General features: G+C 43.3%; 1 protein-coding gene across 2 annotated transcripts; it reads right to left on the reverse strand.

Annotated features, from left to right (window-relative positions):
• Positions 1 to 4,148: 4,148 nt before the first annotated feature.
• On the reverse strand, positions 4,149 to 37,125 carry CNMD (chondromodulin). Of its 2 annotated transcripts, none has more exons than XM_027064954.2 (7): positions 36,902 to 37,125; positions 36,341 to 36,481; positions 30,727 to 30,867; positions 23,640 to 23,753; positions 19,135 to 19,288; positions 8,453 to 8,619; positions 4,149 to 4,701 (listed from the first exon to the last, which is right to left on the reverse strand). In XM_027064954.2, the coding sequence occupies exons 1-7, from the start codon at positions 37,052 to 37,054 to the stop codon at positions 4,489 to 4,491; spliced, it is 1,083 nt and encodes a 360-aa protein (XP_026920755.1). In that variant the 5' UTR covers positions 37,055 to 37,125; the 3' UTR covers positions 4,149 to 4,488. The 2 variants fall into 2 exon arrangements, with proteins under 2 accessions (XP_026920755.1, XP_026920754.1); XM_027064953.2 differs by having other exon boundaries at positions 4,149 to 4,704; positions 36,902 to 37,121.
• Positions 37,126 to 72,089: the final 34,964 nt, after the last annotated feature.

Genomic DNA, 72,089 nt, shown 5'->3' on the forward strand with positions numbered 1-72,089 from the left:
TTCTCAGATGCTGCCTGTCTGATTACGCATAGGTGCTAAATGAATATTAAAAATTACTGGGCTGGCTGAGTAGGTTGAGTAGAATGTGTGTTAGGGTATAGCCTGTGGAGATCTTTTTTACTGTGTAGTTGTATAGTTAACCCCGTAACTAACAGGCAGGAATATGGTTTTAATTGAAAAGAAACCACTTGCTTTTAAAAGCATTATGTTCTGCTAAAAGTTCATGCTTGACTAGTTTATTCCAAGTCTTTGGCTATGTCAGTAGAAAGCTAATTCATTACATAAAGTGTATAATAGTCTCGGTTAATGGAATATAACAGTTGGGAAGAGAATTTTTTGCAAGGAAATAATCCACACCTTGGAAGTCTGAAGGACAGGAAGCCACCAATATCATGTTTGTTTTTTTAAGTAATTGCAAGTAAATTTGCAAATCCAATACTAGCTTTAAAAAAGTATTTAGGGGTTATTTCTTTCAAGCATTGCTACTAAAATTTTTGTAGCCCGTCTATAAACGAGAAAAAAAGAGGTTGAACTTTCTAGCATTCTAATTGCAGGAATTTGATGGGAAGAGAATTTTTGTAAAGGAGTAGGCACAGAGACAACAGGACTATGACACAGAACAACTGTGGCGTTATTACTAAGCCTATACAAGGAACTTAAATGTTTTTTTAATAACTTGGTATTTTAATGTAAGGACTTAGTTATAACTTATACTATTTCCGGTCCCATTATCTATCTGATGATAACATATACCCTAATGACGACTGACTCCTATATATTTTTTATTTTAAAACTATTAAGACATGGAAAAGGTTCAGTGAGCCTAATATCAACTATTCGCTAGGTGTAGGTTATACATGCAATAAATGTATATATAGATGTACTTACCTTTACAGGGTAAATACCTAAAAACTATATGTGAATTGATTATTTTGAATGTAAACAGTTTAAATAAAATCTGTAGTAAGTCCTTTTATTGTTGAAAGTCAGGCAACACTAACTTAACCTGTTTGTAAATTTGATTCTACATACTCTCATGGGCTTTTTCAAAGTGAAATCTGTATATGCATATGGTAGATAAGCATGCATATATGTACAAAAGCCCTTTAAAAGGAGTTCACCTTCCTTTTATAAACACCAGAACTCACTGTGCCTGTAACATGTTTTTGCTGACGTTTGCATCATTGACTCAAGTTTACACCTTCATGTTCCAGATACGCTGCTAGGACGATCGGTGCATGTAGATTTTTGTCAACTCCCTCTTACCCCTCAATAAGTCAGTTAACTCTAAAAAAGATTGTGACCCTTTCTATAAAATAAATGTTCATCAAACAAATCAGCATTATTTAGCTTATGCAGAAAAATTTGTCCCCCACACACGAGGAATTTCTATTTTGTAAGAATGTAGCTTGTATTTCAGAGTGCAATAAAATCTGGTGTAAGAAATAAACTGTTTTGAGTGGGTTAAGTGATTATTCTGAATGTATTTACTTTTCTAGTGTCAATTATTTGAGGGGGTGGGGGTGGAAGGGGGAGGTATAAAGATGAGGTTAACAAGTTTTTAAAATGGCAGTAGCCGTATGTTGGCATATTTTAGTTTGATACGTTAATGTAACATAAAAAGAACCTACTGGAATCCAGCATGGCCATGTCTTCATTTTCTTTGTGCTTATGCAGCAGCAACTATCACATCTAAGGCTATAATAGCCCTTCCAGTGTCAGTCAGATGAGGACCTTGAAAATTAACCTGTGATGTCCATAGGATTGGTTTACAGCATGGCTGAGAATTAGATAAGTACCTATAAAATAGTAAAATATATATACACACACACAGTGTACACAGGGAGTCAAGATGCATCATAGCAAACTGGACTACATTTCCACCTTTTAGACTGGCCTGGTTAAAGGTAATCTGGGAATTAGTACCAATGTGTGAGAAGTTTATATTCTGCAGGGTCTTCTTTGACTAAATGTTCTTCCTTTGTACACTTGATTCTTCTCTTTCAGAGTAGAGTAGACCTTTAGTTTTCTTCCTTGAACATAATTTGAGTCTGTCATGTCTACTCTTAATCCAACCTTGAATCTCTGCCCTGCCCTCAAAACATCACTATTTTCCCCCCTATTAAGTTGACTTCCGTGGGTATTTAGTGACTTTTCATAACATAATATAACTCCATTATCAATTATGAAGTAGTTTATTTACTTCTTATATTTTCATTTAATTATGGTACTTTGGAAAGGGAGCACCTTTTCAAGAGACAGCCTGCCTTCCCTGTGACATGCCTTTCTCCTCACAGAGTTTGTCACTTGCTCAGTTCTCTCAAGGAAAGGTACCAAGGTTGATCTATCTAAAAATGGAAACTTAACCAGCTCCCTTCTTGCCCGCAGCCTTTCATTGGTTTCCTATTCCTTATCCACCCAATAAATTCCAAGGTAACATGTAATATAAGCAGTCTTCTGTCTACACATCCATCTTAATATGTTCTGCGTCAACCCAAATGCTCAATTCTTCTGATTGTCTCATGCATCGTCACACCTCTGACTTTACTGAACTCCTCCCTCTGCCCAGAAGAATGCCCTTCCTCTGTCTTCTTTACCTTGCTAATTCCTGCTCATCCTTGAAGACCTCACAAAGGTATTTTCTTCCTCCGAGAAGCCCAGTTCTCCCAATCTTTGTCAAGGCCTTTCGTGTATGGAGTCCTGATTATCTGTCTCTCATAAGACCACAAGCTCTTCCGGGCTGGGATCACAGAGTCTTTTTGTTTTTTTGATTTTGTTTTCCTTTTTTAATTTAGTTGTAGAACCAAGTACAGGTTGCTGGACAGTGAGGTTGGAGATGGTAGGCAGAACCATTGACACATATTTACTTAGTTAATAGGGTAACAACCACTTGAAAGACTGAACATGTAAAATTCCTATCTGTGCCAGAAGTAGCTGCTGCCTGAGAACTGTTTGACCATTACCTACAGTTGAGTGTGTGTCTTTACTTCATATCTTTCTCCTGCAGAGACCTAACTTGCTGTATATTCCATTAGATGCAGGTATATGAGCATTCATCTGATAACTAGGTTTAAGAGACTGTAAACCTTTACCAACTTAAACTGGCAAACATCAGATGTACAGTAATAAGGTTTATTTAGAATATGGGACTGTGGTGAGATCATGGTATGAGGATGTTTTTGTCATCTCTGAATCCTTATATTGTTTTGGAAAACTTTTATTTTCCTTAAGAAAGCTCTCTATTTTTCAAACTGGGATTCAGAACTCAAATGTCAAAAATATGAGATACCTGTTCATTTTTCTGATCTAGTATTTCAGTTTGTAAAGACAGTCCTTGATCCTGAGAGACTTTATGTCATTTTAAATAAATAAGCCATTCCTCTCAGCCAGATCTGCCAAGCAGTACTGTGAGTCCTATTACTATGAGAGTAGCTTATTGGTAATTGGACTACATCAACAGCCTGATTTGTACTACAAAGGTAGAAATCACTCTGCTGCTTCATGCGCAGTGACCACTTACTGAAAACAGATTGAAAAGGGTATGAAGACCTGCTTTTCAGAATGTCAGTGAAAGTCCTTCCCCACAAGTCTGATTTATCTTTGACTTCATTTTCCTTCTTTATCCTAATGCTCTTTCGTATGAGGTGACTCCTAACATAGGGCACCCACCTATTAATTAATAGCAGCACAAACTATAAATAACACATTTTCTGTGAGCTGCCACTTTGAACTTTATAATGTTTGCTCTCAAGTAAATTACATTATAAGTCCTGTCTTACTTTTTTGTTTGTGTTTTTATGTGGGAACTTTGGGGCACAGTTGCAAGACTGGGAAGAACAGTAAACGTTAAGAACAGTGGAGGAAGGGCACCTGGGTGGCTCGATCGGATGAGTGTCTGACTCCTGATTTTGGCTCAGGTGATGATCCCATGATCAGGGTCATGGGGTCAAGGCCCGTGTGGGGCTCCATGCTGAGTGTGGAGCCTCCTTGAGATTCATTCTCACTCTTGCTCTCTCCCCACTGCCTGCTCACACTTGCTCGCTCTCTATCTAAATAATAAATTTAAAAAAACAAGGGAGAAATTCTGCATAAATAACAACCAAAACTTAATTATTTTAGCAACTTGATTAAAAGGAACAAGTGTACAGTTGAGATCTTTGACATTGTAAATGATTTTTCATGTTTATTTCAAAGTAGCTTGGGAAGTTAGTCTTATAAGCAGACTTTATAGGGAATGCAAAGCAAATAAAAAACAAGTAATAAAAGAATTGTTACGGCATTTTTTACTTTACCCTTTCAGTACATTTGCACATTCTGGATAAAGTTTTTCTATGAAGCAATTGAGAGATTCTGTTAAAAGTGTCTTGAATAACATCATTCAAATTGAATATAAAATACTTTTTGGTCCCTTCAGCATCAAGATGCCTCACACTCTGGTGGTCTCTTGAGTTAGTTCTCATGTTTCAGCACCTGCTGTATGGAGTGATTTCACACCATGCCCAGGATGCGGGCCACCCACCAGCTGCATGGCATGACAACTCGGCAGGCGGAGCGGCAACCTTGATAGTTGTAGGGCCACGGATAGTAGCCCCCCAGGGGCTCACAGATCTTCTGGCAATGAGTGTAGCTCCGCCTACATTCTATGCAGCAGATTCCTTCGTGATCCAGTCTAGGGTCGAATGTCATGCCTTCCCCTTCCTGCTGCTGTGAAATAAAAGGTAATTGTGTTTTCTTCATAACGAGAATTCTATAGCATGCACATTATTTTAAAATAAGATCCTGAATATTTCATTGGTACAAGAAATAAGTATCACTTTCCCTAAGAAGTTTTTCAGTCTTCTAACCTGATAATTCAGAATTCCTTCTAAAAACTCAACCTCCATCTGTCACTGGCAGGAAGGTGGTTTTGATTTTTTTTTTTTAATGTCATGAAGTTTCTCCATACCTTTAATGAACCGTAACTCAGTAGTGCCTCGTTTTAAATAGACTAACAAAAAGGAAAGCATGATTCAAGAGTGGCATTTCTGCCACTGCTAATTTTAGTGGAACACTAGTGCCATTTTGTACTGATGGCCTCCACACTCTTGGAGCATCTTTTGAAACTCACTGCTAAGCCAACAGATTGCTATTCTAACTGCACTAGCTGAAAACGCTGACGTCTTTAGATTCTGCCTTCATTTCCACATAAGGGGTCTGTAACACTCAGGAAAAGGCACCATAAAATATGGAAAAATTCAAGACCTTAAACTTGACTTTCTAATTTCTATGTGCCATTATTATAATTCCATAAAATCATGGATGGAGTAAAAATCACCTGCAGAGTTCCCATTTTCACTGCTGAAGAGCTCACAGAACTAGAAGCAACTTGCCCTCTGCCAAATTTATGTATCTGGTTTTCCTGTTCATGGATTTCTAGGGGTACAGATTGTGTAATATAGTATTGAATTACATTGCCAAAAAGCCCTTAATGTATGTTCTTGATTCAGTTGAAGTCTCCACTGAACTTGGGCAGATGCAGCACCAAACATAGGTTAGGCTTGAGCTGAGTGAACCTAGCAAGCCTGTCACCTCTTCTGGTATACAAAAAAGTCTTGAATTTTTTTGGGGGGAAGGGAGGATACTTTTTACTATTTTACAGTATATCAAACATACTGGAAAGTGGAGAAAACTGTGTACCAAACATCATCTAGTTTTCATAGCTGTTAACCTTTTGTCAGATTTGCTTGGCTTTTTCTTTTCCGAAGTATTTTAAATTTGGAAGTGACCTTAGAATTGAAGGTATTATGACATTTCACCCATAAATACATTAGAATGCACCTCCAAAACAATATTTCCCTACACAGCTACACTGCCATTACCGTACCTAACAAAATTAACAATTCCTTAACACCATTTGATATACCCTATGTTCAAATTTTGTCACCAAAATATTTGTCTTACTCTCTTAAACCTTTTTTTTTTTTTTTTTTTTTTTTTAATTCTTCAGGCTCTTCTCATTTGTTTCTCTTATTTCTTGAACTGGGTTCATCAGGGACTGCAAAAAGAAAACCACCTAATTAATTGATTGTAGCTGACTCTTCCAGGGCAAGGGGAGTCAAAAGCCTGTTGGTTGTGGCATTTCCTCATCTAATAGTTGAACAAAGGTGTGTTAGGATTTAAAAGCTGGGAGGATCTCTCAAAGATACTTCCTCTCCAAGGATATTTCCTTAAACTTGTGAAGGATTGAGGTCATGGGGAGATGTTTCTGCTTAAACCTGAGCATGAGATAAAAGGAAAAAACTGATACAATTGGAGTTTTCAAGGAATTTGGATCACTCAAGTCTGGAGGCAAGGCAGACAGAGTCACATCCTGCCCTTCTGTGACGGGGCTGATGCCCTCATCGCCTGAACCAGATTTAGCTAGCCCAGCCACCTGGGGAATAAACTATATTAAATTTTCTGTTGGCCTATTCAGATTTTATTTCTTTTTTATTATTTGAGCTTCAGGGAATGAAGTACTATGGTGTCCTGAATTTTCCAATAGGCCATGGGTTATTTAAAAAATACATTTTGCTCTAAATCTAAAATTTATTAATCTAAAATGATAGACTAGAAAATAAGGACTGAATAGGCTAGATAGGAAAAATATGCAAATCAATTGCCTGTCTATGAAAAGATGCTCAACCTTACACATAATTAAAGACAGGCAAGCTAAAACAATGAGAAGATACATTTTTACAGCCAAGAGACTGGTGAAGATTTTTTTAAAGTTTGAAAATAAATTAGTCCCTCTCTTTACCACGTGAAGATATGTAGCTGGCATAATTCCTTGGGAAACAATTTGGCATCCTCCCATTAAAGTAAAATTCTCATCTCCTTTGACCCAGTCAACCCATACATCAGTATTTATGCTAAAAATACATTCCCACATGTGTACAAGAGGCATAATAAGACTAGTAATTAACGTTGAGCAAGTTCATGCCTACGGTGCTAAGCACTGTGCTAAGAACTTCACCTGCATTACCTCATTTACTCCTTCCCATAAGCCTATAGGACATGTACAAGGTTGTATACTATCAAGAGTATAAGAACAAAAGATAGGGAAATAATTTACATGTCCATCAAAGTAGAACTAGTTAAATTTCTGTGCATCTATCCATCCACACAATGGACTATGATGCAGCCATTTAAATGAATGAGGCAAGGGGTGCCTGGTTGGCTCGGCTGAATAACCCAACTCTTGATTCCAGCTCAGGTCATGATCCTGGGGTCATGGGATTGAGCCTCTCACTGGGCTCTGCATTGAGTGTGGAGCTTGCTTAAGATTCTCTCTCTCTCTCTCTCTCTCTCTCTGTCTCCCTCCCTCTTCCCCTTTCCCTGCTTGCTCTAAATTTTTTTTTTCCAAATTAAAAGAATTTGGGGCACATGGGTGGCTCAGTTGGTTAAGTGTCTGACTCTTAATTTTGGCTCAGGTCATGATCTCATGATTGGTAAGATCAAGTCCCATGTTGGGCCCCACTTGGGATCCTCTGTCTCCCTATCTCTCAGCCCCTCTCCTGCTCATTCTCTCTCTCTCAAAATAAATAAAAACTTCTAAAAAATAATAAAAAGTAATAAAATGAATGATGTAGATGTATGTAGAAGATACAGACCAGTCTCCAAAATACTGTATTGTAACTGGAAAGAAAGCAAGGTACAGAAGTATTGTATGCTCTTTTGTGTTAAAAGTGTGTGGTACACTTTCTTATACAAAGAAATTGGGCAAATAGCTATTGTTAATACATTGCTCTGGGGAAGGTGTCTGAGGTGGAAGAGAAACACATTTCATTGTATATCCTTTATACTTAAAAATATATATATATGCATGTATTTTTTCAATTAAAAAATTAGTTACAAAAATTTACTACTCTACTTTTACTCCCTTCAGAGTATAGTAATGGTAAATAATATTTTATTGAAGATTGGAAATTTTTAGGACATTAGTTTCATCCTTATAAACACCAGTTCCCAGTGTTTCAGACTAAGGTGTTTTATCTGTGTATGAGTCTGTCTCCCTTCTGGACTGAGAGCTCCCGAGGGCAGAAGTTATCTCCTGGCTGTGTGCACAGGGCCTGGAAAAGAGCAAGTTCTCAAAAATGTCTGTTGAATGGATGAATAAAGTGGATAAGAAGGGGGAAAGAGAATACTTTCTTTCTGGATGTTGTCTCTAGGGCACATTCTTAGAAACATTTTTTGAATAATCAAATTCCTGATATGAATTTGTCTTTATGGATTTGCCTGTGACTCAAAAAAAGGAGAGCACAGAAAACAACTTTGAGTAACGGTTACAAACAATCTGGATCTCACACTACAGAGACCATGCTTCAGTGTAATCTTACCCTCGTTTATTTGAAAGTTCAAGTAGACATACCGCCACTTCAATGTTATGTTCAACGGATTTGTCTGAGCATGTCACGAAAACATCAGTACGTACATGGTAAGGGTTGTCTGGATTGAAGGGTTCTGAATCCTCTTGAACACTAGGTCTGGTTTCATTATTTGGTTCTCTAGGGCCTGGGTTGCCCCGTGGTGCACTAGGTGGTCTCCTTGTGGTAGTTGTAACAATTTTTCTTACCAACTCTCTTCTTTCTCTCTGGATTTCTGCAAAAAACAAAAAACAAAACTAAGTTAATCCATTTATTTGGATAATTAAGGAAGTACTGTATCAGGGTAGAAGCATAAATGGATATCAAAAACATTGGACTGAATATGGAAATTTGTATTGATGATTTTTTAAATAATAAAGCATATTTCAGAGTCTTGGGTTAGTAAACAAACAGATAACCAGAATTTGGTTTTACAGTCCTGAGACAGGTATTCTAAGGTAGCTGACGAAAATCCATTCTCAATCCTTCTTCTTCACTTACCTCTACTATAGGCGCTGAGAAAGTAAGAGAGACCAGATGAAACATTTTGGGCCAGTGAGACGTAAGCAGAATATATTGGCACAGTTTCTGGGAAAGCTTTTGCTTTCTTGGTAAAAGAGGACTGGTACAGCTTTCTCTGTCTTGTCTTCTTTTCTTGAGCATACATATATGTGGGTTATGAGAGCCAATTTGTGACCAGAAGGGATAGGAACAAGGATGATAAACCAGTATGCGATGGGTAGCAAAATGGTAAGATAGAAAGAGCCTTGTGATGTAGCTGAGTAGCTGATAATGCCAGAAACCTCCCTCCACACTTTTGATTGTATGAAAAAGTCAACCTGTATCTATTGAAACCACTGGTGAACAGGTATTCTGTTAACTTTCAGCCCTGTGCATTTTTTGTCTTTTATTTATTTATTTTTATTTAATTTGTTTTTTAAACTTGCATCCAAGTTAGCATATAGTGCAACAGTGATTTCAGGAGTAGATTCCTTAATGCCCCTTACCCATTAACCCCCCCCCCCAACCACTCCAGTAACCCTGTTTGTTCTCCATATTTAAGAGTCTCATGTTTTGTCCCCCTCCCTGTTTTTATATTATTTTTTCTTCCCTTCATTTATGTTCATCTTTTGTATCTTAAAGTCCTCATATGAGTGAAGTCATATGGTATTTGTCTTTCTCTAATTTTGCTTAGCATAATATCCTCTAGTTCATCCACATAGCTGCAAATGGCAAGATTTCATTCTTTTTGATTGCCGAGTAATACTCCATTGTGTGTATGTATATAAACACACACATACACACACACACACACACCACATCTTTATCCATTCATCCATCAATGGACATTTGGGCTCTTTCCATACTTTGGCTATTGTTGATAGTGCTGCTATAAACATTGGGGTGCATATGCCCCTTTGAAACAGTATACCTGTATCCCTTGGATAAATACCTAGTAGTGCAATTGCTGGGTCACAGGGTAGTTCTATTTTTAATTTTTTGAGGAACCTGCATTCTGTTTTCCAGAGTAGCTGCACAGGTTTGCATTCCCACCAGCAGTGCAAAAGAGATCCACTTTCTCTGCATCCCCGCCAACATCTGTTGTTGTCTGAGTTGTTAATGTTAGCCATTCTGACAGGTATGAGGTGGCATCTCATTGTGGTTTTGATTTGTATTTCCCTGGTGATGAGTGATGGTGAGCATTTTTTAATGTGTCGGCCATCTGGATGTTTTCCTTGGAGAAGTGTCTATTCATGTTTTTGCCCATTTCTTCGCTGGATTATTTGTTTTCTGGGTGTTGAGTTTGATAAGTTCTTTATAGATTTTGGATACTAACCCTTTGTCTGATATGTCATTTGCAAATATCTTCTCCCATTCCATCAGTTGCCTTTTAGTTTTTCTGATTGTTTCCTTTGCTGTGCAGAAGCTTTTATTTTGATGAGGTCCCATAGTTCATTTTTGCCCTTGCCTCCGGAGACGTGTTGAGTAAGAAGTTGCTGCGGCCAAGGTCAAAGAGGTTTTTGCCTGCTTTCTCCTCGGGGATTTTGATGGCTTCCTGTCTTACGTTGAGGTCTTTCATCCATTTTGAGTTTATTTTTGTGTATGGTGTAAGAAAGTGGTCCAGGTTCATTTTTCTGCATGTCGCTGTCCAGTTTTCCCACACCACTTGCTGAAGAGATTGTCTTTATTCCATTGGATATTCTTTCCTGCTTTGTCAAAGATGAGTTGGCCATACGTTTGTGGGTCTATTTCTGGGTTCTCTATTCTGTTCCATTGATCTGAGTGTCTGTTTTTACACCAGTACCATACTGTCTTGATGATTACAACTTTGTAATACACCTTAAAGTCCGGGATTGTGATGCCTCCAGCTTTGGTTTTCTTTTTCAAGATCGCTTTGGCTATTCGGGGTCTTTTCTGGTTCCATACACATTTTAGGATTGTTTGTTCTAGCTCTGTGAAGAATGGTGGTGTTATTTTGATAGGGATTGCGATGAATATGTAGACTGCTTGGTTAGTATTGACATCTAAATGATATTCTTCCTATCCAGGAGCATGGAATATTTTTCCATTTGTGTGTGTGTGTGTGTGTGTGTGTGTGTGTGTGTGTGTGTGTGTTTTCTTCAGTTTTCTTTCATAAGCTTTCTATAGTTTTCTGTGTATAGATTTTTCACCTCTTTGGTTAGATTTATTCCTAGCTATTGTATGGTTTTTGGTACAATTGTAAATGGGATCGATTCCTTGATTTCCCTTTCTGTTGCTTCATTATTGGCATATGGGAATGCAACTGATTTCTGTGCATTGATTTTATATCCTGCAACTTTGCTGACATGGATCAGTTCTAGCAGTTTTTGGTGGAGTCTTTTGGGTTTTCCCTATAGAGTATCATGTCATCTGCGAAGAGTGAAAATTTGAACTCCTGGCCGATTTGGATGCCTTTTATTTCTTTGTGTTGTCTGATTCCTGAGGCTAAGACTTCCAAACTATGTTGAATAATAGTGGCGAGAGTGGACATCCCTGTCTTGTTTCTGACCTTAAGGGGAAAGCTCTCAGTTTTTCCCATTGAGGATGATATAAGCATTGGGTCTTTCATATATGGCTTTTATGATCTTGAGATATGATCCTTCTATCCCTTTCTTGAGGATTTTATCAGGAAAGGATGCTGTATTTTGTCAAATGCTTTCTCTGCATCTGTTGAGAACATCGTGTGCTTCTTGTCCTATCTTTTACTGATGTGATGAATCACATTGATTGTTTTGTGGATATTGAATCAGCCCTGCATCCCAGGTATAAATCCCACTTGGTCGTGGTGAATATTTTTTTTAATGTATTGTTAGATCTAGTTGGCTAATAATATCTTGTTGAGGATTTTTGCATCCATGTTCATCAGGAAAATTGGTTTATAGTTCTCCTTTTTAGTGGGGTCTTTGTCTGGTTTTGGAATCAAGGTAATGCTGACTTCATAGAAAGAGTTGGGAAGTTTTCTATCCATTTCTATTTTTTGAAACAGCTTCAAGAGAATAGGTGTTAACTCTTCTTTAAATGTTTGGTAGAATTCCCCTGGAAAGCCATCTGGCCCTGGACTCTTGTTTTTTGGGAGATTTTTAATTACTAATTCAATTTCTTCACTGGTTATGGGTCTGTTCAAATTTTCTATTTCTTCCTGTTTCAGCCTTGGTAGTGTATATGTTTCTAGGAATTTGTCCATTTCTTTCAGATTGCCCATTTTATTGGTGTATAATTGATTTAAATATTCTCTTATTATTGTTTGTATTTTTGCTGTGTTGGTTGTGATCTCCTCTTTCATTCTTGATTTTATTTATTTGGGTCCTTTACTTTTTGATAAAACTGGCTAGGGGTTTATCAGTTTGGTTAATTATTTCAAAGAACCAGCTTCTGGTTTCATTGATCTGTTCTGCTGGGTTTTTTTTTGGTTTCAATAGCATTGATTTCTGCTCTGATCTTTATTATTTCCTGTCTTCTGCTCGTTTGGGGTTTTATTTGCTGTTCTTTTTCCAGCTCTTTAAAGTGTAAGGTTAGGTCGTGTATCTGAGACCTTTCTTCCTTCTTTTGGAAGGCCTGGATTGCTATATACTTCCCTTCTTATGACTGCCTTTGCTGCAACCCAGAGGTTTTGGGCTGTGGTGTTACCATTTTCATTGGCTTCCATGTACTTTTTAATTTCCTTTTAACTTCTTGGTTGGCCCATTCATTATTTAGTAGGATGGTCTTTAGTCTCCAAGTATTTATTACCTTTCCAAATTTTTTCTTGTGGTTGATTTCGAGTTTCATAGCATTGTGGTCTGAAAATATGCACGGTATGAACTCGTTCTTTTTGTCCTTGTTGAGGGCTGATTTGTGTCCCAGTATGTGATCTATTCTGGAGAACTTTCCATGTGCACTGGAGAAGAATGTGTATTCTGCCGCTTTAGGATGAAATGTTCTGAATATATCTGTTAAGTCCGTCTGGTCCAGTGTGTCATTCAAAGCCATTGTTTCCTGGTTGATTTTCTCTTTAGATGATCTGTCCATGCTGTAAGTGGGGTGTTGAAGTCCCCTACTATTATGGTATTATTATCAATGAGTTTCTTTATGTTTGTGATTAATTGATTTATATGTATTTGGGTGCTGCCACATTTGGAACGTAAATGTTTGCAATTGTTAGGCCTTCTTGGTGGATAGACACCTTAATTATGATATAAAGCCCTTCTTCATCTCTTGTTACAGTCTTTATTTTAAAGTCTAGATTGTCTGATATAAGTATGGCTACTCTGGCTTTCTTTTGTCTACCATTAGCACTATAGATGGTTCTCCATCCCCTTACTTTCAATCTGAAGGTGTCTTTAGGTCTGAAGTGGGTCTCTTGTAAACAGCATATTTATGGATCATGTTTTCTTACCCATTCAGTTACCCCATGTCTTTTGATTGGAGCATTTAGTCCATTGCCATTTAGAGTGAGTACTGAGAGATATGAATTTATTGCAATTATGTTGCTTGTAAGTTGGAGGTTCTGGTGGTGTTCTCTGGTCCTTTCTAGTCTTGTTGCTTTTGGTCTTTTTTTTTCTTGTCTTTTATCCCTTCAGAGAGTCCCCCTTAAAATTTATTGGAGGGCTTGTTTAGTGGTCACGAACTCCTTTAATTGTTGTTTGGGAAACTTTTATGTCACCTATTTAGAATGACAGCCTTGCTGGATAAAGAATTCTTGGCTGAATATTTTTCTGATTCAGCACATTGAATCTATCCTGCCACCCCTTTCTGGCCTGCCAAGTTTCTGTGGATAGGCCTGCTCTGAACCTGATCTGTCTTCCCTTGTAGGTTACGTACTTTTTTTTTCTCTTGCTGCTTTCATGAGTCTTTCCTTGCCAGAATATTTTGTGAATTTGACTATGATATGCCTTGTTGATGGTCGGTTTTTGTTGAATCTAATGGGAGTCCTCTGTGCTTCCTGTATTTTGATGTCTGTGTCTTTCCCCAGGTTAGGAAAGTTTTCTGCTATGATTTGTTCACATAAACCTTCCACCCCTTTTTCTCTGTCTTCATCTTCTGGGACCCTTATGATTCTGATGCTGTTCCTTTTTAATGAGTCACTGATTTCCCTAATTCTTAAACCGTGATCTTTTGCTTTGTCTGCTCTTTTTTTCTGCTTCATTATTCTCCAGTAGTTTGTCCTCTATATCGCTGATTGGCTGCTCTGCCTCATCCATCTTTGCCACCGTGACCACCGTGGCATCCATTCGAGATTGCAGCTTAGTTATAGCATTTTTTATTTCGTCCTGACTAGCTTTTACTTCTTTTATCTCTGCAGAAAGGGATTCTAATCTATTTTCGACCCCAGAAGTATTCTTATTGTGATTCTAAATTCTGGTTCAGACATCTTGCTTGTATCTGTGTTGATTAAGTTCCTGCCTGTCGTTTCTTCCTGCTCTTTCTTTTGGGGTGAATTCCTTTGTTTCATCATTTTGAAGGAAAAAAAGGAATTAAAGTAAAAAAAAAATAAAATTAAAAAATTAAAAACAACACACATACACACAAAAGTCAAATAAATGATGCTAGATCCTAGATGTGTTTTAGTCTGGGTGTTGAAAGGAGCTTGATAGATTAGGGGGAGGAAAATATTTGAAAATTTGAAAAAATACAATGAAGTAGAATAAAATGAAATGATGGAAGTAAAATAGAATTTGAAAAGTTTACAAAAAAGTAAAAAATATAGTAGAAAAATAATTTTAATAAAAATTGAAAATGAAAATAAAATTTTTCTCTTTCTGTATTCAAGAAAAAGAAAAGAAAAAAAAGTGATAGATGGACCAGCAAACAGACTGAAATAGAATTGAAATTACATCGTTCTCCCCTAGAAGTCAAACTCTGAAGCGCTTTATAGTCTGCAAACTAAGCAGGCTGAGAAACGAGGTGTTCCTGAAGAGCGAGGTTGGCTCAGTTGGGCGGGGCTTAGTGTACTGGCTCTATTCTCCACTAGATGGCGCTCTTTAGTTTACTGGGGTGGATTGTTGCCGCCCTCGTTGGTCCGTATGCGCATGCGCGGGAAGAGTGAAAATGGCGTCACCCAGTTGCCCAGTCTCTACTATCCAAACTCCATTCTCTCCGATCAGCTGTCGCACACCTGTCCTTTGTCTCCAGCTTCTGTCCACTCCCCGCTTTTACATTGTTTGTGACCAAGCCATCAGGTTAAAGGCGGCACGTCCCTCCTACAGTGTGGCTCCCTCTCGGATGCAGCTGTGTTTCCCAACCCCTCACTTCTGAGGGACTACGACTTTGACCCGCTCAGATCCTCTGGGGGAGGGTCTCACTGAGCAATGGCCAGGTGCTGCCCGCACCCAGGAACGTTTGTGGGACCCTGCTGCTGCCGATGCCCAGAGACTGGCTGGGTGCCAGCCCACCCCAGAAAAGGTTCACGCCATCATGTAGCAGTGTTTCAGGGATATGGAAAATCCCAACATGCATCTGGCACCAGGCTTCACCCTTAACGTCCTGTTCCAGAAGCAGCGAATGTGGTTGTTCTCCGGGGTCTGCTGGGGTGGCTACAGATTCTACCAAATGTCCTCCCAGCAGGGAAACTGCCTCTGCCCGTGGCTTGAGAACCCCTGGACTTCACTCTGCTCCTGGGGATTCGCCCTTCCCACCAGAGCTTCTCCAGGTAACGAGCTGTGGAGTTTCAGACTCTGTGCTCCCCCTCTTTATAGAGTCTTAATGGAATTTAAACCCTCGCCTTTCTCCTTTCTGCTTGTTTTGTTCAGTCCCTGCAGCTGTTTCCACTTTTCCACTTTCTCTCCAGCTGCTTTTGGGGGGGGGGGGCGGGGGATGTACTTTTCCCATACATCCCCCCCCTCCCCCCCATCTCCATCCTCTCTCCACAAGAAAAAACAGCTCCCTGCCCTCCTCAGCTTCTCTCTCCCTCACTTTACCTTTCCGCGCCGCGTACCTGCTGAATTCTGTGGTTCAGGTTGTGCAGATTGTTGTGTGATCCTCAAATCAGGATTTGGTTGATTTGTGTTGATTTGGCTGTATTTCGTGGATGTGAGATGCAAAAAAAAAAACTTCCATGCTGTTCCACCATCGTGACTCCTTGCTGTTTGTTTGTTTTTAAGTAAGCTCCACGCCTGGCATGGGGCTGGAACTCCCCAAGCAGATATCTAGATTCACATGCTTTACCAGCTGAGCCAGCCAGGCACTCCAGCCCTCTGTGTTCTTAACAGGTTGACTATATATGTATAAAGCTTTACAATTTTTAGGAGATTTGTTGTCTTAGTTGATTCTTTTAAAAATCCTATGGGTGGGATAGAAAAGGCAGTAACTTTTATATGTGAGGGCATCGAGGCTCAGAAAGACCAAGTGACTTGGCCAAGATCACAGAATGGGTGGCAGAGACAGGAGCCAAACGTGACCTTCTCTGGCTCCCAGCCCAGTGCTCTAGTTGATCACACAGCCACACGGGTCCCATGGTTGCTGAATAACAGACATGGAAAGTAACCACCCAATGTGGGCTTTGGTGTCTCTCGGAGTCTGACTTTCTTCATCTGTAAAATGGGGATAATGTATCTAATTCACCGAATGGTGACAGAAGATAGAGTTGTGCCTAAGGGTTTTACTATAGCATTTGGCATATAATAAGCACTCAAATGTTAGGTAATGATGATTATAGCATGCTGTATTATTTCTGAGTACTTAGATGTGCTTTAGAGCCAGGGAGAACTTCCATAGACAGCTTCTGGGTTTCTGAGTTCATGGTTGGAGAGGCATCAGGGAGACCTGGATTCAAATCTCAATACCACTTATTTTAACTAACTGAATGACCTCAGGCAAGCTGTTTAATTTCTGTGAACCTTGGTTTCTTCATCTATAAAATGGGACTATTTGTAGTTACTAGGACAGTTGTTGGCAAAAAGTAACTGAGGACAAAATAGAAAGCTGTAGCACAATGGCTGGCACAAAGCCAGCGCTCAGTGACCCTCACCCTTCCCTGTGACCTTGCCCAGCCACCATTGTCTCTTGATAATACAGCTCTGTGACCTGCCAGCTTAAAGATCCAAGACAGAGGTTGCTGGAGTTGGGGAGTTTGTTTTTGTTTTTTTTCGTGTTTTTGTTTATTTTTGAGACAGAGAGCATGGGCGGGGGAGGGCAGAGAGAAAGGGAGACACAGAATCCGAAGCAGGCTCCGGGCCCTGAGCTGTCAGCACAGAGCCTGATGCAGGGCTCGAACTCACGGACTGTGAGATCATGACCTGAGCCCAAGTCAGACGCTTAACCGGCTGAGCCACCCAGGCGCCCCTGGGGAGCTTTTTTTAGAATTAGGTGGTTGGGACCGACATCCTCAGAGGGGGTTTACTTTCTTGATTTTATTGTTAAATGTGACATTTATGAAAGACTGAAAAAAAAAAAAATCCTTCATCTTTAATGTGTATAATCCGCCCCGTGGCTGTACCAACAGTTACTTAAACCTTTTCATCGCTGGGGGCATTTCCACTTTTCTGGTGTTGTGCATAACGTAATTCTGGGATGGGTCTGGTGATGATTGACTACTTAAGAGGTGGTCCTGCCTGTGGGCTGTGAGGGGCCAAGCTCCATATCAGAGGTAGGGAACACGCTCTTTCCCAAAGGGTGAAAGCGCTCAGTCAGCCAGACCAGCACCGCCTTCGCACGGCCACCCCCGCCCTCTTTGCCCTGCTCTGTTAGGTTTCCGTAACAGGGCGTGTTCGCTTGCTACAATGTAAACTTCTGCTCAGTGCATCCCAATTACCCGGCACAAGTAAATGGCATGCAATAAGCCTTCAAAAAATGTTTGTCCAACAAATGAACGAACTCACTGGGTAAGAGGCTTGTCCTCACGAACGGAAAGTGATTAGAGAGAGCTCTACATGGGAGCATCGCCTGAGGCTCCGACGCGGCAAAGTGACAGGTATTGGAGGAGTAGTTCCTGGGGGTGGGAAGCAAGAAGCCCATTCCGTGTGGATGGAGGTGAGCAATCGGAAACTAGACCTTGGCAAACGGCCACAGAATTGCGAGTTGCCAGCACCCCCTGGAGCAAGAACAGGGCGGGCAAAAGTGACCCTCCATTTGGCCGCCCCCTCTCTGGCCCCTAGGGGGTGACAGACACTGCTCATGCCTGTGGCCTCAGGATCCTTCTCAACTCTCCTTCCAGTGGCTTAACAATTGAATCCTATTTGCTTTGCCTGGGCCAGAAAGGAACCATCTTATCCAAGCTTTGGGACATAATATTTATGATTCAGAGGAATGAATTAGCCATGGCAGAACCGGAAGCCTGAACTTTCTAAACCTGGTCAGGTTTTGTGTTTTTTGTTTTTTTTTTTAATTATGGTAACATATACATCAAAATTTACCATTTTAGCCATTTTTATGATTGTACAGTTGAGTGCATTCACATTGCTGTGCAAACGTCTGTTTCCATAACTTCTTCAGTTTTGCGGAATTGTAACCACACCCTTTCAAAAATAACTGCCCATCTCCCCCTCCTAAGCCTCCCCCTCCTAGGTGGTCTTAATGCCTGTATTTTATTTCCATGCTGCTCTCTCTGTGTCCAATAAAATCTTTCAGAAAACAGTATACCTCAGCTGTGTTGAGAGAAAGGCCCTTTTCCCACACTTGAGCCAGAACTACTGAGTCAGCCTTTGGGGGGCCAGTGGGGTGACTGGTGGCAGTGACGAGTGAAGGTGCCCTAGGGACGGAGAAACTTGGCCCTCGGGGCTCACCTGCCCTTCACCCACTGATGGCTCAAAGGTATGCTCCAACCAGGGGCCCTTCATTTCTTTTCAGCGGACTTAGGAGCTGATGCTCAAGCCCTGAACTTGAAGAATCTCAGCCTATGGCCACAGCAGCTTTTGGCTGCCTCATAATTCTAGGTATGAGTATAATAAAGATTCAGCAGTCTGACAGCTTCTTAGGCCCTTGATTCTCTGCCCTCGGAATAAAAAACATGTAAAATTGGAAAGTGCAAACAATTTAGATTAAGGAGCAGAGCAGAAAGAAGGGGGAGTCTCATAAATAAAAATGGCAGATGATGCAGTAATGGTGAGTCTCCCTGATCTGCTTCCTGTTAACCCTGCCACTCAGTCCCTTCCCTAAAACATTCATGGTTGTCACCTTCCTTCTCTTTGATCTGTCTTGCCAATTACTGAGACACTGTGACTTGCATCCTGATAAGTCTTCCTTGTTACATGCTCAGGCCTGTGGAGGGGCTCAGGAAACATATCAGCAGCACTAAAAGAATTTAAAATGTTACCTTTTGGGTATGTTGGCTTAAGCCAGAAGATAGGAAGGTCACCACAGAGTTCTAAGACCTTAGAACTCAAGAAGCTGTTGTCCTTCACGGGCTGGTCGACAGCCACCCAGATAAGAGAATTTTCTTCATACTTGACTGGCATGATCTTGCCTTCCTGTAAGTTCAGTAAAAACGAAATGCATTGAGCAGAGTGGACGGTGAAACATGCGTATTAAGAGTCACGTGCTGGTAAAACATTATTTCGCCTACTAAAAACTTAATGAGAATTGTGAGTGTGTGTGAGGGGCTGTGAGCTGTGTGTGGTGTGCGTGTGGTGGGGTGTAGGCGGGGGTATGTCGTGTGTGTGGGGTGAGTGTGGAGATGTGAGTGTAGGGGGTATTGTGGGGTTTTGTGGTGTGTGTGTCGGATGTCGGTGGAGGGCAGGTAGTGTGTGTGGGATGAATGGGGTAGGGGGTATGTGTGGGGTTGTCGGGGGGTGTCAGTGGGAGGTATACAGTGTGTGTGGGGTGAGTGTGGGGTGTGTATGTGGGGGGGTTTGTATAGCGTTGTGGGGTGTGAGTGTGCGTGTGTGCATGTGTGTGTGTGTGTGTTTGTGATGCGTGTAGGGGAGTATGGGTTGGGGGTGTGTGGTGTGTGTAAGGGGGCATGTGTGGGGTGTGCTGTGTGTGTCTTATCTCTGTAGCTCTCTTCACAACATTGTCTTCGCCCTGCTTGTCGCCCTGCCTTGCATAACTGAAATGTGTGAATATTGAGTGTCCTGAGTGGAAGTGAAAATTACTTGCTACCAACTTTGAGATTTAGGTTAATCTGATGTTGCTGATCAAAGATTTTTTTGAGGAAAAGCAATTGAACGGACTCTGAAATCCTGTAAAGGGATAGAGGAGCCCTTCATTTGAAGTGAAAATCCTTTGGGGTTTTGTTCTGCAGCCTCCGAACAACAATGGAAAAAGCAAGCGATTGGTTCTTTAATGTCTTCAGTTCAAAGTATTATTTAACATAAACCATTTCTACATTTCCCAGCTATAACAAAACACATTTCAGATGTTCCTCACATCAAGCACACCACTGAGATTTCAAAGTTAAACCCTGAATTTTCTTCTACAGCGAGATACTGAGAATGGTCTGATAACCCAGGAGACAAATTTATTTTGCCAGGTTGTTCCTTTCATATATTTATTAGTTTGCAATAGGTTGGAGAAATTAAAATGTTTTCTCCATATTTTCAGCTAAAAGCAGCACTTCATTTATGCTTTCTCCCCGAGGCTTATGGTTGCATGAAAACAACTTAAAGTCATTGGAGGAAGTTAACACTCAGGTAATCCAGTTATTTACCTTAAATTAAATGGCTCTGTCCAGGAAATGAATACTCTTTGGGTATAGCAGCTTTTTAAAGTTCTACGAAACTGATGAAAATTTTATAAGAGCAAGTGGTACATAAACCTACTTCATCATAATCTAAAGCGTGTGGGGAAAGAGTGGGGCGATGGGGATAACGCATACATATGCATCTTACAAGCTAGGAATGTTAAGTCAACTTACGGCACATGGTCTCAGCTGCCCATCCAACCTTGTCTCTCCCTGCCCTTGCAACACAGTCCCGCTTCTGTGTGAGGCAGCAGTGTCCCTGCCCCAGGAGAGAGGCTGGCTGCTTGCTTTCTCAGACCCTCCAGTGGCTGGGGGTGCCCTAGACTATGCGATTCACACTGAAGTCTACTGGGGGGCTGAGAAATCTCCTGCTTTTCCTAATTAAAGGGAAGTCGTGCTTGGCACTGCTCAACCCCTTCTGACTTCGTACTCGAATGCACGGTTGATGTTTTGGAGCTGGAAGGAAAGGCCAAAAAAAATCAGCAATGCTGGCCACCGAGCCAGTGCCTGCAGCCACCTCCTTCCATATCGGCTACTGTGCAGAGAAACAAATCCTTTTTGTTTCAGTCACTCTGGGTGTAGTTTTCTGCCACTGACATTCCTAATCCACACAAACACGTTGCCTGTGTTTGACTTGTCCACCAGAGGGTCCACCAAGCACAATATAAGCAACTAAAACACAGAAAAAATAATTCAGCTTTACGGTCTAAGAAAAGAATCAGATGCAGGCAAAGCTGTAAAAGGCTAAACTGGTCATCACTGAATTATTTCTATATTCAAATAATTACTTTGAATTATTATTTGAAATAGTGAAAAATTAAAGATGGCTGAAGTATTCAAGAGCAAAAGACTTAAATTATAATCATCTGATGACATATAATACCTCCATTATCATCTACATTTTAGAATAACTAAAGTTAGGTGAAATTAATAAGAATGTAGAGCAATATAACTTCAGTTATGAAAAGGAAACCACACATCCCCGTGCATTAAAAAAATTCACCAAAACATTAACATTAGCTATCTGTGGATTATGCAATTGTGGATGATTTTCTTCTCCATTCTTTGTAATTCCCCAATTTTCTACCATGGCTACGTATTGTTTCTAAATATCAGGAAAAAAAATAACCTTGTTTTTAAAGAACCCCAGAAATGTACTGCAAACTTATGATTAGATCTCCATCAGCTATGTTAGGAGAGCTGGCTCTTCTGGAAGGCAGGAGAAAAGAACCAGCTCTATGTCCACTTAAGGAGGAAATGTAAAGGCTTGTGCATTACAGAAACTGAGTCACAGGACTATAAAAAATGGTAATGCAATAAGAAGTTCAAGGGTCAGGGTGCCTGGGTGGCTCAGTCAATTAAGCATCGGACTTCAGCTCAGGTCATGATCTGGCGGTTCATGGGTTTCCAGCCTGGCGTCGGGCTCTGTGCTGACAGCTCAAGAGCCTGGAGCCTGCTTCAGATTCTGTGTCTCCCTTGCTCTCTGCTCCTCCCGTGCTCTGTCTCTCTCAAATATAAATAAACATTTTAAAAAATTTAAGAAAATTTCAAGGGTCAGAACAAAGGAGCTCTTGGTCTCATTTTTATACTCCGTACTAGTGGGTTCACACTGAGCATGGCATTCTGTTCTGAATGGCACAGCTCCTGAGGAACAAACTGGAATATGGTCACAGCCAAACGACTAGAGCAATGAAAGTCTGGAAACCGTCTCACAGGATGAATGGGGAAACTGGGAGCAGAGTAGAAAACTGGGGACATGATAGCCAGCTTTAGAAACTCACTGGTTTGTTTTAGCTTTTGTTTTGTTTTGTTGTGAGACGCCTGCTGCTCCTATGACGGCAACCAGGCAGTTTCCAGGCACCTCTGCTTACCCTTAGTTTTCCTCTTTTGCCTTAAGGGAGCTGATGCTTGCTTTCCCTCCCTCTCGGGGACACAGGAAGGACCAAAGCTGATCATAATGGAATTAGTGATCTAGAGCAGCAGCCGTGTAGTCATTATCCGGTAGGTTCTAGGGCCACGAGGACAGGATGCAGACCCTTAGTTTGTAGATGGCAAAACCGAGGTCCAAGGAATTGAAGCCACATCCACAGCAAGTGTCAGAGCTGGGATTCGAACCCACATTTTCTAACTCTAAAGTCTATTTTCTTCCCACTATATCCTGCCACAACTCACATGGAAGGCAATAACACGTGGAACCACTTCATAAGCCCTAAAGTATCAAATAAATGTAACACATCAGATGTGTCTTTAGAACTCTGTGCAATTCTTAAAGTAAATTTTTATAAAATCAGGCTCAGAGGCAAGTTGTTAATAATAAATGGGAAAATTATACTTAAAATCCTCACAAGTCTGACATGTAGGAAAGGAATTCAATACATGTTAAGGAGCTTCACTGGGCTGAACTCAAGCCAAGGGAAAGAAACCAGGGGAGCCAGCTCAACTCAGTGTAGAGCATAACGGTTTGAACTGTCCCCCTCCCCAGGAAGTTGCCTGGCACCCAGGGAAGGGAGCACCCTGTCATTGCTTTCCAGCACAGCCATTGGAGATTTTCAGGAGGAACCCCGCACTGATTGGAAGTGAGGCTAGAAGGCTCCTGAGGCCCCTCATGAAGATTCTGTTATGAGACGTCCTTTGTATTGTTTTCATTACTAATCGGATAGTTCCCCAACATTAGGCAAATGAGAGCCATGTGAAGACCGAGCCCTTTTATGCACTTTAAAATATGGTTTACTGGGGCACCTGGGTGGCTCCGTTGGTTAAGCGTCTGACTCTCATCTCGCCCCAGGTCACGATCTCACAGTTCATGGGATTGAGCCCTGCATTGGGCTCTGCACAGAGACAGTGTGGATCCTGCTTGGGATTCTCCCTCTCTCTCTTTCTCTGCAAATCCCCTACACATGCTCTCTCTTTCTCTCAAAATAAATAAACATTAAAAAATATATGGTATACCATGTCATATAAGAATGATCACTTGGAATCGCCAAGGAGGACCAAAATAGTTCCAACTCCTTTGGCAGAGAAGGAATAGAATCTGTATTCTGGTCACAAAGCTATACAGGAATGAGAGACAGAAAGGGTTGTGGATTCAAATGATGCCTACCAGACCCCCTTGCTGTCTGAAGCATGCGGGCGGTACCCACCAATTCGGAGGAGATGCTCTGTTTGGTCACGGTGCCCACTTCAGGAACACGAGCCTTCACCTGTGCTTTGATGTAGCACTTTTCTCCTCCAGCAAAACGGATTCCGGTGATGCCCTAGGAAATAAAATTTTATCCATCCATCTATCCATTGGTTCATTTACTCAATGTGTTGAGTGTCTACCGCGAACCGGGCACTGTTCCAGGCGCTGGGTATGGGCATGAACAGAACAGATGGCATGTCTGCACTCACGGAGCTTACCTTGTTGTGTTATTTACCAAAAATAAAAGGCAGAGGGGAAGTCAGGTGGTGGTAAGTGCTATGGAGAAAAATACAGCAGAGTGTAAGACAGGAATGACAGAGGTGGTACTTTTGACAGTGTGGTCGGGGAGGCCCCAGTCAGGGGCATGTGAACTGAAACGGAGTATGGTCATTGCTCCGTTAACCCAAGCAGGCTCAGATGAAATGCTGCCTCGTCCAGGCAGCTTTCTCTGACCCTGATTTCCCGTAAGCTCTCCAGTCTTCATTCCCTCCTGTGGCACTTAGTTCTCAGTGCCTGTGCGGTCACTCCTGGTCAAGGTCCTGGCCCCACTCAATGATAAGCCTCTTTGACATTGGTATCGGAATCTTTTATCTTTCTGGTGATCCCACGAAGGTTCTCAAAAGATGGGGGCCCAATTAATTAATTCCATGGATTCCGATTTTTCCCAGGTCACCCAGCCAGGGAAATAGCAACACTTCGACAACACCAGGAACTGACCTTTGTTCCTAGACCTTACCTGAGGACTCAGATGTTTTGTTCTTGTCCCCTGTGTGACACAAACAGTGTCTCCTTGTCAGCCTAGGGACTGGCCTTAAGGGAAACCTCGTCCACGGGGCTCCGGTGTTGGCTGACAGCTCGGTGCCGATGCTACCTCGGGTGCATCAGGCACAACAGTACGTTCTGTCCCAAGAGTGTTTCCTTTCACCCTGCTGGTGAATTTCATGACGAGTGAGTGGCCAAAAGCAGTATGAAAGGCCTACAGATTTTATGCCCGAACAACATAGACACCAACAGAAACCCAAACCCCTCAACTTGTCAATCTGTTCAGTTGGGACAAATGTCAGGAAGATAAGGACCTTGTTCCAGCATCAGTGCCGCACAGTGGGGGAGGAAGAGCATTTAGAAACCTCCGGGGCTTGGCTCAGGACACTGCCCTCCTCGGTGAAGAACAGAGTCAAATGTAAGTCATGCTAGAAGACACTCGTGGCAAGTTGCACCGTTTGTAATCTGAGAGCCAGCAGCCCTGCAAACGCTGGTGACAGAGCAGAGAGCAGAGAAGGAAAGGCTCGTTCTTCCTGAAGCTCCTTGTGCTCTCCCCTGTGGCCTAATTGGCCATGATCGCACATGTGACATGTTTGTCTTAGCATCACCTCTCACCCAGAGAGCGGTGGTAGCAACATCCCCTCACTCTCCAGGAGGAGGGACTCCAGGTTTACCGTGCAACTTCTCAACTCACTGCACCAAAGCCACCTGGACAGATTTTAAAACCATGGATGCCTGGGGTTCTCCCCAGAGATTCCCGTTTCACTGGCCTGGGGCAGTGCCCAGACAGTGGGATGCTTCAAAGCTCCCTGTGTCGTTACAATGTAAACCTGGGGTCGAGGACCATCGGGTTAGGGCGAAAACAACTTGTTCAAGGTGACAACGTTCTTAAATGACTGAAACCACCTGCTGTAGACTGACTGTTTTTGTCCCCTCACCCGAGTACCTATGTTGAAACCTAAGGCCCAATGCGGTGGTATTTGGAGGTAAGGCCTTTGGGAAGTTAAAGGCAGAGCCCTCGTGAGTGGGATTAGTGCCTCATAAAAGGGACCCCAGAGAGCTCCCTCACCCCCCTTCTGCCACGTGAGGACACAGTAAGAAGACAGGCCAACTATGAACCAGAAACTAGGGCCACCATAGACCCTCATCAGCTAGTGCCTTAATTTTGGACCAACCAGCCTCCAGAACTGTGAGAGGTTCCTGCGGTTTAGAAGTCACTCCGTCTATGATACTTTGTTACGGCAGCGTGCGTGAGCTAAGACACAGCCTTTGAATCCAGGATTCTTCTATACCACCAGCTCACCAATTTTCCTTTGCATCAAAATCACCTGGAGGACTTGATAAATAAAATAGTGTTGGGCCCTGCCCCCGGAGATTCTGATCCAGGTCTGGAGTGGGGACTGAACTCTGCACTTCCAATAAGCTCTTAGGTGCTGCCGCTGCTGGTGGCCTAGGGAACACGTTTTGAGAACCACTGTTCTCTGCTCTCTCCTGCAGACCTGCTGCTTGTATTCTGCATGCACATCTAGGGCTCGTGGTTTGAAAAACAGAAGGCAGTGGGGGGAGAGTACTGCTGCCCCCGTGCCATATGTCCTTTTCACTTCACACCCTTATATCCTCTGAATGTGAGGTGCGAGGGGGAAACACCATATAACCGTCGCCATATCCCCCAAGGAGAGAGCTGATTCTGTCAAAGGATTCACAGCCCCGATGTGAATCTCGTGTTGAGTTAGTTCTGACAGTCTACACACTGCAAAGAGAGCCGAAGCCCCATAGGGATGGGTCCTGTGGGAAGGAATTCACACCTCTGAAACACCTCGTCTGGCTACACATCCATATCACGCAGCCAGATCTTTGAAGAGATTAAACAGCAGGAATGGAAAAGCACAAGAAAGCCAAGCAAACCTCCTGCTTCTGCAAACAAACAAGGCCTCAGAAGCTGGTGATAATGAAGAAATTTGCTAACAAAGATAATGAGGGAAGAGTCCAATGCTCTCACATTCTTTTAATAATTAAGAGTCAGGCAATCTCATTGTAGCTGCACAGTTTTTCTTTCTAGAGGATCTCATAGGATTTCTGTGGCTTCAACCAGAAGTCCCCAACAAGTTCCCAAGAGGGCACTTTAGAAATCGTTCAGGGAGTTCTGAGTTGTCACAAAGACTGGGGCTCTCCTGGGCTTCCTCAGGCAGAGCCCAGGGATGCTGGGCCCCAGAGAGCCCAGGGAAGCCCCGAAGACCTGACTGCCCTGGGGCCTGGGGGAAAACCTGATTGTAAGTATCTGTGCCTACACTCGAACACCCTTTTACGTATAAAGACAAAGCGACTTTTGGCAAAGTTTCCATGTATGATGATGACATTCTTAGGAATGCAATTACTATGAAAATAGAGAGAAGATGGTAGTTTTGCTCACTGTTTGAGAAAACAGGCTGGTATTTAATCTGCCAACACACGCTTAAATCAGTCTGCATTTTAGGCTGCGGCACTGACAGCAATTCACCTATGGGAGCAAGCATCTGACTTCAGGATGTTTTTGAGTTCATCAGGCTGAGCATGAACATATTGAAGTCCAAGTTAGATTATAAGTTACTCTGGTTTTACTTTTCTATTCTGTTTTAGTTGGGAGCCATGTTGACTTTTTAAACTTTTTTTGAGTATGGTTGACACACAATGTGACATTAGTTTCAGGTGTACAACATAGCGATTCAACAAGTCCATACGTTATACGGTGCTCACCACAGGCATAGCTACCATCTGTCACCATACAACCTATTACGATACCATTGACTCTACTCCCTATGCTGTGCCTTTCATCCCCATGACTTATTCATGCCATAACTGGAAGCCTGAATCTCCCACTCCCCTTCACCCATTTTGCCCAACCCCTTATCCCACTTCCCTTTGGAAACCATCAGTTTGTTCTTTGTAGTTATAGGTCTGATTCTGCTTTTTGTTTTTTACTTTTTGTTTATTCATTTGTTTTTTAGATTCTATATGTAAGTGAAATCATATGGTGTTTGTCTTTCTCTGTCTGACTTATTTCACTTAGCATAATACCCTTTAGGTATCTATCTATGTTGTAGAAAATAGCAAGATGCTATCCTTTTTATGGCTGAGTAATATTCCACTTTATATCTATCTATCTATCTATCTATCTATCTATCTATCTATCTAATCTGCCTATTGATCTGTACTACATCTTCTTTATTCATCTAATGATGGACATTTGAGTTCCTTCCATATCTTGGCTATTGTAAATACTGCTGCAATGAACACAGAGGTGCATGTATCTTCTCGAATTAGTGTTTTCATATTCTTTGGGTAAATACTCAGCATGAGAATTATTGCATCATATGGTATTTCTATTTTTAATTTTTTGAGGAAGGGTTTCAATTTTTTGAAATCACTAACCTACCTATCTGTGAGGTAGGTTATGCTATTTTATTTTTCTCTAGCTTTGTAAATTAAAACTTTCAAATATACACAAAGTTAAAAGAAATTGTGTAGCAAACACTTGTATATACATATCAGTTTATTCTATCTTAATTTCTAACCAGGGTTATTATTATATAAATGAGTCATTAAGTCTGAAAGGGTTGGCTTAAACCAATAGCATTGATACTTTTGAGGGCAAAACTTTTTAGAACGTAACTCACGCACTCTGAACAAACCCCTTTTTGTATTCCTTGGGGTACTGACGAAGACCTTCCTTGACCCAACTCCAGTCAGGTTCCTCTGAGTCCTCTTTTTGCCTAGGCCCTGACTGTGGGCTCTGTCTTGGCCAGTTTATTCCAGTTTTAGCAAGTATCCTGCTGAGTCTGCCTTGATATCTGATCACCTTGGCTTGGCTTCAAAAAAATCCTGTTGGTTCGGTTTAGCAAAGAACTACTGTACCTCTTAGTAACTTTCTATCCACTGATATCCCCACTCTGCTCCTTGGCTATAAATTGCCCCTTTTCCTTACTGTATTCAGAGTTGAACGCAATCTCTCTCCCCTACTATAAAACCCCACTGTAGTAGCTTCCCTTGAACATGGTCCTCTTCCCTTCTTTAACAAGTGCCCTGAATGATTTTTCTTTCACACTATGGAGACTGGAGTCCTCTGTTCAGTGCTATTCCCTCTCAGGAGGGTTTTCTTCCTATTGGCTCTACTAAAACCTTGGTATGGTCCTAGGTTACCAGGGGAGACTGTTCCCTTACAGTTCAGAGCCTTTCCTCATCTGGCCCCTGCCTCTGCTCCCCTTCCCCACCATTCTGCCATGTTGGGCTACTTAGAACTCAAGAGCAGGCCTGTGCATTTGTATTCAGTATTCCTCTGAGTCTCTACTTCTCTGCTGGTTGAAATCCTAATCATTCTTTGAGACCTGATTCAACTGTCACAACCTCTGTAAAACCTGCTTCAATGCCCTCAGTGCACGCAACTGCCCCCTTCTGTGACCCACAGCACTGCGTTTATAGCTCTGTGGCAGCACATCTCCCAGGCTGACCCCAAGTCGCTTCTGTGAAGAATGTCTGCGCCCCCCAACCCACCCCTCCCCCACCCCCCGCACCCTGGCCTGGACTGTAAGGTCCAGGAGGGAGGGAGCAGGTATCAGTCATCTTTGCATCCCTCATGCTTCATACTGTCCCATGCACACAGTAGGCCCTGAAAAATAAACACCTCTTGGATCTGACTGTTGGTTTAATGTATAGGAGAAAGTAATAGTGCCAGTACCATAGTGGCTGATTCATGTGTTTTCAAAAGTCCAGGCTTGTTTAAACCCATAACAGGTTCTATCCATCAAAAAAATGTCCTACTCACCAGTTCTGACTTAGAGAAATGTGGAAGCTATCAAAGAGAATTGATCAGCTTATAAAATATTTGTGGCCCTGTTGGCTTATGAGAACAAAACACAATCAATACCATTATTAGAACCAGAGGATTATAAAACAGAAATATAGGCCTGGGATTAAAATATTTTAAAAGTATACTCCTGATTCATGCCCCTTTGAGAGAGATGGATCTTTTCTCATTCATCTGTGAAGCTACCTTTGCATATCTTGATACTGTGGCACATCATAGGTATTCAATTTTGTTCTGGATTGAATGATGTGTGTGTGGGAGTCACATTTTATCATTTTACATTGAGTAGTACAAAGAAAAAATGCTTTTGCCTTGTCCTGGGTCTGGCTGTAAAAGCCTTTAATAGGCCCAGAGAAATTATCTTTCTGCACTGACCAGAACCATTTGCAAAGCTCTGATTAAACGAAGTACACCGGTCACATACAGGGCTGCAGAGCCCGCCCCCTCCCCCTTCCCCAGGCAGAGCAGAGCCAGTCTCTGTCATGAGCAATACCTAACAGCACGGGAGTCCAAAGGTTAGCATCTGTTTGGTATTCAGTAGGACTTGTGAAATGCCTTTTGGCATCAGCAAAGGGAGTTCTTTCATTCAAATGAAAAGCATCTCTGGTTTTTCTCATCAATCGGCACAAGGTGGGTCGATGAGATGTGTGCAGGCCAATAAACTATCAGAAGAGACATTATTTTCAAGTGCCTTTTTTCATTATGGAGTCTCACCTACTCCATCTACAGATTTAACGGGAGAACACAAACAGTGATGCTTCTTCCCCGTCTTAGAACAGGAAGAGAAGAAGATATTTATGGCCAACAGGAAAGAGGGCCAGGAACGATACTGTGATGCAGATGTCCACTGAAGCACAAAGCGTAAGGGCTAAATTGCCTGCAAATTGAACTTTTGAAAACAAATGTGTTCTCCCCTTTCAAAGCAGACGCGAATGTTTTATCAGTAATTGGCCACGGTCGGAAAACATAGGATTATACTCCATGCTAATTTTCTGGGTGAAATGGGAAATCTGAAGAATTGAGCAAAGTATGTAAATAGATCCCACCTGTTGTTGATAAGATTGTTAAGTCATTACAGTTTGCCTCTTGTCTCTAAGTTCACATTTCAGACTTTGCAACATTCTAGGATACTGAGTCTTTTATTCATCATGTTATAGAAAGCTGCTTGGAAAGAAATAGCTCTTTCAAGTCCTTCTGCCAAGACTTTATATAGTTCCAAGAACTTGTTCTTTTCAGTGCCAAGGTGTTGTGTTTTTCATTCTGAAAATATAAAGGACAAAGAGTGGGCCTTTCTCAGAGGGAATATGCATGGGGGTCAGTGGCACCTTGACTGCCATAAAGAATGGTTACATTGGGATGTGTGTGAGATGCTGCTTCTCTGGGGATTAGGAAAGTCTTCTGGACTTGCCTGGTTTAACTCTCTAAATGTGTGAAATATACTTACATTCTGGAAATCATTAACTTCAATTGCTTCTTCAGCTCCACTTCCCATTTTAAAGGTCTCCAGGTTGTTCCCAGCATCTATTTCCATTGACCCATCTTGTAATTTCCCATTGATACTCATGGTATAATGGACATTGTAAATCTGGAAGTGAACATAGGAGTCAGTGATGCTTTCTTTTTAGGGCAATTCAGGGCTTATCTTTAGACCTGCAGTATATGAAGTAGCTATCATATTTGTTAGAGATACACTGAATCATCGCTAGTAGTAACAGATTTAGATATGAGGACTTCATCCATACACCCATCACTTAATACAATGATTTCTTTAAAAATACCTTCAAAGTAAAAGCTTTGGTAGTCTCTAATACTAATTCAAATAGCTCAGTGATTTGCAGTCCTGGCTGCATATAAAAGTATCTGAGGAGAGTCTCCACCTACCATGCACGCGTTTCCCCTGAAAGAATCAAATCAAAACCTGCGGGGATGGGGCTTGGACACAGATCTTTCTTTTTCTGAGTCAACTCTACTTTGCAGCCAGAGTTAAGACCCATCGATGGATAAATGGTTAACTGGATTGTTAACAAGTCTGTAGCTGGCGCCTCAATTTGAAAGTTAAAAAAAATTTTTTTTAATGTTTATTTATTTTTGAGAGAGAGAGACAGACAGAGTGTGAGCGAGGGAGGGGCAGAGAGAGAAGGAGACACAGAATCCAAAGCAGGCTCCAGGCTCCAAGCTGTCGGCACAGAGCCTGACGCGGGGCTCCAACTCACGAACAGTGAGATCATGACCTGAGTTGCTTAACCGACTGAGTCACCCACGTGCCCCAATTTGAAAGGTTTTTAAAAATCCATTGGTTAAGATTGGGCACGGAGTATGGTATATAGTCAGGACTGCAGGCAGGACTGGGATATGCCTGATACAGGCAGAACAGCATTTGTGGAGTGCAAGTTCAGTGTGCACATCTGTTTCAGCTCAAAGTGGGAGTTAGTCATTTTAATGACTATGGGACAGGCAGATGGTATTGTAAGGCATTATGTTATGAGACGTGTCGGGGAAGAAGGGACAGAGACTTGGCCTCAGCAAAGAGCACTGGCCCAGGAATCAGAAAAACAAGTGGCCACCCCACTTATCCCTGGGTCTTGAGAGTTGCTTTGGGCATAAAATAAAGAAGTTGGCCCTCATAGACGGTTCTCGTTTGTGTCCTTGGAGCTCTGAGGTTTCACAGTGGTGGCCCACAGGTGAGGGTGGCAGAGCAGGTGGGGCTGTGATGTGGTCCTTTCTCTCCTGTTCATCTGCAATTTAACTAGGTGGCTCTGCTTGTTGTCTCTTTTATGTTTTGGATTTTTAAGTAAGATCTTAAGAAAAATAACTCCATGAAAAATATATATATTTTTAGTTTATGACTAAATTACATGGTCCAAAGGGCTCTCTTAGTTTAGACAACTTGTTAGTATACTAACTTAAAAAATAATTTACACACTGCTCCTGCTCAGTATGCTGCTGCCATGCTAGAACTTTCTCTGTGTTGTGGAGTAGTGGGTGGGTCTTGTCTTCCCTTCCTCCCCCTTCCCTCTCCTCCCCTTCTCCTATCTTTCCTCTTTATTTTTCTGACTTAGAAGCATATGTGTGTGTGTGTGTGTGTGTGTATACATACATATATATCTTATATATAACATACAAGATATAAAATCTTTAAAGAGGAAGGACTAAGGACTGATGAGAGCCACTTGCTATTTAGTGTCAGGCCAGTAGGTCAGAACTGCAAATAGCTCAGATTCAATTCAAGTCCAATTTTCTCCATCATTATGAAGAAAGACGGCTACATGGACAAACACTGGAAGTATTTGATATTACTGGATCATTACTTGTAGAAAACTCATTATCACAAGACCCATGGAGCACAGTTTTATTTTACCAGCAAAGAAGTAGAAATGGCTTGGCTAGCCAGTACCCTTTCGGGCACCGGCCTTCATTCAGTGGAACAGAAGATACCAGCACACTGTTTCAGCTAACCGTGGGTCAGTGCCCTTCCTTCCATCCTGGTGAACTTCGATCCCTGCAGCACACTGTCTTCCGGGCTTGCCTGATCCTGAGAACCACTTCTGGAGTTTCTGATTTAGGGGGGCTGGAGCAGCGCCCACCAGCCTGTGTTCACTCTGCATCTCAGGTGGTCCTTCTGATCAGCCCAGTTTGGGAAACCTGTTTTCTTTGGCTGGGTCCGTGCTTTTTGCAGGTAAGTTTTAGAAAGCAGGCTCTGTTCTGTCCCTGTGCTCTCTGAGCAGCCACTGTTCACATGGGCTAAGGATGACTGTCAAAAGGAGTATAGCAGACAACATTTGTGGGAGTTCCAGCCACAAGCATCCTTCACTCATGCAGTAAGAGGCTGTGTGTGTGTGTGTGTGTGTGTGTGTTTGCGTGTGTGTGAGAGAGAGAGGGAGAGGGAGAGAGAGAAAGCATTGCACATAAGCTTTTACTATTAAGGCAATGCAAGATCTCAGAAAGGAACAGTTTGTAAGTTCTTAGCAGATCTTAAGGAGACAAAATTCTAACACTAGGAGAGTGGTTTGTGGTCCTAATTTTACTTCCCTCCACCACCACCCCACTACCTTTGTGCCAGCAGAAGCTCCCTAACTAGACACAGGTATTGCATCATTTGTTTTTTTATTATTTATTTAGGTTAATTAATTACTTAATTGACAGAGAGAGAGAGAATGAGGGGGAGGGGCAGAGGGAGGGAAGGAGGGAGAGAGAGAGAGAGAGAGAGAGAGAGAGAGAGAGAGAATCCCAAGCAGGCTCTGCACGCCACACTGAGCCCCATGCAGGGCTCAATCTCACAACGGTGAGATCATGACCTGAGCCAAAATCAAGAGTTGGGACGCTTAACCAACTGAGCCACCCAGGTGTCCCGGGTATTGCATCATTTGTAATGTAGCTTTAGCCCATTCTTTATGAGGAAGACACTGTCTCCATGGGGCAGCAGTGAGAGGTCTGTGCCCTCCTGAAGGGAATGGCGGGAGGGTAAACAGTCCACAGTTATTTCCAAAGTACTGGGCCCTATGCTCCGAAGGAGACTGGGCTGGTGGAACAGGAATCACCTTGTCTGCTCTGAGCCGGTGGAGCTGTGGGGCATTTTCTAAGTACAATGAAGGTTATTGTTTGCCAAAATTCTGCTCAATACGGTGCTTTTTACAGCCAAGAATATTTGCTAATGAGTTTCTAATGACGTCTGGGTTCTATAAGATGAATTACATAACATTTGGGACAATATCTAGGAAAATCAGTCTGAGAACAAAGGCCCCAAGCAATGATCTCATCCCCTCATCCCACAAGGTAGGATGGTCAGCTATCTCATATAGGCGAGGCTATCCCAGATTTCAATGCCTGTTCCGTTTACGATAACGTGGGTGAGACCTGGCTTCGGAATTTGAGCTCCGTCCCTTGTTCCCAGTTATTAGCACTCTGATGTTTCCACAGTCCTGCAGCTGACTTCCAGTAAACCTGTCCTTAGGGGATTTACCCATATGAAAGGGATAGGAGGTGAATTACAGCTGGTTCTCCTCTATAAGCTAATATAGAAGAACAGAGGCATGGATAATCCCCAAAGAGTGGGCAGTCCATTTGGTGGGGGATATCTTTTTGTTTGACAGAGACTTACCCTTCTGGATTACATTATGTCTGGGCTATTTACACTTCCAGGGAAAGTGGCCCTGTGCATGTACTATGCATAGATGGTGCCAAACGTACTCTATTTTGTGTTTTTTGTGATTTGTTTTTCAGACTTGGGTGAGATAGATCAGCGCCAAAAATTTTGGGAGTAAAAAAATGTCTACCATGATTTTCTACATTCTTCTGCCTATAGAGGAAATAGCAATAACTTCATTTTTGGCCAGAAAATGTGATTCACTATTCCTCTGTATTCTTAGAATTTAATACTGCTTGCTCTCTTGGACCAGACTCTTGGGGTAAAGTAGAAGATGAAAAGAGGGAGCCCTACTTTAGTCAGTATGATCACTCCATCTCTCTTTTTAGAAGCTTGTCAGTTAGTTGTGTTTGCCTTGAATAATTAAATGCCAAATGGTATTCATTTTAATATACATCATGCCTAAAATCTTTACCCTCCAAAAAGCAAAGCTATTTTTATCTCCAAATGACCTGTACCACTGAGGTTCTGTCATCGAAAAGACAGCTTTTACATTCGAATACCATACAATTTCCCAAAGGGTGACAATCAGAAACCCTGCTATTAATGGAGATGTAGATCTTGAAATTGTTCTCCTGTTCAGATTTGCTGCTTTCAAACATGAGCATTTGGCCTAACTTTTCTATTTAAAATACAAATACATTACAGCACTTTTCAAATACACACAAAAATACTGTGCAATTCTGATCTTACAAATCGATGCTTGTAAATTTGATATAGTCTCTAAAACAGACTCAGCGCTAAATGGCATGATTATCTACAGTAGGCATTTGAGTTAAAAATACAAATTATGCAGTGACTGCAGAAGATGTGATGTGTAAAATGGTTGAATTGCTTTCAGCACCATTTTCTCTAAGTACTGGAATTCGTTCATGCTTTGAGTTTCATGGTTGGGGGGGGGTTCCCCCCGCAAACAGCAGCCACAGCTCCTCTGAGGGAAGTGATTAAGAAACAGCCCTTTGTGTGCACCCTGGAGATGGAATTCTTTTCCATTAGTCGAAATAAGCTTATACCAGGCCTGGCAATGGTCATCAAGATAAAATATCCCCCTTTACATAGGTGAACAAAATTCAGAGTATTTAGAGAACACCCTGGAACTCTGCCCAGTCAAGCTAGAAGCAGTTTTTATACTCCTTGAGAGATGGTGGAGCTATAAAATAGTTACATACAAAGAAAGTGGGACAGCAGTTAGTGAAACATTTGCCGTTAAATCACACGTGACTAGGCCAGAATTGATTTTTAAAGAGATTTGCCACCTTTAAGGAATTTCTTTTCCTTAGGGCAAGAGAGAAGGGAGCATTCATGGATAGGTCTTATGCAATAAACAGACAAAAACTCCTGAAAATTCAGATTCATCCCCAATACTGGGTCTGAATGTTACTCCACTATCTTTGTCCTAGGTTCTTAAAGTCACAGCCCTTCTCAGCTGGGAGAGGTCCTACAGATCATTGAATTCCATTTCTAACCCAAGGGATGAGGCCAGAGGGGTGCGGTGCCTCACCCACAGTCACACAGTCACACGACTGCAAGCGATCTGCTGAGACCGGCAGAAAATGGCTTTCCCCTACCTGTCCATGGATTTTTCCGCTACTCTACCTTTTAATATTCTCTGTTAAAACCCTGAGTTGCTTTTCTACAAAGTAGCCAAGAGCAGAGAGCAGCGCGGCCGGCCGTGTAGGAGGGAAGAAGGGAGAAGGTGCCCCGAGGGGACCCAGAGGAAAGCTCCAGCTGGGGCGAGCCGCCTGCTCCGGCCCTGCGCTCTGGCTCCACCTAGAGGTGAACGTGCGGGTAACAGCGAGGACCCCGCCGCCCTGCGCGCCTCCCGGCCCCGCGCGCCTCCCCGCCCCGCGCACCCGCTCTCGCCCTCGCCCTCGCCCTGGGGTCCGCACTCCTGAGCGACGCCCTCTGGACTTACGTGATTGTCGCTCCCCTTCCAGAAGTAGAAGGCCCCGATGGTCCCGAAGAGCAGCAGCACCGCCCCCGAAATGAGAACCACAGCTCCGAGCTTGAGCAGCCGCGCGGGGCTGGAGGGCTTCACGGTCACCGTGGCGTACGCCTGAGGACCCGGGCCGGGGGTGGGGGGAGCACGGGTCACGTCTGCGCCGCGCCGCCTGGGACTCGGGGCTGGGGTGGGGGACGGCGTGCCCCCTTTCGCGGTGCTCCCTCCCGAAGGTCCCTTGAACTCAGCGTGGATGTACGATAAGCAAACTTTTGGCGGAGCAGGGCCATCGCCCCGCGGCTCTGCACCCTCCGCCGGCCACAGTACGCCTGCTCCTGGGTCCCGGCCCACGCTCCCCTTCCCACTGGTCTGCGGATCCCGGGCCCCCTGCACACGCGCATATTTGGGGACCCACCTCCCACATTCGGTGGCACAAATCCCTGACTCCGGGCAGTCGATCCAGGCACCCGCGCAAAGGCCCGGCCCTGCGTGTCCACTGACTCGGCAGCGGGACCGGGGTTTCGGAGCTGTACTCACCGGGGGACTGCAAAACTCGACGTCGTCAGGCCCCACTAGGGCGATGGGAACTTTGTCGGAGTTTTCTGTCATAGCTGTGGCCGGAGGTGCGAGACGCTGGGAGGCTCCGCGCGCGCCCTGGGCTCTGTCCCGCTGCCCCAAAGCGCCGGGCATTTCAACGCCGCGCACACGCGCGTGCACACAGCGTGCCCCGTCCCGCCCGGGCCAGCCCCGCGGTTCCCACCCCTTCCAGCGCCTCGCCCTCTCTCCTCCCTTCCCTCTTCCGCCGCAGCAGCAGTGTGAACTAGTCCTGCATTCCGGATGTCCCCCCTTCCCGCTCTCTCCGGTCTACTGCGCCCCCGCCCCAAACACCCTGAGTGTGGCACGGTGGGGTGGAGATGGGGAGGAATGGGTAGACCGGGAATGCTGAGTCCTGCGATCTCAAGAAATGGGAAAATGCGAGGACTCTTTTTACCATCCAAGCATCTCCTAAAATGTCAGAGGACTCTACTGTGATACCCAGCTGGAGGCCCATTTCCTGCCTTTGTGTGTGCCCTGGGAGCTGGTGGAACAGGACAGAATGGAGAGCAGAGTTTGGCATCGCTGGAGGGCCCCTGGGACTAGAGCATGGAGCAGGGCCTTGGAGATGGCCCTTGCCACCCCTGTCTCTAGGAGGTCTAGGAGAAGGTCTAGCAGGGGGATACAGCGGTAGCAAAGGTGAAAGCCAAGCAGAGGGGACTTGGGGGAAGGAGCTGAGGAGATCAGAGTAAGAGTGCCTTCTATTTGGTTGACTAAGTTAAAGAACAAACAAATCAACAATGGCAACGCGGGCACCCCCCCCCCCCAAAAACATTATGTCCAAAGGAATAACTAAAACATGTATTTTTTAAAGAAGCAGAACGGGGAGAGTATTTTTTCACTTTGGAAATGCCATCTGCCAGTACTAGGATGACAGTGCCTCATTTGGAGCCAGGCTTCATTAATTCATATGGAGTTCTAGCTTTGTGCATAGTCCTCTGCTGGGAGCAACGCATGCGAGGGTGCAAGGGAAGAACTGAGGTTTCCTGAGCCAAGGGAGACTGGATGGGCCCAGCTGCAGCAGGAGGAAGTGCTTGTCAGCATGGCTCAGCAGGGCTGGGAAGGTGGCAAGAATGGAAGAGACGCCCACGAAGAATCTGTAGGATTTGGCAGCTGCTGGGCTGGGGAGAGAGAGGGCCTCCCATACAGTGCTGTGGGTGGGTGAACTGGTACAGCCCTTATGGAAAGCAATTTAACTCCCAAATGCAAAATCCAATTTCATTTCTGTGGATCTATCCCACACATGCACTTGCAAGGGTGGAAAAATCCTAGATATGCAAGGATACTCATTGCAGCATGCTCATTAGAACAAAGGACTAGAAACATGTTGGGTGTCCGCAGCAGAGAATTTGTGGTACATCCTCACAGAGGGCTCTTGGCAGCTATTTAAAAGAAGGGAGCAGCTTTGGATTTCCTGATGTAGAACACCCCCTAACATATTTTACGTGAAAAAAAAGCAAAGGATGGAAAATATGCATAAATGCCTCCATTTGTATAAAAAATGCAAACAAGAATATATGTATGCATATGCTCTCCAGAAAGATAGACAAGGTACTGACAGTGGGGGTTGCCTCTGAGGAGAGCCATGTGGCTTGGGGACACCATGGAAGGAAGATACTTGGTTGTGTGCCTTCTGGAATGTTTTGAATTCTGTATTGTGAACATGTATTAACTCTCCAAAACATGAGTGAATAAAATAATAAATAACAGTGAGTCGGGAGTGGGGTGGGGAGGAAGGACATGCAACACCTGGAGACTGTTCTTTCAAGAACTTTGGCATTAAGGGGAAAATGAAATAAGGAGGCTGGATCAAGGGAGTTGGAGGATCAAGGAAGTTCTCCCTGCTCCCCCTGCTCCCCAGCTAGGAAGACCTTTGAAGGCCACAGGGACGGGGCAGAGAGGACAAAAAGATGGGTCAAGCAACAAGATAAACCTTGGGAAGGAGAGAGAGACTAATGGGACTAATCTGGACGGTTTGGGGACATGTGGACTCTGAGGAAAGGCACCCAGAGGGAAGGGTGAGGAGAGGGAAAAATGCAGCTTTCTATCTCATTCATACAACAAATGACGCACTATGTGCCAGGCAGAACACAGGAAGTGGCTGATTGAGGCTTGAGGGATGGGGGTGAGGGGTGCACGGGGAGACCATGGCATCCTCTGAGCACATTCTCTTAAAGTGGCATATTTTCAACAATTTTAAAGTAATATATTTCCGTGAGGATGGTGGGCAGTGATGAGACGACAGTAGGAGGAGTAGCCGGGTGGGAGGCTTGTGGAGAAGGGGATCAAAGGGGTCCTCACTTCATAGACTTGTTCCCCTCTCCCCCGCTCCTGCTTCACCAGATTCAGAGGCTCCTTGGAGATTCCTTGGAGATTAGGACCCAACTCTGCCCTGTGCCAGCTTTGGGGACACAGCAATGGGCAAATGAGCTAGGGTCCCTGCTCTTGAGTTGCTTATAGTGGAGTGGAAAAGATAGTCATTAAGCAGGTAATTACAAAATAATGGTGTCACTGCATTTGTGATAAACAATATGAGAGAAAAGTACAGGTCTCCTAAGATACTAAAACATCTATTTTACATTGAATGAAGAAGGGGGGCAGCACCTGAGGAGGTGACATTTAAGCTGAGAACTGAAAGACAAACAGGAATGTTCTAGGTGAAGATGGGTGTAGGAGTGTGGGAAGACAGCATGTTACCATGAGGTGATGAAGAGTTTGCCATTTGAAAGAAGAAAAGCGTGGATCGTAGAGAGTGAAGGAAAGAATGGCAGAAGATGAGGATCCAGGAGCAAATGAGGTCTTCTAAGGGCATTTTCTCTTAGTACAGGGAGGTCATTAGGGGGTTGAAACAGTGGAATGGGCATGATCGGGTTTGCATTTTAAAAAACATCATTTGGACATCCAAGTGAGTTGATGGTGGTCAGGACTAAAAAAGTCATATATGATGGAGCTGAGAAAGAAGGAAGGAAGGGACTTGAGATTTTTTTCATACTAGAATGGACAAGCTCTGGAGATTGATGAGTGTGAGGTGCGTGGGAGAAGGAGATGTCAGGATGACCCCCATATTTTGAGCACAAACAACTGGTTAGATGCAGGGAGCACTGGCTGAGTCTGGGGCCCAGTAAGCTTAAGAGCTTTGAAAATTCAAGGAGAGATGCACTTAGTGTCAGTAAAGAGGCTGAGAGAACCATCTGCTGAGATGGAAAGGCGGGGGACTGAGCAGGGCTTGTGAAGTATGGGAGACATTGATAGCATTTGTATGAGAAATACAATACGGAGTACAAAAGCAATGATCATTTGGGGCTGGGGAACATGAAGGTGCCAAGACTCTCCATCAGCACCGAACAAACTCAGAGCGGAACTGAGGGCACTGGATGGTGCTGGGGTAATTGGGTGTATTAGCCAGCGTTCTCCAGAGAAACAGAGTCAATAAGATACGTATAGGTATATAGAAAGAGATCATCATGAGGTATTGGTTCCCATAATTATGGAGGTGGAGAAGGGGTGCCATCTTCTCTATCTACAACCTGGAGGCCCAGAGAAGCAGGTCTAAGTCCTGTTTGGAGTCCTGAAGGCTGGAGAACCCTGAGTGCAGATGTCCAAGAGCAGGAGAAGATGGGTGTCTTGGCTCAGTTTCCATCCACCTGTTCTATTTGGGCCTCCACAGATTGGATGACACCCGCCCATATTGGAGAGGGTGGATCTTTACTCAGTCTACCCATTCAAATACTAATCTCTTACATAAATACCCTGATAGACACACGCAGAAGTGTTTACTAGCCGCTTCAGCATCCCTAAGCTCAGTCAAGCTGATACCTAAAATTATCCATCACAGCGTGTTAATTAACTCGATGGGGTAGGGGGAACCTTTCACAATGTATACACGTATCAAATCACCACAAGGTACACTTTAAATAGCCTACAGTTTTATGTGTCAACTATACCTCAGTAGAGCTGAAAAAAAAAATCACACTGGGTGTGGAAGATGGCCTTCGGAAGGGCCAAAGGTCAGGGGCTGGGAAGGGAGGTCTGGGAAGTAGGGAGGGGCTGATGAACTGGGAGAAAAGGGGAGACCTGATATGATGGCAGAGGCTTGAGGGGCAGGAGAAGGAGGGACTCTGGAGAAAATCAGAGAGGGAGAACTCAGACTTTGAGATCCTAGAGGTGGACCGGTTCTCAGGACCGGAGATCCTAGAGGTGGACCGGTGGGAACATGGTCTAAAGTGTGGGCCTAATGACAAAGCGGGGTTGGGGGTGATGACTTCCAGGATTTGAAGATATTGAGGTCAGGGCATCAGAATCAGTGTTGGTTTTGAATTTGTAAGTACGCCCAGTAGGGATGTGACAAGGAAAAATGGAGAGGGAGTTGCAGAGGTGGTTAGGGCAAGTGGGAGAATGTTCTGCATGCAGCTCCCTAGCCAGAGGTGTGGGAGTGAAAAAGGGGGTATGGATGGATGTGTGAACTTCAGAAAAAAAGGCTGTGTTCCAAGAGCGTGGCGAGACAAATTCCTGGAATGGACAATGGAGATCTAGAAAGAGCTCTTGTCTGCAGGGAATGGAGATGTACAGAGACTCCCTGTTCCAGGAGAGGGATGTAGAGCAGCAGAGAGCTCTAATATTAGCACTGTTACCACAGCTGCTTTTATTTTTTTTAATGTTTATTTAGAGAGAGAGAGAGGGAGAGTGTGCATGTGCTGCACGAGTTGGGGAGGAGCAGAGAGAGGGAGAGAGAATCCCAAGCAGGCTCCAAGCTGTCACTGCAGAACCTGATGTGGGGCCTGATCTCACCAACCACAGTATCACGACCTGAACTGAAACCAAGAGTCAGATGCTCAATCGACTGAGCCACCCAGGCACACCCCCGCCCCCCCCCCCCCCCCCAGCTGCTTTGACACACAGCTTTCTGCCACTACTTCTTTCTTTACACTGGCATTTAGGAGGAGAAGGTGGGAAGCTTAGAGACAACTAGTTAAAGATAAAAGAGGGGGTCCCACAGAACCACTAACACAGAATTACTTCACATAGGCAGTGGGGAGTCTCTGTAGAATTTTCTGATGGTGACACTGACGTCCACAACTTAGGGAGACTAAGAGGACATTGATGTAAAGCTATCATAAGCAATTAATTTTTTGTGCATTATTCCAGAGTCCCTACATCCCTGTGCTCATGAACTGTTTGGCCCATGGGTCCTGTTTACTTCTCCTTTCTCACTTTCTGCTATCCAGCCAGTTTGGAGTTAACGTAGCAAATGTCTTCTTGTTGGCATAATAAAAACATCGCATTGATGGTAGATGCACTGCAGAAAAAAAATGTCCTCTTCCAATGCTAAATACCAGGGATTAAGTTATTATCTGCCTTTTCGGATTATCAAAGCAGGCTTTTTTCCCTTTAGCTTAGCCAATTTTGAGCCTTACAAATTTGTGTCAGTCCACACAGCTAGGTTAATTTTCAAATTGTCTTTATTAAAAATTTTTTTTAATGTTTATTTAGTTATGAGAGAAAGACGCACACACACACAGATCTGAAGCAGGCTCCAGGCTCCGAGCTGTCAGCACAGAGCCCCACACGGGGCTCGAGCCCACGAACTGCAAGATCATGACCTGAACTGAAATTGGATGCTTAACCAACTGAGCCACCCAGCTCCCCTCCATCCAAGTTATCTTTACATTTTTTAAAAATGTTTTTATTTATTTTTGAGACAGAGAGAGACAGAGCATGAGCAGGGGAGGGGCAGAGAGAGAGGGAGACACAGAATCCGAAGCAGGCTCCAGGCTCCGAGCTGTCAGCACAGAGCCCCACATGGGGCTCGAACTCACGGACCGTGAGATCATGACCTGAGCTGAAGTCGGATGCTTAACCTACTGAGCATCCAAGTTATCTTTAACTGCTCATCCCTACGCTGCCTCCTTCTCCTCAGCCAAATGTCAAAGTGTACAGAAAGTGCGCAGAGGGTAGTGGTACAGAACTGTGTATATACATCATTGGAGCTACAGCCTCCTGCATCCCTCCAGGTGGCTATTTCTTGGCTTGTTGGCTCCATCTCAGCCTCCCAATGTCATGAACTGAGGCCCCTCCCAATGGAGCTTTATGTGGCAGTAATCCCTGGGAGAACATGAGACGGTTCTCCTTGTCGGCCTGCCTCCCTCCAACCCTGCCTTCATCCATCTCTCTGTACCTCTGTACCATCTGGAGATCAGCTTTTGCAAAGGGCAACTCCTAACCCTTCACACCTCTGCATAGGGCCCTCGCAGTGGCTGTCAATGCCATCAGAGCAAGGTCTAAACTCCTTTAAAGCATACATGAGGCTCTGGCCATTTCCCCAGTTGTATTGTTGCCTATTTTTTTGGTCTGTTTTCTCTGCTAGACTGTCACGTAAGCCTCTGAGAGGTCAGGACTGTGTCTTATTCACTGTTGTTCATTCGACAGATGCATAGTTAATTAATAAATGAAAAGAAAAACAGTGCAAGGGCCATATCAAGAACATTTGCTAAGTCATGGTTCAGAAAACCTTGCTGAAAAGGCTCACGCTCCTCATTAATTGCTTGTTGCAGAATTATAAATGGTCAGTAACCTTATGGTATAAGCTACTCCTGTGTTCAGTGACCGCCATTTTCAGCTAAAAATCCGAACTCATGGTTCAACAGAGGATTTCTGCCTTACTTCCAGATAGAAGAGGTAGTCTGAGATATGTAGCTTGGGTTCTGACTATTGGAGATTTAGGGGGATAGTGACATAGAACATGAAGTATCAGAACCAGCCCAGAAAATCTGGGACCTACTGATCACAGATCCCAAGAATCACAGAAAGATTGGCACATGAACTGTATGACCTTGTGTTCTGGTTATTTTGTGAAGAATTCCTAATCCCTCTCATAAGACAACAAGTTTCTGGCTTACTAGGGACTGTCTTATACAGACTTGGGCCCTTTCCAATGTTCAGTATGGTGTGTTGAACACAGTAGTCCTTGATAAAAGTTTATTGAATGGCTAAATAAGGTCTAAGTTAGTCATCTCCTCTGTGTCACACTTGATTGCTCAGGGGAATGGAGACAAAATATTCAGGAACTTCTAGACTGTTCACAACAGAGCAATTACCACTTGAGCCCACTGGGATTTGCCCTGGGGTCCCCCCGGAGAATGGCTCATCCAATTAACAGTTTATTCAAAATGATTATAACTTCAACATATCTTGCCATGGAGTCACTAAGGAAAATGGGCCAGGCTGGTAATTTTCAAGTCCTATCTGTATGGATCTTTATGGTTTTTTTCATCCATACTCATCCAGACACCTTTTTCTGTCAATTGTGGGAAAGTCTTTCTAAGAATAGGGGCTGAGAAAATAGATAGGGAAAGCCAATTGCATTCTCTTTGCTGAAAGTCATAAAAATAGGAATGGAGAGAAATGAAGATGGGGGCATTCCGAAGGGTCATTAGGTCTGCCTCCTCTTTATCATTGCTGAATAGTTATTGCGTGTCAACTCACAGCGGGCACAGTAAGTGGGTAGGATCCCTGCACAGCAAGTTAATCCATATGCAAACACAGTGACCCCAATTGCTTTGCAATAGAGAGCCACATGGCCCGTGCCCTTAAAATACATCATTTGGGCAGCTGCCAGAGGGCTGATTTATCCCAGCTGGCCAGAAGCAGCCCTGAGATCATCAGCGCCTTTGTTAATTGGGAGAGAGGGGCAGAGGAATCAAGATATTCCTGGGCACCAAGCATTCATTAGCCACCTGGCCTTCCTAAATTATGATCCTGCCATGATTTTCCCAGTGCTTCGACTGAAATTTTAATATTTGGAGTGTATTAATAACTCGGAACATGTCATTTCCTAAATAAGCAATGCCCTTCTGGACTCATTGAAGGGAGTCCGGAGAATGGATGGTTAAACAGCACAGATATTGGCTACCCAGTGAAATGAGCGGAATGGGGGTGACCCTACAAGTTCTATCCACAACAGCAAATACAAACAGAGGAATGTATGAATGGACCTCTGGGTTAATGCCCCTGATTTCTACTCATTTGTTTAATTCATATAACGTCTTAAGAGGACCAACCCCAGGAAAAATGATGAAACATGACAATAGAAGCTAATGATGCTAGGGGTGCCTTGGTGGCTCGGTCAGTTAAGCTTCCAGCTTCAGCTCAGGTCTTGATCTCACGGTCTGTGAGTTTGAGCCCCGCGTCGGGCTCTGCTGACAGCTCAGAGCCTGAGCCTGCTTTGGATTCTGTGTCTCCCTCTCTCTGCCCCTCTCCCACTCATGCTCTCTCTGTCTCTCAAAAATGAATAAACGTTAAAAAAAATAAAAAGCCATGCCATGTAGGTTACACCATGCACTCCTCAGGGCACCCCTACAGGACCATTTTACTCCTCAGGGCACATCCCACAGTGATGGATGCTTCACAAGACTTGGCGTGTCTTGTTCATCTTTCAATCCTTAGCACCTAGAACAGTTCCTGACACATAGTAGCTACTCAATAAAATATTTGGTGAATGAATGAGTCTTCATTGTAGATGAAGCAGTTGAGGTGTGACAAAGTTAGTAACCTGTCCGTGTTGTACAGTTCTAGAAAGTGACAGAGGCAGGACTCACACTCATTCACCATCCTCTGGCATCCTCTTGTTCTCAGCCCCCTGTCAGCCCCCTGTTTAGGTGTGTTCCTGTCAGTGCTCTATCCTCCACTGAAAGTTGTGTCCCCCTCACATTCATATGTTGAATCCCTGACCCCCCATTGTGATGGCATTTGGAAGTAGAGGCTCTGGGAGGTAATTAATTAGGTTTGGAAGAAGTCATGAGGGTGGAGCTCTCATGATGGGATTAGTGTCCTTAAAAGAAGAGAAAGAGACATCAAAGCCTACTCTGTCCACCTCATGAGGACAGAGCACGAGGTAGCTGTCTGCAAGGAAGAAAGTTCACCAGGAACTGAATCTGCTGGTAGCTTGACCTTGGATTTCCCAGCCTCTAGAAATTTCAGAAATAAATGTTTCATTTAAACACCTAGTCTGTGGTGTTTTGTTATGGCAGCCCAAGCAGATTAAGACAACCCTTCAGGCACACTCATCAAAATGTACCGTCCCATGTCCCATTCATTTAAGGCTTTGCTTTCTACCAGTCAGCAACAGCTGGTGATTTGATCCCTTCCTGCCTCCCCTTTCTACTTACCCCTCCATCCAACATCTGTGTAGTGCATCAGAGTTTACAAAGAGACACATGTACATGATTTCACGTGATACTCAGAAACAACTTGTGAAACAGGTAGGATGGTCTTTATTATCCCATTTGACAGCTAAGTAAACTGAGGCTTGGCAAGATCAACTGACTTACCATGACCACTCAGCATCCTCAGTACCACACTGTGGAAATGTCATGGTGTTTCATTCATTCAGGAGCAGGTTGCCTTGAAACTGGAGGCTGATGGAGAGGTAGATGTCAGCTTCCACGAACAATTCTCTCTGGAGGTATTTTGGGCAGGTGAGCTCAGAGATTTGGGAGTGCCTCAAATGACTCCGAGCTGACAAGTGTCTATCTTTCCTACACCTGAGCCTGGGCCAGGATCATTCTTCTGAAAATCTCCAAAGAGTTGGCAAACAGGTGCACCTGTCTAATCCACCCTCCTACTTGATCTTCTGAGAAGTGTCACCTGCATTCACTCCTTTCTGCCTATCCCTGCTCCACCTGCCATGCATACCTCATCTCCTCATGCCATTCTGCCTGGACTATTGCTGGGGTCTCCCAACCAGATCCCTGCTATGCCTCCACTCTGTCTAGGTCCCCCATGTTGGGGACAAAGAGATCTGCTTGAGTAACAAATCCAATGATCCCAACCTCCTACTTAAAAACCCATATCCGTGGAGTATACGAGGTGAATGTGGCAGATTTAAAAAGGGAAAGATAAAAATTTTTAAAAACTTTTTTTAGTGGGAGGACTTGAAAATTATTTTACTCTTCTTAAAAAGTTCTCTTTTTATTTTCTTTGAGAAAGTATTACTCATTGAGTGCAGAATATCTTTCTAGGACACAGAGTTGTTAGACACCTAAATACTAACACATGAAAGCCACACCTGCTGTTAATGCAGCTAAGGATGGGCATATTTTTGATTGTCACAAAATTCAAAACAGAATCCATTCACATTGACTTTATTTTTTAAAGAGTAATGCTAATTTTTGACTCCAAGGAAATAATCCAAAAGAAGGGGGAAAAGTCAATAAAAATCAAGATGATCATTGTGGAGTAGTTTATAATAAAGAAAACCTAGAAACAAGAATGAGTAGTTAAGTAAATTACGTTGTGTCAATTTGATGGACTATCGTACAGTCACTCAAAATTATAATTATGCAGACTGTGTAGCAACAGAAAATGCCTATGATATAATGTCAAGCACGCCGAGCAAATTGCACATATACTTGATTACAGCTCTAAAAATCATGTTTACATGTGGGCAAAGACTAGCAGGAAGCGAGAAGAATGAAAACAGATGATTAGTTCGGCTGGTGGGATTGTGGGGGGATTCCTCATCTTCTGGAATTGGTGTTTTTCACGTTGTTTGTGCAGTTTCGAGAGAATGCTGTTTAGCCCTTTTTGGGACCATTTTCGAGAGTGTTGGTCCCAGGAAGGCACATAAACAGCAATGAGGAGTGCAATTCCCGATCATGCCCCACTGCCGGGTCTCTCCTGGGTGCCTGGCTCTGCTGGTGGGAATTACTCGGATCCGACCTGAGCACGGCTGTTTGCACATTGTTCCCAAGCAGAACGTTGCTGCGGAAACTCAACCACTGGATGAATATTTACATATATATATTTGATTATATCCACAGTGATTTACCACTTTATTTTTCATTTAAAAACAACTCAAGCACAGGCTGGGAAACGTTTACCTGGACTGTTGTAGAGGGAGTTGCTACTTGGGGTAGAAGTTTTAACTGGATGGTCTTAAAGATGTGCTGAATCTATGAGTCTCACCCATGACCGGCGTGACCTTTATATACATGTCGTCATCAAGGCTCTTAGATGTGCACGGGCTGTTTCCTGCTCCAGGAATGATGTGGCACATCCTTTAAAATATAGACCTTTGGAATGGATAGGCAGGCTCTGCAGTCAGTAGCCCTGGGGTCAAATCCCACTCTTCCCACTGACAAGCTGTGTGACCGTAGATGAGTTACTTGTTATATCTCTGGACCTCAGTTCTGTAAAATCTGTAAAATCGAGACATCAAAACCTATCCCCGAAGGTTGTTGAGAGCACAGAGATGATTGGGCATGTAGTAGGTACAGAATTAAATGAGAAGGAAATAGAGGTACACACCAGTGACAGACCGAAGAAATCTGGTGAGCTTTAACACATGGAAGCACAGGAAAAGTGAGTTTTAAGTAGGGATTTAAAGGAGCATATCCAGTGCACGTGAAACAGAAAACTGCTGATAACATATGCCCATATGCCACAGCGTAAAGAAAAGCTGGGAGTTACTGCCAATTTACAGATGGCGAAAACACCGTTTCTCCTGGGAGCAGCTGTAACAAAAGCAAACGTGAGCAATCAAGAGGCTCCTAAATTTTGATTTAATTGCAAAAAAATCAAATGCATAATCTGAGAATCACCATAGGCACCTGCTCTACCTTCTCTCTCTTAAGTCAAGATCTCTCTGTTAACTAGATCAGCCTTTCATGCTGCAATTCAAAGAGATGCTTCCCTAATAAGCTGGCTTCTCAGATTTATGCCACTACATGTATCATGTGAACTATTTTCTGTTTTAAATCCCCAGCAATTCTCTTGGGACCAAGATTTCCACTGACATTGAGATTCAGTATTAATTCAAAGACTACTTTCCTAGTTACATCAGAATTCGATAAACTAAAACAGAAAAACTTTGGACTTTTTGCAAACAAGTATTAAGATTTTTTTTCTTTCTTTCTTTCCTTTTTTTTTTTTTTGCCTTCACTTTGTGTAGGAAAGTAAAAATATTGAAAGGAGAAGTAATACTTATTATTTACACAAAACTTAAAAAGCAATAAGCTGTTTTGATTTCTCAAAAGTGTACCCTGAATACACAAGGAACTTCTGATATTTCAGGCATGTGGAAACTAAACTAATGAGCATGTCGCATGGAAAGATTAAATACAGTGTATGGTATTTTCAGAGTCAACACAAAACCCACTGGGCATTTATGGCATCTGAAGACTAGGTTTATGAAATCCACTGAGCCAAGTTTTGTGCGGAAGCTGGAGCTGGACAGATATACTATTCACAGCACTTGGGGATTTGTGTGGAAACAGCTTACAGATTTTCTGACAACCTTGTCTTTCAACTCAGATGAATGAAGTACTATTGTTTGGTCATGAGGAACTTTCATTAAAAAGTTGTCACCAAAGCTGTTTCTCATTAGGGGCAAGGGGTATAGAAATGGTAGTCTTTTTAAATTATTATTATTATTATTATTATTATTATTATTATTAAAGTTTATTTATTTTGAGAAAGAGTGAGAGGGTGGGGAGGGGCAGAGAGAGAGAGGGAGAAAGAGAATCCCAAGCAGGCTCCACACTGGCAGCCCAATGCTCGAACTCATGAACTGTGAGATCATGACCTGAGCTGAAGTCAGGAGTTGGGTGCTTAACCTACTGAGCCACCCAGGCAGCCCTAGAAATGGTAGTCTTTAAATTTTGCTTGAAAAATGAAGATACAGGGCACCTGGTGGCTCAGTCAGTTAAGCGTCCAACTTCAGCTCAGGTCATGATCTCACGGTCCGTGGGTTTGAGCCCCGCATCGGGCGCTGTGCTGATGGCTCGGAGCCTGGAGCCTGCTTCAGATTCTGCGTCTACCCCCCCCCCCCGCCCCTCCCCTGCTCACGCTCTGTCTCTCTCTGTCTCAAAAATAAATAAACATTAACAAAAAAAAAAAAAAAAAAAGAAAATACATTGGACACGAAAATCAGTGCCAAATTAGCTTTGAATGAAAAATAGGTGACCAAATGCCAAGATAAGACTAATAGCCTTTGGGATTTGTTAGTAGATACACTCTTGTCTCCCAGCTGGCCCCTGATTTAGATTACTGTGAAAGGAGATGGTGTCTAGAGCACACAGACAAGTGGACATTTTGTAGGTGACCACTTGATATTGCGTTGATTGATGTTGCCTCACACACCCTTTTCCAAGTACATTGGCTTGATTTAGGGCTTGGGGATGCGTAACACACTTAGCTCTTCTAAAGCCGTGGTCTTTCTTGGCTGAATGTAAAATGCCAAATATTGTGCTATCCATGGACATGTTAAGACTTCTACAGGTTCTCAGGCAACCTCTATTTGTAAATCAGTTTAAAATGACTGCTGGGTAGACCATTGCTCCAATAATCACTGAGCTGGCAGAATCTACATAGGGCTGAAGGATGCTAAGGCTTTCAAAATATTTGGCTCAACAATTGGCAGTCAAGTAGGAGGAAGATTTATTTCTTTATCTTCTTCAAGGGCAGATGACTTACCAGAAAGTGCAATTGGTTTGTGGTCAATAGACCTGGGTTTGAGATCAAGTGGAAAGAGGGTGAGATTGGGATCTGGGTATGGGTCTTACATGGACAGTGTTAACACCTGTGAAAACTTTCTCACCTATCAGAGTCTCAGTTTACTTGAGAAATGAGCCTACTAGTGGCGTTATTCTCACAGGATTGTTAGGAGGTCTCCATGGGGTGTGATGTTTTCGAAAGTGCTTTGTGTCTTATAAAGTACTGTACTGAGTTAGCCACTATTCCTGCTAATTGTGAGATCTTGGACAAATCTCTTAGCTCTCCTGAGCCTCAGTTTCCTTCTTTGTAATATGGGAAGAGTAATGGCAGACCTATTCACTCCCTAAAGGTATTGCAAAGCTCAAAATGAAATGATGTGAAAAAAACTAGGCATAGGGCAAAAGACTTTATTATTTTAGCAATTTAGAAAAATTAATTTCAAAATATCCAAGTGAAATGGCTTGAGTGTTATCCACTTTGGGATGATTTAATGATTTCTATTGCTTGTTGAATGTTGCCATTTGATTAATTTGATCTATAGGTGATTTCTAATATTCTAATAATCTCTTAGGTGGTTTATGGCCTAAATATAATTTGGTGGCTTAAGAAAACTATGTTCTCATGTTACCACGGAGTTGTTTTCAACTACTTCCCAGGACAACCACCTCTTGAAAGCTGGCCCATCACTGTATCTGCTTTTTCTCCTTTTGGTAGTTACATCCCCATTTCCTAATCGCTCTATTGTCTGCTTCAGCAACATACAACTGGCACATGTTGGCCTGGAGCCAGCAGTAATTTCCTCATTGCTCTTTTGGAAGGGTGATCTCTGCTAGAAGTTGGGCATTAGTTATGCAGAATCTTTGTGGAGCAGGAGGGGAGCCTCAGAAACACTATGGAAACTGACAAGTTGAGAACACGTAGATGGACAGATAGAATTTAAGAAATAGCATAAATCAGCATCTTTGAAGAAGATCCTCTTCTTGCTGTGCAGCAACATTGTAGCCTTTGAGACATTTTATGGGTGCTTTTTGAGGTTTTCAGTGCCACTGTGTGATAGGCACTGTTCGAATAAGAGCCAACGTGTCTTGAAAGTTTCTGTCATTGCTTTTATTCAGAGAGGGTTGGCTCAGCTCGGCTGAATATATACTCTTTCTTTAGAAAAAGCCCAAGGACAGGCACTGTTGACATTATCTTTGCAATTTCAAATAAAACATTCCTTGCTGAAAGGCAGTCTTTTTCCTATCCCAAGATCTATCAATATTGGCTCCCAAGCTGGTCTTTGCATTTCACAGAGGATGTCAGGTATCAGCGTTTGTGCTTGTCTACATCCCTGCAGAGTCCTCCTTAGCAGGTCCTTACCTAGTTAAACAGGGACAAAAGAAGATATTTCTTTTCTAGAGGATTTTGACTTCCAAAGAATGATGGGAAGGTCAAAGGGCCATATGAGCTGGTATGGCCGACTCAAGAACTGACCTATTTTCCACATTTATGTGTGCAAAGCTCCCAAGTGAAAAGCAGAAAATGGCCAATTGAGTTGAAAATTGAGAATGTGAAGTGGCACAAAGGGCTAAGTCTCTCTGAAAAGTAAAATAACAACCAAGGAGAGCAGATAGTAGAACTTGTTAGCAGCCACCCAAGAAGTGAGAGGAAGGGGTGGTGCAGGTAAAGGTCTGGGTTGTGTGTGTGTGCAAGTGTGCATGTGTGTGCAGTTGGTATGGATAGATGAGAGGCAGAATGGCCTAATGGCTAGAAGGCCAGCCAGCCTTGGCTTGAATCATAGCCCCCAAATTACTTTACTTCGTTAGTCTTAGTTTTCTCATCTGCAAGTAGAAAAATCAACAGTACCTACTTCCTAGGGTTGCCATGAAGGTCAAATGACAAATAAGGTATCTAAAACATGGAAAATATAATTCTTGTATAGAGCAAGCCCTCAGTAAGTACTCCCTATTTTATCATTCCCATGTATTTCCTGTAAATAGAAATATTGTGACTACAAAATTATTAGTCATCCAGTGTTTTTGGGGGGGACTTTGAGATTTGGTTTTCCCCTTCCTACCATTATAAAAGGGAAATGTGGGTCCTTTAGTTCTAAAAATGGTTCTTATTTTTTTTTGCGGGGGGGGGGGTCAATATCTTTCTCCATGTGTTCACTTTTTAGAATATCTTTTGAATGGCCAGTTGGTCTTTATTTTCCATGAATAAATTCTAATGATTTAATTAGGACCTTTAATCAGCCCTCCTCTTTTCAGCCCTGCTTTGTGCCTCTGCCTTCAGAACTAGTATTATTAATTCCTGAGCTTTTTGAGGTCCTGGAGTATAATTGGTTTGCCTCTGGTTGCCTTCCCTTGCGGGTACTTCAGTTTGACTTTCTTTGTGATAGAGTTGTGAGATTTTCACAACTCTTAAAAATAGCATTTTTGGGGGCACCTGGGTGGCTCATCGGTTAAGTGTCGGACTCTTGATTTCAGCTTAGATCATGATTTCACAGTTTGTGAGTGTGAGTCCTGTGTTGGGCTCTGCACTGACACTGTGGAGCCTGCTTGAGATTCTCTCTTTCCGTCTCCCTGCTCCTCCTCTGATTGTGCCGTCTCTATCTCTATCAACAAACAAACAAACAAGCATTAAAAAATAGCATTTTTCCTAGTTTCACTGATATAATATCTTTTCTTATGTCTTTAGGGATATTGATTACAATTTTTAAAGAGGTTTTCTTCTATTCCCTGCACTGTCTTTATTTGTTCCGGATTTCTTTGTCCAGTGTATTGCTTTTGGTCTCTCTTTTCCTGTAGTGGTTTTCCTCATTTGTCTGAGATGCTTGGCTGTCATTGATACTTAAGTGTGAGGCCCTGAAAAGCTAAATGGAAGCTCTGTGTGCATGGCAGGACTGAGAGCTGGTATGATCAACAGATGCAGACTTGGCTTTTTGTTTCAAACATACAAATATTTTATTTTTTTATTTTTTTAAAATTTTTTATTTCATTTTTTATTTTTTTAAATTTACATCCAAAGAAGTTAGCATATAGTGCAACAATGATTTCAGGAGTAGATTCCTCAGTGCCCCTTACCCATTTAGCCCATCCCGCCTCCCACGACCCCTCCAATAACCCTCAGTGTGTTCTCCATATTTATGAGTCTCTTCTGTTTTGTCCCCCTCCCTGTTTTTATATTATTTTTGTTTCCCTTCCCTTATGTTCATCTGTTTTGTCTCTTAAAGTCCTCGTATGAGTGAAGTCATATGATTTTTGTCTTTCTCTGACTGACTAATTTCACTTAGCATAATACCCTCCAGTTCCATCCATGTAGTTGCAAATGGCAAGATTTCAATCTTTCTGATTGCAGAGTAATTCTCCATTGTATATATATACCACATCTTTATCCATTCATCCATCGCTGGACATTTGGGCTCTTTCCATACTTTGGCTACTGTTGATAGTGCTGCTATAAACATGGGGGTGCATGTGTCCCTTAAAAACAGCATACCTGTATCTTGTGGATAAATGTCTAGTAGTGCAATTGCTGGGTCATAGGGTAGTTCTATTTTTAATTTTTTGAGGAACCTCCATAATTTTTTTTCAGAGTGGCTGCACCAGCTTGCATTGCCACCAACAATGCAAAAGAGATCCTCTTTCTCCGCATCCTCGCCAACATCTGTTGTTGCTTGAGTTGTTAATGCTAGCCATTCTGACAGGTGTAAGGTGGTATCTCATTGTGGTTTTGATTTGTATTTCCCTGATGATGAGTGATGTTGAGCATTTTTCATGTGTTGGTTGGCCCTCTGGATGTCTTTGGAGAAGTGTTTATTCACAAATAAACAAATATTAAAAAAATTTTTTTTAATGCTTGTTTATTTTTTAGACAGAAAGAGAGAGAGAGAGAGAGAGCGAGCAGGGGAGGGGCAGAGAGAAAAGGAGACACAGAATCTGAAGCAGGCTCCAGATCTGAGCTGTCAGCACAGAGCCCGATACAGGGCTTGAACTCACAAACCATGAGATCATGACCTGAGCCAGAGTTAGGCACTTAATCGACTGAGTCCCTCAGGTGCCCCAGGATATACAAATATTTTTATCTGTGGGTCTTTCCCTGGGTCCTAGTAGTTTCCTCAGAGAGGAATCCTCTATCTACTCTTGTCCTGAGTGTTTCGATTACATTCCAGTATTTGGGGAGCAGGGAGAGAAAGAGGCAGAAGGTTCTCTCCTTTCAACCTGTAGTATTTTCTTTATTTTTATTTAAAACTTTTTGGGGCATAATTGACATACAGTATTATTTTAGTTTCAGCGTACAACATAGAAATAATCACCATGGTAAGTCCAGTTACCATCTATCACCAGACACAATTTACAGTATTACTGACTATATTCCCTTTGTTGTACATTACATCCCCATTCCTTATTTATTTTATAACTGGAAGACTGTACCTCGTAATCCCCTTCACCTTTTTTGCTCACGCCCCCGCCCCCTCCCCACTGGCAATTACTGGTTTGTTCTCTGTATCTAAGAGTATGTGCAGTATTTTCTTTAATTCTTCTTTTCTTGGATGTAGCTCATCTTGCCCTTACCTGTGCCTAGGCCTCATACTCCAGCACCTGGCTTGTTGATCCTCCCTGAGCGAACCCCCTCTTCTGCGTGGCAGAGTAAGGGCTGTTGTCTGGCTACGTAGGTGGAGCAGGCACCTGGGACACAGACCTCCTCATATGGACCTTCAATCAGCCCTCTTCTTTTCAGCCCTGCTTTGTGCCTCTGCCTTCAGGACTACCTAGTATTATTAATTCATGAGCTTTCGGGGGTCCTGGGGTACAAATACGTTTCCCTCTGGTTGCCTTCCTCTGCAGGCACTTCAATTTGGCTTTCTTTGTTGTCTCTCCCATACAGTTTCCATGTTTCAAAATGTTATTGACATTTTTCATTTGTTGAGTCTCCTTCTGTTTGTTGTTTGTTTGTATATTTTTAGCTCTTTAATTCTTTTGGTGTCATTTTATCAGCTTTTAGGACGAAGTAGAGATAAACACCTGTGTTTATTTAATCAGGAGTCCAATCATGGAATTTTAACAACATACAGACACCCAAGTCCCATCCCTAAAGATTCTCATTAAGGGGCCTAGGGTGGGATCTAGGCATTCCTATATTTTAGGGGCTCCCGGTAGGGTGATGAGGTGAGCCGACTTCATGGCCCACTGAGTCCCAGTGGAGTGTGGCCTTGAATACTTTCCTCATGCGTAGTCGACTTCTCTCTTTGCTAGAAGCACAGCAGTGGGCAATGGCTAAGTGTGAAAAGCGTTTATTAGCTGCTTTCTATGTCCCTGGAATTGTGTTAAAGATTCTTTTGGTTGCAGATGATTGAGTTAAACAGCTTCGGCAGTGAATTTTTGGCCAATATAAATAGTGATGGGAAAAGCAGGTACTCAAGCACCAGATGGGCTTCCCCGATCTTGCAGCAAATCTTTCCTCTGTGGGCTGGCTTCGTTCTTCATGAGGCTAGAACCATAACTACTCTCAGACACAGTCTTCCATCTTTACAGATTCCATTCTAGAGAAGAAGAGTCTTTCTTTTCAACCCCACTATGCCCATCCCAGCTCAGGTATGAACAAACTGGGGAAGGCCTTGGGGTGGCTACTCAGTACCAGAGTGTGTGCACACACCGTGTGCGCAAAACCACAGATACGCTTATTTCCTTAGTGTTCCGAAATGTTCCAAAGTCAGGTCCATGCCTATATATCATTCCTGTTCATTAGTTCTAGATGTAGCTTCTTACGATTCTGAAACTTACAGGTAATACGAACAGTTAATCTTTCTCAACTTACCCAAGCCCCTAGAGTTCTGGTCTCAGTGGGCTGAGTCCCCAGACATGGCAGATAATCATGTAACAAACAGCTTAAGGGACTCTTACCAGAGATCTCTATCAGAGTGAGGGGATCCCGACTGCCTTCCGTTTACTGTTCTGCTTAATCTGTTGCTGCACAACACACTGCCTCAGTTGTTAGTGGTGAAAACAATAACGATCATTTATTTTGCTCATGGTTCTGGAGACTAACTGGGCTCAGCCAGGTAGTTCTCAGTTGTGGTCTTAGACAGCAGCTGGGGCTCGGGTCCTCTCAAAGGCTTTTTCATCCCACAAAAGGCGCCTGGCTGGGAAGACTCCAATGGCTGGGCTCCTTGGGCAGTTCTCTTTCCTCAAGGTCTCTCCATATGTCCGTTTCAGGGATCTGGACTCCTTACATGGCAGCTGAAGGCTCCTGGGATGAGTGTCCCTAGATAAACTGGCAGAAGCTCCATGGCTCTTTCTAGCCTAACCTCAGAAATCATAGTGTCATCTCCGCCCCACTCTGTTCATCTAGGCAGTCACCAAGGCCTGCCCAATTTCAAGGGGAGGGAGCAGATTCCACCCCTCGATGGAAGGAGTGTCAAAGAATTTGCAGACATATGTCATAATCACTATCCTGATATTCACTCTGCCAGTGTCCCTTTTTAGGGTCTGTCACTGTAGACGTCCCAATTCTGGCTTTTATAGGATTCTTTTTGTTACATGTGATATGATTTGAATTAACATATAGCCAACTCACAGAAGGGCGGGGTGACTAGAGCCAGGGACTTCAACATCTGTATTCCCTGTTCTCCCAGTGACTTGCTCAGGACATTTCCCTGGACCAAAGACTAGTTGTAGGACCTCAGCTATGCATGGCATATCTGAAAAGGGCCATCGCCTCTCCACCAGTTACTGTGGTCAAGGTCGTGGGAGAAGGTAACATCTCCCATGTGGCCACCAGAGTAAGGTGTTGGGGAAAGGCAGTTTCCTGAAAGAACAGGGGTGCTTTTCTCAGGGAAGGTGGGCAGTGAAATCCTGCTCAATTTTTACATAGAGTATCTCACTTAATTCCAACAACAACCTGCCCTGAGGTAGGTCCTAATGTTACTCCCTTTAAGCAAATGAAAACATTGAGGCTTAGAGATATTCAATATCATGTCCAAAGTCACTCAGCCAAGCCCAGCAGAGTGAGTTGCTGAGCCCATTCTGTCCAAATGCAAGTCCCTGATCTCAACGCCCCTCTCTCCCCTGTCCCCAGCCACACTCTCCGGTACAGCCAATGGAGGTAAGAGACTAGAGCTGGGAAGGGACGTAGGGGGAAGGGGTCTCTGATCTCTAGCTCCTGCATTTCATTTTTCTCTCCTACCCATCCTCCTTGCCTCCACCACAGGCTGCCGCTCCTCCAAGGGGACAAGCAGTGGCCTGATCCCTGTTGGTGACATTAGTCCAGCCGCCTGCATCCTTTCTTCCCTCAGTTCAGCTAAAGTGAGGTTGGACTGTCCCCAAAAGAATCTTTTTAGGAAGTGCACGGAACATGAATCGAAAGCAAACAACACAGAAATACAAGAGCTGAGGATATGAATGGGATCAAAGGGAGTTGAGTCCTTATCTTAGTTTCGGTAAAGTTCTGGCCCCCACCAGTATGGCTGCTACTGCTTGCCAGGCCCCCAGGCCTCTGGTTTTCTTCCCAGCCCGTGGCTGCAAGTGTTTCCCAGAGATGCTTTCACCAGCAACTTCTTGAGGCAGGTCCTACCTCTGTAGTCTTCATTTAATTGGGCACAAAGGCTGAGGCTCACCAGGCCACAGGATCTCCGGGAAAGATGCCCTTGGTGAAGGCCCTCTGTCACCCAAAGAAGATTGGCAGCCCCCACACCTTCTGCAGTCCAAGATTATGTAGGATAACTTTGGAATTCCTGAGTTGCTTCCACTGAGCTCATCTGCAGGGCCAGGATCACTGACATGACCACAGCCCAGTGGAGGTCAAGACTTTTTGCCTGAATGTGTGTGTGTTTGTGTGTTGGGGGGGTGGGGGGTGGGGGGTGGGGGGTGAGGGCAGAATTAGGATCGTTATAATGTCTCAATTTCAAAATGCCTCGTGCGTATATAATGACAACACACAGAGGAGGGGGGAACAGCAAGTGATTTCTCTCTCTGGACCCTTGTAGACCCCCAATATTACACGAGACCCTATTGTTTGTGCAAGAAAGAAGGAGGAGGGCCTGAGACAGGTATTGCTTCCAAGCTTCAGGCTCCAGGCCTGGGGAAGGAATATATATATTTTTAAATAGCAGAGAACAAGATAAAGGAAAATTATAACAGTTTGACAGCATAATTTTAATAAGTGTTGTTTTTTCCTGGCACAGAGATTCATCAAATCATGGCTTGAAGCAATAGAGAGATGATAAGGGAGGGAACAAATGTTGAGACATAAGCAGTCGCCATGGTGGCCGCCTGGAATGTTGTTTGGTTGTGAGGGTTGTTCACACTGTGGATATTCCCAAATGCTTGCCCTACTCAAATGAAAAAATGATTATTTAATGTATTCAGTTGTTCTGTCTGCTCCTGAGAGAGTGATTGTAATGGCCTTCCAGGCTGGTGGGAGTGAGGCAGCGTTCGATTCCTGGCTCCGCAGCCCCTCCTCCTCCATCCCTCTCAGCTGCTGCCTGATTCTCCTCTCCCGTGGGGCTGGGGTCATGCTCTGCCACCTCTCTGCCTGTGGCTGAAGCCATGATGAGCTCGGTTTTTCTGGGGTGCCTCAGAAGAAGAGTAGGGGCCACCAGGATGCCAGGGGAAGGAGAGGGGTGGTGGCTGTGGGGGCCTCCACAAAGTGGTTGAACATTCTAGAAATCCAAATGCACTCAGTTATCGTGTGTCTATATGGTACGGAAGCTGGCTGATTGCCAGGTGCTAGGGATACCAGTGAGAAATGGGCAGCCCTCCTCGCTGTCCTCTAAAGTGTATATCTCCTCAGTGGTCCCTGACCTGAGCCCTGGGCCTGCTCCCAGGCAGAACTCTGAGGCAGGCTTGTCTCTGAGTGCGGTGCAGCCAGACTGGACCCCTGAACACCTCAGGATTGCAGCGATAGTTCAGGGACCTACTGGGCTGCTCCACTCCGGGAGGTGTGGGGGGTCTCGGGGCCTGATGTAGTCTCAGGCATTGCACTTAGTAGGTGGTTGGCCCCGGAAATGCCAGGCTCTGTGATGTTCCCCTGCTGCACACAGCCCTGTAAGCACGGGGCCTCTGAGTGCCCAACAAACTGCTTTCAATGGGGATAAAATCTGTCTTCCTTCTTAGCATCAATGACAGATGGTCTACAATCTTGACTACCCTAAGTAACACCAAATAAGAAGGATACACACTTTTGTGAAGGATTTCATCCTCGCAGTTGTCAAATCCTGTCAGTTTTCCACCTCTGCCGTGTGTCTTCTATCCATCAATTCCCTCCTTCCCATCCCCACTGTCCTAATTCAATCTCTCATTATCTCCTGCCTAAGATGATTTCCTCAGCTTTATTACTAGTTTCTCTGCCCGCATTCTCTCTGCCTTTGAAATCCTCCCACATAATGCTGCTGGATTAATCTTCTTAAAGTGTAGCTCAGATCATGTCATTCTTTGACTCAGAAACATTTTGTGACTTCTTCCTATTGTTTACTAAATTAGGAGAACACTGTTTTGGCCTCTGGCAAGGCAAGGCGCCTATACCAAGTGGCCACAACGTCTTGTCCTGGGTTTTCTTCTGTGGCTCACACTCACTCACTTGGCTTTTCGGCCAAGATTGGGGGCTGCAAGCTTGCTCTGTATTTTGTGGCTTCTCTGCTTTCACTTCTAGTCCTCTGGCTTGAATGTTCCTTTTTGGGATCTTAGTCTGCTGGAACTCTCATTGTCCTTCACAATGCCGTGAAAATGGGTCCTCTTTCACAAAGCCTTTCCTGTCCCCAAATTGGATCTCATTGTTCCTATCTTGAACCATCATGGCGAGAGTTTTGTCCTTGTCTTTCGCCAGTTGTCAGAATTAGTGGTGAGTGCCTTCTTTGGGTAGCAAGCTCGTGAGGGCAGTGACTTATTCAGGAACTCAAAACGTCCATTGAATCTGGTGAGTGGACATCATATCTGTCTGTGCATTCCTGACCTGTAGGGCATCTCAGAACAGCCTTATTGTTTGTTTGTTTTTAATGTTTCTGTATTTAGTTTTGAGGGAGAGAAGACAGAGTGTGAGCTGGGGAGGTGTGAGAGAGAGGGAGACACAGATTCTGAAGCAGGCTCCAGGCTCTGAGCTGTCAGCACAGAGCCTGATGCGGGACTCGGACACACGAACCATGAGATCATAACCTGAGCTGAAGTCGGATGCTCAACTGACTAAGCCACCCAGGTGCTCCAGAACAGCCTTATTGTTTTGTAGAAAAATAAAACAGGGCCCTTAGATGTTCTACCAATGTGATTATAAAGGATTAGAAATTTATATATTGTATGCATGTCCATTGATTATTACATGTGTGAACGGAAATCCAACTCGATCCAGCTTAGACAACAAAGGAGTTTATTGGAAGGACACAAGTTTGCAGAAGCGAAGAGGAAGATGAGATACCTGGGGCAGTTCCAGGGACCTCAGGGGCAGGGGTCAACAGCTCTGTGTGTTGTGCAGAAACTGTTTCCATCTCAACCTGTTTCTATTGGGAGTTAACTCGGAGGGAAGGTGGGAGGATAAACAGTGAAAAAGATGAAGGAGCATGGACTCATCTGGGTCATGTATGATCACAGAAAATGATTAAGTGGACGACAGAGCTCGGTCCTATTACTTCTGACCCAAGCTGTAAGATTTGTAGGACATTTCCTAATTGTGTCCTCTGCTTCCTGCAGAGCCAGCAGCCCCACAGGGACAGCCTGCCCCTTTCTTTTCCAGGTGGGCTGTGGGGAGAGCAGGAGCATTGGCAGGAGCAAAGCACAGGCAGGTGAGGGCTGGGGCCGGTGGTGCTTTTGGTAATGGGTGGGAGTAGGGAATGGGGTGGGCAAAGGACCAAGCTAAAGGGAAGATTGTCGTTCCAGACTAATTCTGGCTCTAGGCATGGAGCATTGGAAGCTAAGCCTTTTAATTAACAGGAGTTGATAAAAATGTCCTGGCTGCTGGAGCAATTAGATGACTTGAAAGGGCTTAAAAGAATAACTAAAGAAGCAGGTAATGAGAGATACATGCATTTGTGAGGCTCTGACTGATGATATGAAACATCTGCCTACCAGAGGTAACCTGAATATTTAACGTTGTGAATCTATAAATATTTAACTACATTCAAATATTTAGCTACTAGAATTGCCTCTCTAAAAAATGAGATTTTTTTCCCCCTGAATACGGGGCCATTTTTCTCAAGGCACAATGTCTAAGCAATTCATTTAAAAAATCATTTTTGACAACTTCCCATCGATTACAGAATACAGCCCGTTGTGTTTTGGGATCCCTTCTGGTACATGGATTGGACGGGGTGTAAAGAGAGCTCTGATCTGATTATCTTTCACCACACGCAGGAGGTTAGGAGACCTCTCCCAGTTTCTTGACTTTACCAAATGTGTCCTTTTCTTGTTCTCCCCACGAGAATCTTGTGAGACTCCCCTCTGGGCAAAATCGTACCCCACTGTAGAAAATCTATGCACTTAGGGAATGGTCAACAAGAACAAGAAAGTAATAGCTAAAAATAGGGGGTGGGTGTTTGTTAAAGGTAAGGTGGGGAAGGAAAAGGTCCAGGACATTTGGCCACACGTTCTTGGGAATAGTAATTCTAGGAGAGACTTTGCACGGACATGGAGGTCATGCAACTTAATTCCCTCGGAACTGTCTGTGCCCACACATCCTTTGGAAAGCCTTTATTTAAAGGCTTTGAAGGTTTAAAGATTGCTGCTCTTCACATATGCTTTGGCTCTCAAATTCTCTGCTTTTGAGGGCATTTCTTCTCTCCCAACACCTTTTCTGCCTTCAAATTTAAGGGACCACCCTTTACACAGGGCAAAAACTAAAGTAAGTTTCCATCTGTCTCTGTTAATTCTATCATTATTGTGTACAGCTCTTGTATTAGTGAGGGTTCTCCAAAGAAACAACACCGGCATGATAGAGATATAGATACAGACAGATAGCTTTAAAAAGGTATTTATTATAAGAACAGGCTCATGGGATTATGGAGGCTAAGAAGTCTCACGATCTGCTCTCTGCAAGCTGAAGAACCAGGAAAGCCGATGGTGTAAGTCCAAGTCCAAGAATCCTGGTCTGAGACCAAAGATCTGATGAACCAGAAGTGTCCAAAGACAGGAGAAGAGGGATGTCTCAGCTCAAGCAGAGAGATGGAATTCACCTTTCTTCTACCTTTTTGTTCTATTCAAGCTGTGGGATTGGATGGTACCAACCTTCACTGGAGGGGGTGCTCTTTTCCACTCAGTGTACCAATTCAAATACTAATCTCTTCTGGAGATACCCTCACAGACACACGCAGCAACAATGTTTTACCAGCTATTTGGTTAGCCTAGTCAGGCTGACACAAAAAATTAACCTGCTTCTGTTCCTATGACAGCCTCCATGATCTCCAAACTGCTCTTGTCCACCGTAAGCGCTTCTTGCTCTATTACTTGATCAGTGGTATCCCATATGGACTTTGGTTCTGTCTGCCACCTTAAAGAGGCTCAAGGAATTATAATGCCCTTTCAAGACGAAGGAGACACACATATGCCAATGTACTGGCATTTCTGATAACATCAGCGGTAGCTATTGAGTTCCAGCTGGGTGCGAGGACCTTCACATAGCTCATCTTGAATCTCACAAAGACTCTGAAGGTAGACAGTATTATCTCTCTTTTACATTTGAAGCCACTGGATGCCGAAGCCCATGCTCTTCCCTTTCCCACACATGGAGAGGTGTTCGATCACTGTCATTGGAAAGGAGAGCGGCTGAAGATGACCCACCACAGAATAATAATAATCACATGAACTGATAGTCCTGGAGCTCTTGTACTTGCTGGGCCCTCTTCTGAAGGCTTTGTAGTACGACATCATTTCGTCCTCATGGCAACACGATGGGTGTAAGGCTACTGTTGTCCCCACTTATCGGTCGAGACACAGAAGAGGTAGAGGGCTTCCCTAATGTCACACTGGGAATGAGTGTTGTAGCTGGATTCAAGCCCGGGCCATCTGGTTCCAGGTGGGCAGCCCGGAACCAGTCTTCAGGTGGCTCAGAATTGGGTAGCAGGAAGGGGAAGTGCCCTCCTCATGACTTGGCCTTAAGTAGAGAGACACTACTTCACACAGAGCTATAGCCACATCCATTGTCCTCAGCACCATCGCAGCTCAGTCACCTACAACAATGACGGGTGTGAGTTTGAGAAAACAATCACAAGGTTGGAAGCTGAGATGTGATGAGGCGCTCTGGCTGCCTGGTCCTTCTAAACACCATCAGTCCCCAAACTACATTTTGGCCTCATCTGCCACTGACCTAAATTGTAGGTTACCGGAATCACCTTGCTGCTTTACTCTTACAGCTCTGCGTCCTTTCTCATGCACTGACTTCAGTCTGAAAATCCTATTCCCCTTTTCCTCCTGATCCTCAAGGCCAGTTTAAAGTTTATTTCCTCTAATCTGACAACGTTCGTCAGATGTAAAAGGTTTGGATTTTTCAATTTAACAATTCCACTTGTAGGATTTTAAGCTAGAAAACACTTATATGAAGGATTCAAAGATTTAAGTTCAAGGACATTCATTGCAACTTTCTTTGAAATGTCAAAAAATGGAAACAACTTGATTGTCCATTCACTGGGGAGATGGAAAGAAATTATAGCTCCTCACAATGGAATACCGTGTAGCAGCTTGAAATAAGTAAGATTGATTGGTTAGCCAGAAAGGTATTCACGATATATGGTTAAATGGGGGGGGGGAGGGAACCAAAACAGGTTGTAAAACAATATGGAACGTATGAACAAATTTTCTTAAAACATAAATAGAAAAAAATAAAAGCATAAGCATAGGGAAAGTGTAGAAATACACTAAACAATTGATAATGTAAATTATCTTTGGAGGGTAGGGCTATGAGCGACATTTTCCTTTTTCTGGTACATGTGTAATATTTGATTTTTTTTTTTTTTACAGGAGGCTGCAAATCTGCTTCCTAGGGGCATCTCTCTGGTTACCCCCTTCAGCCCCTTAGCACATTGCTTGTACCTTTTTAAGTTCTTGTTTCAATCTTGATTGTTTAATGTATTAATCATTCCTCCTGAGCCCTAAACCCCTTGTCATTCATTTTTGTATGAGGTTAACTCATATTCAAATAGCAATATCTGATCCTGTTTTGCCTGCAAAACTGGCAGTGCCACTGTGCCTGGTCTACTGTGTCCTCGGCATGGTACCTGGCTTGCGGCTGGACCGACTTGAATTGATTTGAATTCATACTGGCATTTGGTATTTATTAATTTACCTTAAAGGTTTATTTATTTTTGTGACACAGAATGTGTGGGGGGAGGGGCAGAGAGAGAGAGGGGGACAGAGGATCCAAAGCAGGTTCTGTGCTGACAGCAGCAAGCCGGATGCAGGGCTCGAACTCACAAACTGAGATCATGACCTGAGCTGAAGTTGGACGCTCAACTGACTGAGCCACCCAGGCGCCCCTGCATTCAGTATTTAGAAACTGGCTGATTTGCTGCTTCACATGAACACATATTCATTGTATTTATATATGTTTTCACTTATATTTAGAAACTTATATTTATTCACACTGTTGATACCATTCACCTAATAATTCATACTCATATTTGTAAAGATAGCTCAGGCATGTGTATAATCGAACAACTACTGATGTGTCTATACAAGGGAAAAGATCAGAAGTAGAAATTCAAGATGAATCCTAGAAGAAGTAAAGCCTGTGACATGGAAAAAAAAATAGGCAAACCTCTAATTCTTTCTGGTTCTTGATTTCTTCTTAAGATGTGTCAACTAAAGAGAGTGAGGAGACTTGAACGAAGGCCAATGTAATTTTTTCCACCCAAGGCAAGCCTTCAAAGTGCGTGGCTCTGAGAGAGACCGCTGCCAGCAGCATACGGTTGGGGGACTTTTCATCAGGATACGTCTTTAAAGACAACCCATTTGTCTGGAGGGCTTGGCCGAGCTTCTTGGTTAAGGATTTGTTCTTCTTTCTTTTCTTCATTACAGTTGTGATATTAGACCTGAGTGATTAATCTCTGACCTCAAATTTTCTGCAGGTTCAGACAAGGGTTCTCTTTTCGAACACAAGAAAATATTTTAGGTGGTCTATTTCTTATTGGAAAAAAATAAAATCAAATGTGCAAACCTGGGAGCCTATTCTAGAACTCTGTGTTTCAAAGGCATGGGTGTGTTTAAAGATAAGAATGCTTGGGGAGCCTGGGTGGCTCGGTCGGTTAAGCGTCCGACTTCAGCTCAGGTCATGATCTCACCATCCGTGAGTTTGAGCTCCGTGTTGGGCTCTGTGCTGACAGCTCAGAGCCTGGAGCCTGCTTCTGATTCTGTGTCTCCCTCTCTCTGCCCTTCCCCTGCTCATACTCTCTCTCTCTCGAAAATAAATAAACATTAAAAAAAATAATAAAGATAAGAATGCCGTAGAGTGCCTGGGTGGCTCAGCCAGTTAAGGGTCTGACTCTTCATCTCAGCTCAGGTCATGATCTCACAGTTCATGAGTTCGATCCTCACATCTGGCTCTGTGCTGTTGGTGCAGAGCCTGCTTGGGATTCATTCTCTCTCCCTCTCTCCCTGGCCCTCCCCCGCTTCTACTCTCTCTCTCTCTCTCAAATAAATTAAAAAAAAAAAAAAAAAAAGAATGCCAGCTCTCTCCATTCACTTTTGGGAGGAAAGCTTGAGAAACAGACATCCATGGATGGATCCGAGGGATGGCAGGGAGCAGAGCCCGTCTTTGGGATTTCCACCTGCCAGGCCTGGACAGAGTCTGTCTCTCTACCAGCCCTGGCAGGAGGCCAGCCTTGCCTAGCGTGTGAGAGTTGAGGTCAAGGCTCAGAAATAGCAATGGCAATTCAGCTCTGGATAGGCATCGTAAATAATTTTTAAGTAATTTCAAATTAGAGCGCATTAGAACATTAGGTCCAGAAGGGATCTCAGAGATTGTCTTGTTTCCCAAAGTTCTGCAGGATATTTTTAGGTGTTCAGAAATAAGGGGGGAGGCGTTCCATGGCTGTGTAAGACTGAGAAATGCTGGATGTAGCAGCTGCTGTCGGTGTCCTGCTTCAGCACAAGAGACTGACTCCCAGCAACTCTTGTCAGTATGTCTCAGGCTCTTCCTGAAGCCATGGAAGGCCCATCTGTCCTCACATCATGGGCCATGGGTGGCAGCAGAGGCTTGACGTCCACCCAAAACAGCCCTTAAACTCTGCCTAGTGAGAGCTGGCATATAAACATCCCTGCAGTCTTGCCCCTCAGGTGGGATAACTGTGGCGTGTGCTCTCTGCTGGATCTTGCAGTTTCCCTAGGGGGACTGGATTCCAGCTGCCCCCACTGGCAGCTGTCTTAATAATGTGTTCTTCAAGGCTGCCTTCCCGTCTCTACCTTGCTTCCCAATTTCCTTGCTGTGTTTCCCTTCATTTCCCAAATCAATTACTTGCACTCAAATCCTTGTCTCAGCTTCTGCTTCAGGAGCCCAAAGTAAGATAACTGAGTAAAGAAAAAAAATGAACAAATGTTTTTACTGTAGAACTTTCCAGAGCCTTTACTATGCTAATGTGCTTTGCGACTATTTAAGAGGGACATTCACTCTGCAATATTTCCCAAATAATTGCCTACAAAACTATATCCCTGCTCCCACAGATCTCTCTTGAGACTAGTATTCCAAGAAAAATATTTTGAGAGTCAACTTCTTTATTTTACTAGTGAGAGTATCATCAATCTCCACATTTTGCTGACAAGAGGACTAATCCTAGGAAAGTTAAGTATTCATCTAAAGTGTCACAGCCACGGGTGACAGAATTATGCTTAGGATCTAGGTTTTTTCTTCATTCTTCTCCATACAATTTTGCATCTGTAGCTCATTCCGGATCAGCCTCATGTCAGAATTCCAAGGTCAAAGAACATGGAGTCGGGAGTTTAGTTTCAGGGGTTCTATCCGGTCTCCATCACCAGCCAGCTGTGCCCCTCTGCTTATTCACTCACAGTAATCCTTTGTCTTACCTTCTTCATCTATGAAACCAGATGGTTAAATTAGCTGACTTGAAAAAAAATTGTGGTAAATTATATACGACAGAATTTACCACTTAACCTGCTCTTAGTTGTACAGTTCAGTGGCACTAAGTACATTCACAGTGTTGTGCAGCCATCACCATCCTTCACCTCCAGAACTTCCCCATCTTCCCAAACCGAAACTCTGTACCCATGGAACACTAGCTCCCCATTCCTCCCCGCCCTCTAGCCTCTGACAACCTCCATCTTATTTTCTGTTTCTATGAATTTGACTATTCCAGGTACATCATATAAGTGGAATTATACTGTTTTTGTCTTTTTTTGTGACTGGCTTATTTGAGTTAGCATAATGTCCTCAATGTTCATCCATGTTGTAACATATTGCAGAATTGCCTTCCTTTATGAGGCTAAATGATATGTCATTGTGTGTCTATACCGCATTTTGCTTATCTGTTCATTTGTCAATGGAAGGTGGGTTGTGTCCACATTTTACCCACTGTGCATAATGTTGCTATAAACATGGGTGTACAAATATCTCTTTGAGACCCTGATTTCAGTTCTTTTGGGTGTGTACCCATACACGGAATTGCTGGATGATATGGCAATTCTATACATTTTCTATAAACTTTTGGAAGTCTGACTCTTAAAAGGGGAAAAAGAGAAAAATAAAGGGGGGGGGAAGGATGTCAACACTTTAAATCCCTTGAAATCACTTTAGTTGGAGGGGAAGTGGCTTGGAGCAATGGTGGCGGGTGCAACAACAATGGCTGCCTGCCTCTTTGTTGGAGTCTCTGATCAGAAGCAGCAACCAGCAATTGGAGCACAGATCCTTGATATCTGAAGGACAGGGTTCTTTTGGCCTACAATGGCTCCAGCAAGCTGTGTGTTCAGTTGCTCCAGGAACACACACAAAGCTTCTTGCCATATTCCTGGGGGTGAGGGGTATGGGTAGCCGTTACTGCTCTAAAAGCTGGAATTGACTGAAATTAATTAATTTATTATCTACGTCTAAAGTTGCCAACCTTCAATGGACTCCAGAGTTTCCAAAATAGTTGTATCAGATAGATTCTGCCAGTAAAATTGCTGTCTACCTGAGGAGACAAATTCCTGGTCCTTCCTGCCCTGCCATCTTCCCAGAATCCTCTCTTTAGGTTTCATTTTTGAGGAACTACCAATTATTTTCTGTGGAGGCTGTACTGTTTTGAATTCCCAACAGCAATGCACACGAAGTCCACTTTCTCCACATCCTTGTCAACCTTTGTTATTTACTTATTTTTTATAATATCCATCCTAATAGATATGAAGTGGTATTCATTGTGGTTTTGATTTGCGTTTCCTTAATGGTTAGTGATGTTCAACATCTTTCCATAGGCTTATCTACCATCTGTATATCTTCTTTGGAGAAATGTTTATTTATGTTTTGGCCATTTTAAAATTGTCCTTTTTGTTGTTGAGTTGTAGATCTTTATATGCTCTGGATATTAATTGTTGTTATCTGACTTTTAAGGTTCCTTTCTGTCTTAACACTTACACATCATTTTTATTTAAGTTTTATTTATTTAAGTAATCTCTACACCCGATGTAGGATTTGAATTCATAACCCAGAGATCAAGAGTCGCACGCTCCTCTGACTGGGTCAGCTAGGTGCCCCAACATTTGTACGTCTTAAAACCACACGGAGGTGCCTGGGTGGCTCGGTCGGTTAAGCGTCTGACTCTTGATTTTGGCTCAGGTCATGATCTCACGGTTCGTGAGATGGAGCCCTGCATTGGACTCTGTGCTGACAGTGTGGAGCCTGCTTGGGATTCTCTCTTTCCCTCTCTCTCTGCCCTTCCCTCGCTCTCCCTCCCTCTCTCAAAATAAATAAATAAACATTTAAAAACCACATTAAAACCATACCAACCATTAACTCAATAAGCCTTATGCTCTGTCATAGATAGCTCAGAATCTGGCTATTCAAAGTGTGGTCCCCAGATTGGCAGCAACATCTGGGAGCTTGATAGAAATACAGGATCTTGGAACTTACCCCAGAGCTTCTGAGTGACAATCTGCACTTGAACAGGGTCCCCAGGTGATTCACTGAAGCTTGAGCAACACTGCTCTAGAGCACAGTGTGGCTGTGTAAGATGTAAGATGAATCAGGCATTTGCTTTTTTCAATTTTTGATTCTAGAATTATCCCATCCTGGCATTCTTGCCCTTTGTGCTATTAAACTGTGCATTTCTGATGGCAATGTCACAAGTGTACGGCCCTTCTTAACCCTGACATGCTGAGATGGATGTTTTTCTCTAGGGCTGAATCAGATAAGTCCATATGTCTATATCTTTTTCTATCTACTTATCTTTTTTTCCCTTTTCTCTGCTCCAAAAATAAATGTAGCCAGTGGCTGTACCTTCTGTTTCTTTCTAGAAAAAAAAAAAGAGAAAGAAACAGATTCCCACGCTGGTTTTCAGTGGCCCATCTGACACTTTTATTTCTTAGCGGCTCTGTGTAAATTGCTTGTAGGCAATTCTCTTCTTAACCTCCAACTGGGGCTTTGTGCAGCCGAGGTGGTTATTATCTCAGCAAGTTAGTGACATCAATCCATCCCTTCCCTTGTGGGATCGTATATCTTTAATGAGAACACTCCTTGAGTGTCCACTTCTGAGCTGCTGGGGCAGGTGCAGTAGCCAAGGGTGAAACCTCTGTACAAGGAACATGTGAGTCAATGAGACTCTTCCCTGACACCTGTAACCTACACATTTCGTTTGATGGTTAGCCTTGAAAAATACCTTTGGCTCATGGAGATTTCTGGAAAGGATAATAATGAACACGATACCCATGCTAATAGACACATTCACCTTGAACATGGGCTGGCTGCTTATTGTTATGGTGTTCCCTTACGGTGAATCTTGCTTTGAATGGCTTACTGAACTCCCACCTACTCAGTCTACTCAGTCTACTCAGTCCCACCTGTCTTTTAGTGACGTGAGCATTATCTTTGTTTATACTTATTTCTATTATATACGGTACACAAGTAGAAGGAACCTGAAACTAAAATACAAAGTTAGTTTCTCACCACTTCTCAGCAGGAGTAAACTCAAAAGGAAGGAGGTGGGAGTCGGGTACCTCTCTGTAAAGATATGCTCAGGATTAGTCAAAACCCTCAGTCTGTTCTCCTGTGATGCCTCTTACCAAGTGACTGCCGGAAGGTGCTTCTTGGGAGAATGATGGTATATGTAGTGGATGTTATGTTTGGCTAATATCCATTCCCCTCCCTTTTATTAGTCTCAGTCCATTGCAGTTACACCACTCTCTGGCTAGTGATAGGTTCTGGAATGACAGGTGATGAAATAAGGCATGCAGTGATGTCTGCGGTTGGGGTAGAAGTGAGAGAATTCTGCGAGTCTCCCTTGTTTTATGGAAAAAAAAAAGTTCTTTTTCTGCTTGGATTTGTCATGGCTGGTGAAAGTGCCTAGGAGGCCTGCTGTCATATTGCCATGATCCTGAGGATGAAGCCAGTGCTGAGAACAAGAGCATAGAGGCTTGGAAGGACCTGGGACCTCAATGGCATTGCTGAGCTGCTAGACCAACAAACCCTGACACCCTGGCCTTTCAGTTTTGTGTGACAATTTCCTTACTGTCTAAGTCAGCTTCAGTCAGGATTTTTGTTTCCTGCAGCCAAAAGCATTCTAACAGATACAGAGAGACAATATGGACAGTTTCCCAATATTTCAATGTTTGGGGTTTATTTAGTTTGCAGTGTTGTAAGTTCATGGAATAAAACAGATCCATATCCCCACGTGTACAAACATATCGCAATGCTAACTATAAATTAAATGTAACTTTTAATCTTTACTCACATTTTAAAGTACCTACCCCATGACTTCCCTTCACTAACAGGTAATTGCAAGCTGGCCATTTCACTTCCACTGAACTCTGCAGCTTTGGGTGTAGAGGAGTGACTGTGTCCAGCATCTCTCATCTAAGTCTGTTCCGTTTTAACTTGGCTGTGGGCTTATCCAGGCATGGCTCTAACAAGACAAGGATCACAGTAATCACAGTGTGTGTTGCAGCGACATTAATTTAGGGGAAGGATAAAGTTAATTTATAAAAGGAAATTTAAAATTACATCCAAATTTTAAATTACATTTAAACTACTTACAGCTTAACTAATTTTAGTTAACAGTTTAACTACTGTTAAAAGTAACAGTTTAACTACTTACATTTAAACTAATTACATTTAAAATTAAATGTCAGTTATTTTCTGAATAGCTGGGTCATGTATATGGTACACATTCAAAGGCACAGAAGGGTTGGGGCTCCTGGGTGGCTCAGCTGGTTCAGCATCCAACTCTTGATTTTGGCTAAGGTCATGACCCCCGGGTCATGGGATTGAGTCTTGCATCGGGCTCTGAACTGAGTGTGGAGCCTGACTGAGATTCTCTCCTTCTTTCTCTTTCTCTCTCTCTGCTCCCCTCCCTTGCTTGTGTGTGCTGTCTCTCTCTTCCTCTAAAATAAATAAATGTAAATGAAAAGCAAACCAAAACAAAACAAAAAAACAAAGGCACAGAAGGTATACAGTGAAAGGAAAGTCTTCCCCTTACCCATGGCTTCAGCCACGTGGTTCTCCCTCTTAACAGGCAATCACTGTTACTGGTTATGAAAGAAAACTTATC

The sequence above is a fragment of the Acinonyx jubatus genome, chromosome A1, assembly GCF_027475565.1.
Source record: "Acinonyx jubatus isolate Ajub_Pintada_27869175 chromosome A1, VMU_Ajub_asm_v1.0, whole genome shotgun sequence".
Classification (NCBI taxonomy): domain Eukaryota; kingdom Metazoa; phylum Chordata; class Mammalia; order Carnivora; family Felidae; genus Acinonyx; species Acinonyx jubatus.

Excerpts from the sequence above, each read along its gene's own strand:
- CNMD (XM_027064953.2), bottom strand. The coding sequence starts at position 37,054 with ATGCCCGGCGCTTTGGGGCAGCGGGACAGAGCCCAGGGCGCGCGCGGA. Across the intron at positions 23,754-30,726 it reads AAGTTAATGATTTCCAGAAT|GGCATCACCGGAATCCGTTT; the intron begins GTAAGTATATTT and ends TTTATTTCCTAG. Across the intron at positions 19,289-23,639 it reads AGAGCATCTCCTCCGAATTG|GAAGGCAAGATCATGCCAGT; the intron begins GTGGGTACCGCC and ends CTGAACTTACAG.